Here is a 72,089-nt window from a genome sequence, read left to right on the forward strand (position 1 = left end):
ACAGTAGAAGAATTTACATAAAAAGTTTTATACCGAAGAAAAACCACGGCCACCAGGGATCATGAGAGAAATATCTACTATGTGAAAAACTCCAACAACACCCAATCTCCAAATGTATTGTTTCTCTTACATTAAAAATGCCTACTTGTAGAGAATTAATTGTACTGTTATACAAATAAATGAATTCAACATCCTTATACATAGCGATATGTCTTGTAAGAGAAGTATTGTATTCCTTATATAAGTTGTATTCCTCTTTGAATAAGATAAATTCCAAAGTGAAAGTTACTTATTTCTTAAATAGAAGTCCTCTTGAATAATAAAACTATTAATTAAGAAAAGTTTAGGATGTTGGATTTTTTAACCTGACATTGTTGGATTCTTAATCTAACGTTGGACTTATATGTGAATAATTATGTATTGTGGACTGTCATATAGGGTTAAGTTCAATTAAAGGTAATTTATTAAAATTTTTAGTATTATGAGCTTTAATGTATCTGATAGGCTGTGAGCCTTTAATGTGTAGAGAACCAATAGTATTCTAATTTTATGATGGGCAGAATTAAGAATACTTAATGAGAACAAAAAAAGTTATTTATATAAGTGGTTACGGTCTCTATGTCACACATATCTTTCTATTCTCTACTGACATTCTATCATCAGAGAGAGAGCAGTGAGAAACTTAGAGGATTTTCTAGGAGAACATGTTGATCTAGAAGGCCAACCACACAACTCCAAGGAAGAATTAAGTATTATGGATTCATGTATACTTCCGTATAATTTTGTTATTGATTATTGATGATACAACATGAATATTCTTGGGTTATAGGTGATGGTTTCACTAAAGAAATTTTTTGTTCTAACATAGGAAATATCCTAATTTAGGATTTACAAATTGTCATTAAAAAGAAGGCATGTTTCCTAACATTGTCATGGATTTCTTTGCATGCGTCTACAATATGGTTAACAGTAATGTTAGTCTTTTAGAATCAGCCTGCAATAATGAAGATGTTCAACATTGACTAATGTTTTCACCATGAATTTGCAATGTGGGCAATTAAATTCTTGACTGCCTACACTGTTTTTGGTTTCGTTGAATTTTGTACATTGCCTAGCATGATGCCTGGAAGTTAATACTCTTTGAGGATTCGCCTCATGTTGGCGTTAGTTAACTCGTATCATTTGCAGTTTTCCTTTATAAATTTTGCTGAAATCGATACTTTGTTGGGCGATTCAAGGTCTGTTTGAGTTCATCAACCTTGATGTTTGTAACATTGTTCACATTTATTACCTGCAATATACCAGTCTATGTTCTTCGTACATTATTCTTTAGTCATTGTCGATAGGACCAATGCACTACTAGTTTGACAAGTACTCATTTCCATCATCGTTTTGATGCCATTTCGTTGAAGGATCTAGATCTATAATGCCACTGGATTTATTATGGGTGTCGTAAATTCACTGTCTGGATTTATCTATCTCCAGGCTGTGTGTTACACGGCCACTATCTGGAAAGAACATTAATGTCTCTCCTTATTTCCTAAAAAGGAAGGTATATTTAGTCAAATGGCTTCATTATTTGAAATGTGGAGATCAATTGTTCCAAACATACAGATCTGGCAAGGGAAGAAGTTCCAGCATGCGTATCTAGGACTAATGAGCTTGTAGAGGTTTGCCATTATCTCGCATAATAATTGCATATGATGCTCAGATTGTTGGATGTTTGGCGTTACAAACTATTCTGCTAGTATTTGTGCATACGTGAACATTCCTGATGCTATATCATACGTTTCAGTTTTCTATCCGTGGGGTTGCCAATTTTAAACTACAGGCCAAGTGTATTAGTTTTATTTTTTTATTTTTGGTATATTAAACCATCTTATATTCGAAGACCACATTGGGCCCCAATACAGATTCGAGCCGGGTAGGACCACGAGAGCAACAAAACTCTCCCAACAGGTATTTTACGTAGTTGTATTCTCAAGTTTCGAACCGATGACCTTAATTAAGGTAGAACAGTCTTATACCAACCGATCTACGCGCTTGTTGGTACAGGCCAAGTGTTTTATAATTATGCCTAATTCCTCCGTTCAACGGGGATAAAAAAAAGGGAAATTATCCACCGTCCACCCGTTTTTTTTAACTTTTTCAAAAATACACAATTCTTTTTTTTTTTTTGCTAGAATCCACCTGAAGTTATATTTCTTTTCAAGAATACACAATTTCTTTTACATTTGAGGGTAAAAAAGTCATTTAAATAATATTCCGTTAGTTTTATTAACGGTCTCTAAACGGAAGTAGAAAAGTGAAAAGAAATATAATTTCAGGTGGATTCTAAAAAAAAATTTATATATTTTTAAAAAATGGTGAAAAAATAAGTGGACGGTAGATAATTTCTCCAAAAAAAAAAATTCGTACGTGTATCCAAACATTTTCTTTTAACGAGAGTTAAATTAGATTTTTATATTCGACCTAATTTAACAGGCCCATGAACCCATCCCCACAGATTCTCTTTGGGCCAGCCTAACTGTTATATAAAAAATATTAATTTACCAACAAAAAAAAAAGGCAAAGACAAAAACAATCTAGCCACTAGGATAATACCCGGGTTAAAAAGGTCCCCGTATTTTTATATGATGTAATCCGGATCGGGTAAGGTAAAACCGGATTCGGATTCTGTCCCGCTCCGAAATCCTAATCCAATTGTGAATTGAAATTCCCGACCGACCTTGAATGCCTACTTATTTCCTATTAATAATGTTAAAACAATACAGGCTCCGTCTCTGGTGCAAAGTCTTGGAAGAGCCTTTTCTGTGTTCGTTCTCTCTGTTCAGGTACTTAATTTACTGATGTTACAGTTGATTATGGGTTTGATTTATTTTTATTTAATAATATCATGGGTATTAATACTTAACTGGTTTAGATGAATACTTCTAATTTGTTTTTATTTAGGGTTTTCTCTGAATTGGGTTTACGTTAATTTCTAGGGTTCTTTTGGTTCTTATATAGACTTGATGCAGTTTATGACTACTAACCCTAGAAATTACTATTATTGTAATGCCTGCGAATCAAAACCCTTGTGAGGGAGTATGTGGAAGAACATTACTTTTATTTCTCATGTTGTCTGGTAACGTAAAATAAGAACTAATACAAAGGATTGACGGTACCCGTTAGTCTGGTTAGTATGTTGTTTTAACTAAAGGAGCTATTACAGCTGCAATGTGTTCCTTGAGATACGTTTGCGTAGAATTACCACCACTGGTCAAAAAATAAATATATAAATAAACTTGATCATACCCATTGGTCTTGAATTGTGCCTATTGCTGCATTTCTCTTTTGCTAATGTGAATAGATCTAGTTTTCTATAATATTGTGTACTACTATTAGATCTTGTAGGAAGTTGATGTGTTTGGAACAATGGCAGTACAAACTGATTTATATGTTTTCTGTAACAGTTCTGGATATTGCATTCTGACTTTTTATTAAGTTAGAAGGAGGAGAAAATGGGAGAAAGAAAAGTACTCAACAAGTATTATCCACCGGATTTCGACCCATCAAAACTTCCCAGGATCCGACGACCAAAGAACCAGCAGATTAAGGTTCGGATGATGTTGCCCATGAGTATCCGATGCAACACATGTGGCAATTACATCTACAAAGGGACAAAATTTAATTCTCGCAAAGAAGACGCCATTGGCGAGGTAAATATAATTATTTTAAGCAATTAAATTTATTTTATTCAATTATATAGTTTCTGATTTTGTGTATTAACTTTGATGTTTTATAATGTTAAATGGTATTGCAGACATATCTCGGAATTCAAATATTCAGGTTCTATTTCAAATGCACAAAGTGCTCAGCTGAGCTGACAATAAAAACAGATCCTCAAAATTCAGATTATATAGTGGAGTCTGGTGCATCTCGTAATTATGAACCTTGGCGCGCAGAGGATGAGGCAGTAGACGAGGAGAAAAAGAGGAGAGATGCTGAAGAGATGGGGGATGCTATGAAAGCTTTGGAGAATAGAACCTTGGATTCCAAAAGGGAGATGGACATCCTTGCAGCACTTGATGAGATGAAGTCTATGAAGTCTAGACATGCAAGTGTTAGTGTAGATGCTATGCTTGAGGCCTTGCAGAGCACAGCTCCGGAAAAGGAGAAGAGGCTAGAAGAAGAGGATGAAGCACTTATTAGATCAATATTCCAGAAACCAAGAGAAGTTGTTCGAAGGATTTCTGATGAAGATCTCGATGATGATGGTGATTTGTTTCAATTTTCTAGTGAAAGAAATGAAGGCTCAAGCAATAATTTGAAGAAAAGAAAGCTATCTGAAGATGTTCCGAGTAAACCAACAGATGCATTGACAGAAGCCAGTTTTTCTGACAGCACTAGCAATGGAGGTATGTCATGGTCAATCCCTCCCCCCCCCCCCCCCCCTCCCCCGGGCCTCTCTCTTCTGATTCATGTATGCTATCTGCAGTCAAAATGCATGGATTTTAAATAGATTGATGGTAACCAACCTAGAGGAAACAGGTTTATAAATGTGTCATCACCCATGGTCAGCATTCTGCTGGCACTGTTTATACCTTGACGAAGTATGTCCCGCCCCTCCGACGAACAGAGTTTTTGGTTTCTAAAAGAATGATAATGGAAATAAATTTTTTAACTGTGATGTTGATATAATGCTGTAGTGTTGAGATAATATACCCAATTGAATGATATTTTGTGCTGATTGTTTTGTTAGTTTATGCTTAAAAATCTACCATCCTGTCTGATTATTCTTGTAAGTATTTTTGTAGTGGTATAGGCATTTTCTGTTATTAAATCGAGAATATTTTGCTGTTTACCCTTTAAAGCATGAAAGTAAATATGGACAAAACAGTAGGTCAGTAGCTGTTAGTGTTTTGGTATTGGTGTATTCACACACAGCATCTTGTGCCTGTGTGATTTTGTATGAATTATTTCAATCAATGAATTGTGTATTGCATCATTATGGAATTTGAGCTTGTGCCTAAAGCATACTGACAGATTTCATGTTTGTTTTGTTGTCAACAGAAAATCCAACAGTTTCAAAAACTGAAAGTGATACCAAGGTGCCTCGAAAGTCTTCATCAATCCAGATTCAAGTAATAAAGAAACCAGCTACGGTCTCCGCCACCAAAGTTATTGCAAAATCAGAGAACAAATCAGAGGAAAGAACTGGACTACAATCACTGTGCCAAAACTATGACAGTGATGACGAGTAGTAAACGATTGTATTGGATATAAAAAGCTTTTGTTTTTTTTTCTTGATTCGTGTAATTTATACCCTCTTTTGAGTTTCCGTTAGTATATGTGGTTGAATTTTGATGATATGTGAGGAAACTGTGAATTTAATGTATTAAATAATATTCCATACGGTCATAACCATCTGGGGAGTTACCAAACCAGCACCTCAAGAGTGGTCTCCTTCTCCAAGAATGCTGTTGTGGTTATTAGAGTTTAATACCACTTAGCTCGTGGTGTAGGCTAACATCAATCAACCAGAAGCTATATGATGTATCTGAAGGGTGTAAAGTTGGCAAATGATGCTTGTTCCAGTTTCGCAGAAGAGCCCATGTCAAAGTGGAGTGCAATGGTTTGTTTCTGAAATTAGAAGCTTGTAAGCTGAATTCGGACTATCACTTTGTGATCAACTATCTTTCAGGTAGGGTGTTCTCAGATCAGATTTTGCGAATTGGACATCACTCCATACGTCTGTGGATTTTATAGATTATAAATTTTTAATTCAATACAATTCACAAATTGGTGAAATTCAATCTAAATATAATTCATACGTCTGCAGATCAGATGCGGATTTGATCTAATACATATTCAATCCATCATTTTGTAGATTGGTTTGAGGGCTAAAAATTTTTAATCATGTCTTATTTGCGAACTAACCAAATAAAAAAATTAATATAAAAATAATTTTACTGCTGATCAAATTCAAAATAAAATAAGATTTAAATAAATTAATTGTTTAAATAAAGGTAAAAATACATTTAAAGTTTTAAAATATAGCACAAAAAAAAAACTCATTTGTTTAGATCAGTACATGAAAATTATATGTTTATAAAGTTGTATTTTTATTTAATTATTTTTATTTTATATTATTATCCGACAAGTTAATGTAATTATATTTTAATTTATTTATTTATTAGTAAGTATAATGCTATATTTACAAGTTCATTTTTATTTTTATTTTTTTTGCAGATTTGCGAATTTACAAAAGTAAATCCATATTCAATTCACCGATTACGAATTTTTAAATTTTTAATTCAATCCAATCCATCAATTCATGAATCGAATTTTTACGGATCAAATTTCTACATATCAAACGGATTGAGCAAATCGTATTGAATTTTAAACACTCCTACTCCCAGAGTCCCAGTGGATTGTAGCTCCGTAGCGCATACAACACTTGGCCAAATTGTCTCCCTACTGAGTGACTAATGTGTTGTAATTTTTGTTGTCTTAACAAAATTACATTTAAAAATAAATTTTATTATCATCATAAGAATAAAACTGAAATAATCTTGAGTGTAGCTTATAAGATTGCCATGATGCTGATTAAAATGTAGCAAACGCTTGCCTTGGTCGATTTTATGCACAGGACAGAAGAAGAATCCAAAGAAACCATTGAACAGAAAACAAAATATTTGCCTTTCAAAGCACCGCAGCAAGACAATGGCCTGGGGCTCCTGGATCCTAAGCCATAAACAAAATACTACATATTGGAGTCACCTTAATGTTACAACGCCAACAGAACGTGAAATAGTAAGCAACCATTTCTCCGAACATTCTTCTTGGTGATTTTAACATCACAAAAGGGAGCGAGTCTTATTTGTGACCTTTCTTCTTCCACAAGTCTCCAAACATCTTAATTCCAGAGCCCTTGCGCTTTCCACTAGCAAAACCGTCATCTAGATCATCAGCCATCCCAGGTGATCCCACAAAACCGGCATAGCTACCAGTCAACGGCTCAAACACACCACCAAAGTGCTTGTCCATTGATCCACACCTCTCAGGAATCCTCCCATTCATCTCTACATCTCCAGCAAGAATTGATGCTGCGGCATCAGCTGCTTTTTTCCACTGGTCTGTCTGTACTCGAAGCTTCTTCATCTCCATTTCCAGTGCTTTTTTTGCTCCTTCTGCAGCTTCCAACTTCTCCTTCAACTGAATTGCTTCAGCTTTACTTGCCTGCACCTCTTCTCCCAGTTTGTTCAGGCTCTGAGTCATTTCCTCTTTCTCTTTTTGAGCAGTTGAAATATTCGACGAAGCTTCATTCAACTGCTTTTTCAGGCTTTTATTTTCTTGAGCCATCCCCTCTAGTTGCTTCTCCTTCTCATCTAGCTTGTTTTGTAGCAAATTTATCTCATCCTTTGTCAAGGTTAACTCATGGATTGATACTTTCTCTGGCTCAGGTTCTGCTGGAGGTTCAGTAGATACATTGATTGATTTCGTCTCTTTTTCTTCTTTGAATGTCTGTTGGCTGAATTCAACCTCGGGTTCAACAGTTGATTTTTCTACTGAAATTTCAAAAACATCAGTCTCTGGCTGGTTTTCTTCAGCAACTTCATCCTTGGGATCGTTCTTTGTTGTTTCAGATTCTTGAATTTCAGGTAGAGAGTGCTGTTCCACTACCTCCACTGTCCCTGGAACTTCTGGTTTCTTGGTTTTCTTCTCCAGCTTTTCTTGAGCTTCCTTCTTTGCAGCTTCAGCTGAAGCCAACTGGTCCTTCAGATTTTTTAGCTCTTCTTGAGCTTGCCCAAGTTGAGATTCTAAATCCGCAATGCGGGTGCCGAGTTTCTTTTGGTTTATTGGATCAGAATGGGGGGCACCTCTGGGAGAACGACGGTCTCCAATCTTGGGACTCCGGTCAGCAATTGGTCGGTGATGTGGTGGATCTGAATCAGAACTTGATGTCCTGAGCTGATGTGGGCGTCGAGGAGACTGTCTCTGTGGCATTTCTAAACCCCTATTTGTCATTAAAATAGGAAAACAGAATTCACCATATATTATTCACACAACTACAAAAATTTGGGATATGCAAGTTTCTAACAGTTCAAGTAACAACCATATGTTCTGAAAATGTTTTCCAACTCATGAAAAGAAATGATAATAGAAGTTTTCCTGCCACTGACAATAGGATTACATCAATTTGCTTTGAGACTATAGTACAATAACTAACAGCCACACATACTACCACATTACTATTATGACAATGATCTTGAAAAATGCCATGTGTAATTTAGCTCGACATAATAGAGCTTAGTAATATGAATGGATCAGAGTTTGCATACACAGGATGAGAAAAATCAAAATAAATTGAAACCAAATATCTCAAGGACAAAATGCAAGTTCCCGGGTGCTGATTTGCACTGGACTGATCACAAATTAATTTGCAAGTACCCTCAACATAGTAGTTAGAGAAAAACACATGGTTTAGTTGAAAATGTCCTATAGTCCAATTAATCAGATTAGATCATGTAATAAACTACAAAATTATTATAGATTAGGTTCTCTGACCTTGACCTCGGCATTTTGTACACCTGAAGACCTGAAGAAGAGCTATGCGAGAAAATTGTAGGTCAAAAACTTGTGATTGCAGAATCAAGCTGTAAAAGAAGTAAAGAACACAAAAATCAAACTGAAGCAATTCAAGAAAATGTGAAGCTACCAATATCTGAGCAAAATTCAACTGTTTCACCCCAAAAGCAGTATCATTAGAATACTAAACAAAACAAGTTTTCAATGTCAACACCAATAAACTCGAAATTGTTTCCCTCCTGTCTCTCATGTTCTTAGCCAATGCATGTCTTCCTCACTAGGCAAGCTTGAAACAATAAAGAAGGACAGGTAGATTCGGACTAAAATAAACAAGTTGCCCAGCCATAACATGTGAGTGCAAAGGTACACTTTCACGGTTTTCCCACCAAAGCATAGAATGGGTGGGAGCAAAAACCGTAGCCCCAAAAAAACTGACCGGAAACAGAATCAATACGGTTCCATTTCGATTTTGATTATTATTTCTATAAAAACCGATGGTAACTTATAAGCCTATATGACAATAAGTTAAGCAAATTCAGAGCAAGAAAATAGTTCAATAGGTAACATGATATCCTATTTTTGGAACCCAGTGGTCCCTCGGGAGGGGGGGAAAAAAAAAAGGGAATGCATGATTACTCGTCCAAGCCCCACTAGTAAAAGAAAATAAGTTTAGTAGATGTTATTTTCAATCATCATAGCGTTGTTGGGTAGCAGGTATGTCTAATCAAATTCAGCTTATCACTAACTGGGGGCACACATATGACAATTTACTTAAATTTTGACAGCAAATAAATCACCTTTCAATGTGCAACACAACTTTAACCATGGCAACATAGCATAACAACATAGGCAATTGTACAAAATTGATTTGTCTCTTCTCCACAAGACTCAAAATCTGTATGCAACCAACCATATACCACAAAATGAAAGTTTCAAGGTCCACAATTTTATGGCAAATGCTAAGTTACAATAATTGTAACATACATCTCTCATGTGAACCACACAAATTGTGAGTCCTACAATTTTGTGTGGTTCACATGAAAGATGTATGTTACAATTATTGTAACTTAGAGGCTCCCCAATTTTATTTTTTTTAACAAACCCCTCTGTCTTTTTAATTTCTTTAGCTTTAATGGGGCAGTGCAAAAGCAGTATCTAATATCTATCCATATAAAAAATGGGCAATTTCCTCAAATCTCCAAAAATATCTTTTACATATTTTAAAACTTACAAAAGGGTAATTCTGTCACACCACCAACTCTTAAATTCTGCTGTCACTGACAAGCATTAAAGTAGTGTGATGATATAAAAGGCTGAGCCAGGGCTCAGGCATGTAGTAATAAAAAGCACAAGCCAGGAGGAAACTGGAAAGCAAGAAAGAATGAATTAATGAAATAACATGACACGCGCTACCACAAGCGTGATGGTATTACAGAAAGCTGACAATTTTGGTATCCATTTGTACAATCCACTCAACAAAAAGTGAAATTTATTGTTTGTCACTTAATGAGTTAGAAAGAAGTTCATGTTTTCAAAAAGAACAAGAGCAAAAAGAGGAGTTCATACAGATTAACGGTCAATAATCATCTTGATGCTTGAATGTCAAACTTGAAAGGGATCAACAATCCATGAAAGCAATTTGCTTGAGAAATGTATAAAAGCGTTAGATCCTAAAAGAAAAGAAAAGGGAAAACTCAACAATGGGTGGGTATGTATGTATGCGTGTATGTGTGTTTGAGACCCTAATGATGTGTTTGATAGCTGAGAAAACCAATGAAAATGCAAGAAAAAAATTGATACCTCTCGATAACCTTCGAGTCTAGGAGTGAGAATTGTTCAACATTCTTTTACCTTAAACTTTTTAGTTTTTAAAAATTAAACAGATCACATCACAACAACAACAATAAAGCTCTTTATACAAAACAAAAACGCATGCATGCATGAAGGGAAAAAAAAAAACACCCACAGGCCTATATATGCTAAAGAAGAAGATCAATCCAAGAGCACAAAACAGGTACCAAAAAAAAATAAAAAATAAAACTTAATTAATTACCTTGTATATATTTTTGCGTAATGGGGCAGCACCACAGTTACTACTTTACTTAGCTTCTGCTCTTTGATGGTTTCATTTCATGAGAAACCCTTTGGAGAAAATGCAAGAAAACTGAAGAAACAGAATCAAAAGAAAGAAAAAAAAATGCTACATGCTACAGAGAGAGAGAGAGAGAGAGGTGAGTAAAGACTGTGGAGTTTGGAAAGTTTGAATTTAATTAAAGCTGAGGTGGTGGTGAGTTTGACAGTCGTTGGTTTTTTTTATTTTTATATTTTTGGAGAAGTTAAATAAAAATAAATAATATGGGAAGAAGAGGACAAAAGAATAATTTAATAAATAAATATTGGAAATATAACCTGTGATCTTTTTACTCTTGTCTTTTTGTCTGTTTTCACAATTTCAAAACCCTCTTTTTTATAATTTCAATTCCTTCTCCTGTTTCCTCCAATACCAGTGACGGTGCGTTCAATTTTCAAACTTTAATAAAACAATTTACAAGTGCATTGGCTTTGGCATTTCTTGCAATTTAAGATATTTGTGCCCACTGGCCATTGCCCACATTGCCTTTTCAAATTTTGATTTTTATCTTATTTTTTTAATTTAAACGTGAACTTTTATTAATGAGATGACTCACTCACTTTTCCGCTTAACTTAAACAAACAATTAATTTGAAATACTTGTAATGCGGATATTAATCAATAATTAGAATGGATTTAAATCTAAATTGAGTAGAATCGGAATAAAGAATAAAAATTAAAATAAATTTATTTATTTTATCTGTAGAAATCAGAATTAAAATAAATTGTATTACTATTTATATATTTATTTTATCTTAAAATTGAAATAAATAATTTCAAATTACTAAACTCACCTTAATTGATTACTATTATTCTTTATTATTATTACTATTATTATTATTAAATGGGGTAAAAAAATAAATTTTTATTAAGGGTGCAAATGTAAATTCACATCACATTCTCATTATGGCGGCCCACTCTAATTTCATTGTCATTTTCCCTCCCTACTTTTGAAGTAAACAAGTTAAAGAATCTCATTCCCGCATTCCTATTCATATTCCTAATTAATAAGCACACCATCATACCAAACGATGATGGTATTTTTACATCCCATATATTAACCTTTTTTATATATTAGTACAATATTCAAGTTATTAGCTAGTTTTTCACAAACAAAAAAAAAAAAAAAAGATTAGCAAGAAATTGAATGAATTTATTGTAACATCAACTAATTATAATATAATACTTTTTATCATACAATTTCTTTAAAAAAAAAAAGTATTTTCACTAGCGAGAAAGTTCCAAGAATGTTTTGCATTGTGTAAGATTATGGTTAGAGATTCAGTTTCATACAGATTCAAACATGGTGCGTAGCTCCAGGTCTCCGGTGAGGTCGGTGAGGTACACCCATGTCACAAGAAACCGATCTGACAATGGAGTTCTAAATTACATGGCACAAGATGATTGGATATCTACTGCAAAAGTTATGTTTGGCATCTGTGACATAATTGGGTTGGGTGTTCATGCCACTTGCACTAAACGGCAAATCCTTACTTTATCTTATTGGTAAATGCTATGTTACAATTAATGTAACATACACACTCAACAACAACCACATAAATTGTGTGGACCCATTATTTGTGTGGTTGTTGTTGAGTGTGTATGTTACATTAATTATAACATATGGGTTTCCTCTATCTTATTAGGATTCTTTCCCACATATACAAATATTTGCAGGCTTTGGATTTGTTAGCGGTTTTCAAGGGTCTCTAGGGCTTCAATGAGTTTCTAGGGTTAAAACCTTCAAGGGAGAGAAGATAGGAACGACTGAGACAACTAGGATTTCGGAAAAATTTAAGGGAAACTGGTGAGGAGGTTTTTAGTAAAAGTGAGAGGTCTTGTAACCTTCTTAAATTAGAATCTTTCCATTGTAAAATCTTTGGTGATTAATAAAATCAAGAAGAGTATATTTGTCCTGATGAGTATAAGCCTAATGAGGCTGAACCACTTAAATCTTTTGTGTCTTCTCTTTATTACTTTGTTCTTTATATGTGACTTGTTTAGTTATGACTTTATTTATTTCATAATTGAGTTGAAATAGAGTGTAGCTGAACTGTGACAGAGAACAATTGAATTATAAAAGAGTTGTCTAAATCAATTAACTTGGTCACAATCCTAACACGAGCCATTAGGTATCCATTTCATAGCAAATCGAGTGAAAATGTCATAATGTTGCACCTGATTGCATGTTTTTAAAGCGATGGTGATGTCAGTGTTTCTCAGTTAGCTGCTATTCAAGGATGGAAGTTTGTAAAGGACAACGTGTTTTCAACCCTATTCAGACAAAATAAAACTCTTTTACATAGAGATCTTTGTACGCTTGCATAGATCAAAAATGTGGATTTTAATGGTACTAAATTTGACTTTACTAAATTATGTGGCTTTTATGAAATAATTATAGTTATGTGAATGTTCATCAAAGCAATTCTTCATCTCTCCCCCAAACAACTCTTCATCTCCCATAACTCCCACTATCTCTTAAAAGTTATGACTAATGGTGTATCCATTTACTAATCATATACTTCATTTGTATGGTTATAAAACTATAAAAGGAGGGCTCATCTCCTTCTTTGTATGCACTTGAGATTGAATAAAATTCCTCTCTATACATTGTATCTCTTATTTGCTTTCTTTATTTATATTGTTATATTGTTATATTGTTGTGCTCCTAATTGATAGATAATTTAACATGTTATCAGCACGAGTTTCTAGTCACAAGAGACTTTATGGTAAGTTCCTTCTTTTTGATTAAACGTACACAAAGGTATGCATTTTTTTCTTCCTAATATATTTGACTATCTAGATATTTTCCGATCGTATATACTATTATATGTTTATGACATATTGATGCTCTAGCATAATGAATTCATATCTTCATTCATCATTACTTATATTCTTATGCAATTGCCTGTTAAATTTATTTTATTATCATTGGTAATTTTTTATTTTAAATTTCACCTTGAAGTGGGAATATTGTAACAGAGAATGAAAGAAAATTAAAAATGCATCCTTGAAGGATTACACTACACATAATGAAGATTTTCTTTCAAAATATGTTCCTGAAAAATTATTCAAAAATTATGATGTCATGCACCAACATCTTGTTTATGAAGGATTCATTATATAAGTGTATATTTTACGTGTCCTTGAAGGACTATATAAATATTATGAGTACATATATATATCATGCAAGACTATGTACGAATTTCCTTTTCCATATCTCCCAGAAGGAGTTATAGAATGAATATATAAATAAGGCATAATTGTTTTTTTGAAACAATTTAAAGGCAAAATATGACAATAAAACATGTTTGAATAATAAATACCATCATTAAAAAAATTATTCCTTTTTTGTTAGAACAACTTCTTGACTTCGTTGGCTCATTGTTCTGTTTTCAACCTGTTAGAATTTTAGTACAGATTTTTTGCATGCTTATTTATAGATAATTTTCAAGAATAGTTTGATATAATAAAATATAGGAATGATATATACTTGACTCTTTTAATTGATATATATATGTTTTTATTGAATTCTTGATGAACGATTCTTTTACAATTATCTTGAATTGCTAAAGTCTAATTAATATTCATATGGTTGAGATCATGAATAGAACTAAAATATTCTTGTGCAATAGTTTACCAAGGCGATGATTTGTATCTGAAGAAATTAATCCGTGAAGGATTGTAAAAAATTATAATTTTCTTTTATGATCATCTCCCTGAAGGAATTAAAAGTTCATATATAAGTTTGATGATAATTTCAAAAGCTTGATTGATTCTCTCATTTGAAATTATGCAGAGAGAATAGTATAAAAGAAAACATATTAGAGGACACATGATTTTATAGCATAAAAATGCTCATGTAGTAGCAAATCAACAGTGCCAATAAAATTTGATGTTATGTTTTCTTTTGTTAAAGATAAAATATGAGTTTTTGATTAAAAGAAAATCATGACTAAATGGATTACTTGTGCATTAATATTGGATATAACCATTATCAAATAACTTTTCAAAATTATAATGGTTATATCATAAAAAATCAACATGTAAATATTATACCATCAGAAGTGGTATGAAATTGAATCAATATTGGTGATGGATCAGAAATTCAAATATAAATTTGCTATACAAGCTTAAATATTTTATTAAAGTTCTACAATTAAGGGGAGCAAAGTGATGTATATTTGGTGGACAATATAAATTATTTGTTTCACCTTTTTCCCATTTTGACCTTTATATGAGTTAATTTATTTGAACCTGAAGTTCAACATGATTATCATACAATGCACATTATTGATCAGTTATTGAATGAACTTATTAATATGTGCAAATGAAAAATCACAAACAAAATATGATTGTTGGTTGATATGATATCTTTGAAGGAATAAATGATAAGACAAAAATATATGAATGGCTGAAGCATACAATAGATCAATTAGTGGAAAATTTTAATTCTTGGGAAATTGAAGTGAAATAATTCGGTGCTATTGAAGAGATCAAGTTTGCATTTATAGCGAAATATTTTATCTATATTAAATTTATTAAATACATTGCCTTCGGAGAGGTATAATGTATCAACTAGAAAATGAACCTCAAACACCCATGAAGTGGTAAATTGTGAGAAATAAAAAGAGATGCAAATTGCCCTATAAAAGACACACGTGCAATTTAAGAGGGAGAGACTTTTAGCCCTTGCAAAGTTATATGTATTAGAAACTTTGAAAGAGCTCATTGGGCATCTATATTCAAAAATTGATCAATAGTATGTTGATACATAGTGCAAGAGAAAAATTGAAACTGACATAAGATTGTTGTTAATAAAAATGTAGTTATTATGATAAAATATCCAGGATTCTGATTCACAAAAAGTTAAAAAAATATTGATTTATATGATTGACCAAAATTTGGACATGTAGTCCATATGCTAGAAGATGTATAATTAATTAACAAGATATAAAAAAAATTTGGACTTGTAGTTCATATGCTTGAAGTCGTAAAATTTTTTAATAAAATATTAATATAAACTATAGTGTGTCAAAAATTAAATTGAAGAATCTATGTGTTAAGTCTATTATTTATGGAGTTGGCATCTTATGGCAAGTCTAATTAAATTAGAATTTTATTTATTGCATATCTTGTAATAAGGATTAATTATATTAATTTCCTAATTTAGTGATATTCCAATTTATTAGGATTATTTGTTTCCTAATTTTATTGGATGTCAAATTTAGCAAGTCAATTAATGACGAGATTCTATAATTGGTTCGTAAGATTTATTTAGAGCAAGAAGTCGGTTCAAACAAGAAGTTTATTAAATGCTCTAAATATTTCTTGGGAGATAAGTAAGGTAAGAACATCAGATTTTATTTTTATTCAGATTCATAGGAATTAGAAGAGAAAAAAAACTCATATTTGGAAAGAATCTAAGTATTTTAAGACTTGTAATTTTTGTGAAATCCTAGCACCTATAAAAAGAGAGGTATTTTATAATTAAAAGAGCACAACCCAGAGCATAACTTAGAGAAGCAAAATTTGGCCTCCTTCCTCGAGAATTCGAATTTGGCGCATAATGTTGTGTTGATTTATTTTCTTATCTTCTTCATCCAAAGTCTTGTAACAAGACTATTTCTTTTCATCTCTGTGAAGAGTCCATGTAGATTTTGGATCACTAGATATTAAAGATTTGAAGAATTGACATTTATCACTTTGTGAAGTGCTTTGAGAATCGTGGATCAAAAGGGGTAGCAATTATTCAAGAGAACCAGATTAAGTTTAAGGTTGAGTAAGCTGTATGGCAATAAATTGTAAGTGAAAGTCTTAAGTTTGGTAAATCCATAAGTCGTAACATTTCAACTCAATGAATTGTTTTTCATCTGGGCGTGGTCTTGTAAAAATTGTCGTGTCATTTAATTTCTATAATTTATTTTGTTTTGGAAAATTAATATTTTTTATGCGGATGAACAGTAACAATGAAAAATATTTTCAAAAATTAATTGAGTTGTTAATTATAAGGTTTTAACGGCCTATATCTATTTGCAATAGATATAAACTCCTTTCACTATGTACTTATCCTTGAAGGATGAAATACTTGAAACAAGTAATTGAAGTGCTAAATCAAAAAGCTTCCACCTTATATGTTTTTGATAAAGCTATAATCATAGTTGTATATATTATGGCAATCTAGATTTATAACAGTATAATCAATTGAGTGAATTATTACAAGTGGAATATGTCATTATCCACTTTGTTATGTGATTTTATTAAAAACTAAAAATTAAATTTGCAATCTTTGTAAAATGTGTTAATGATTTCATCATGAAAAAACTCCAAAAGAGCTTATGAATTTATTTCTTTTAAGAATAAATTTAAAAAGAAAGTTCTTGAAATGAAGAATTTCTTTCAATTTATCAAGTGAAATGATGATACTACAAAAATACTAGAAGTATTCCATATTTAAAATTGTTTTATTTTAAAATATAACACATATATCTTGGTCTTGAAGTACCATATTTTATTCCAACTTGTGCCTATAAAGACATTGGGAAATTTTCATAATTATAAATTAAATTATGTTCAGTATAAACTTGAAAATATCAAATAATGTGAAAAATATATCACACTATTTCCTTGATATGGATGATAAAGCTTGGTTTTACTTAAAAAGATCCAACAAAATTATGAAAATATATGCATATATATAGATATTCTTCAAATTCAAGATGATGGTATCTACAAGTTATTATATGTTTTTAAGCTTTCAAATGACGATGTTGATCCTACAAATTGTTTCACTAAAGAATTATTAGTTACAATAAATCATGATTGACCTTTGAAGCATCCATGTCATTTTGAGGGGGATCATATTTAACAAGAAGAGTTATTAATATAGAGGACTACATGCACTGTACTCTTTTCCGTTCACTAGGCTTCTATCCCATTAGGTTTTTCCTGGTAAGGTGTTTGCACCTCTTTAAAATACAAAGGAATGTCACTATTTTTTTTCCCGTAGCATTTTTACTAGCAATTGTTTTAATGAAACATATTCTTTGTAGGATGAACATCCAAAAGAGAGTATTATGAAATAATTATAATTATGTGGATATTCATCAAAATAATTTTTCCTCTCTCTACCAAACAACTCTTTATCTCCTATAACTCCCACTATCTCATAGAAGTTATGACTAATAATGGATCCATTTACTAATCATTTATTTCATTTGTATGATTATAAGACTATAAAAGGAGGGGCTCGTCTCCTTCTTTGCATACATTTGAGATTGAATAAAATTTTTCTCTAGACATTGTATCTCTTATTTGCTTTCTTTCGTTCTATTGCTATATTGTCGTGTTCCTAATTGATAATTAATTTAATTGTGGCTGCATAACTTGTTATTATTGTGGTGTTTGAAGGTATAAGGTTTGAGTATTTTGAAGTTATCAGGTTTGAGTATTTTAACTTTCTAGATATTCAATAAAATAAAAATAAATTTGATTTAAACAATAATATGAATTTAGTTTCATACTACATCAAACATGATATTATATTTAATTTTTAGTACAATCTTATTCATAAAATTTAAATGTAACCATGTTTAATGTAGTGTGAGACTAAATTTATATTATTTGCACACTATATTTATTAAATTCATGTGGAATATTCCCAAACCAATTATATAACATAAGAAACCCGCATTTTGTTGAAGCCAGTGGAAACACAACGAAGGTTCAAGTACTCACGCATTTAAGTCTCTCAGTTATATGTCACCAATTTGTAAAGCTTGAACTACAGTTTAAGGAAATTGCAGGATGCAAAATTTACATGTTTGATAACCCCTATGAAGTAGAACCAATATTTTGATGTTTTCCTAACTTAGGGAATGTATGATTAGTGAATACCAATAAAATCATACTAAGGGATACTATTTAACCTGAAATGAAAAATTTGTAATGTTTAAAATAAGACTTTCAACTATGTCATAACATACCCATTTAAAAAATTTTTAAAAAAACTAAGTTGTAACATAACTATCTAAATAGATTTTAACAAATATGATATAAACTATTGTTATTGTAGCATGAATTATTATTAATGTCATTTAGAGGGGGAAAAAGAGCGAAATCCACTAAATTAATTGAAAATTCTCAACTGTTTTAAAACACACTAAAACTCTCCTAACTGTCGAAATTTATAATGATTTTAACAAACAGACGTTTTTGCTTTTTTCTGTAATTTAGGGCCTGTTTTGGATTGTATTTGGGAGATTTAAAAGTGATTTTGAAAATCAAAATCAACCCCTTCTACAACTGATTTTGAAAAGCAAGGAATGAGTAGTTTTTAGATTCTAATTTTGAAAATCAATTTTATCCTTTAATATAATTCCATAAATATCCTTAAAATAATTACCTAAACCCAAAATTATCCTTATTCAAATTGAAAACAAAATCAATATTTTAATAAATTTTTATTATAATTTATCAATATAAATTTATTAATATCAATTTGTTAGTCGAATTATTATTAAATTTGTTTCACTATATTTTAAATTTAATTATCAATTGTTTTAAGATAAAAAATAGAAAAATAAAATCAATATATTATAAATTTTATTTTTAGTAAAAATTATTATAATACATAATTAAAAATATTATATGTACATGTTTTTATATGTATAAGTAAATTTTATCCTACATTATGTACATTTATTCATTTGTTTTCTCTTAACAGTTTAATAGTAAAATATATTAAACGTCCATAATTGCTTTCAAAACTCTTCTGAAAATAAAATTTACCAAATAATTAACTGATTCTCTTTACAGCATAGCTAACAGCGATTATTTTAAAAATTACAGTATTCACAAACTGGCCCTTAGAGTATATCGACTATTCAGTCAAAATCAAAGTCAAAGTCAAAACTATCATTAAATTGATCTAGCAAGATTCCGAGTCAGTCCTCTGTTTTATTCATTTTTTTCTTGTTGAATCAATCAAATCTTCATGTTTTACAGACCAAAGTTTTGTGGGATAATACGTGGGTAACATGATTATATGTTGTTTCTACATGTCAAGAATTCCAATAATGCCAAAATATCACATGCTTATCAATTATTAAATCATTTTTCGCTCCCTAATTTGGCCAAAATCAACCATGCCCTATTCATATGACTATGATTTGGTAACTTCCAATTACGTATTTAATCTCATTTTAATCTCGTTTTTCCCTGTAAACTTTATTTAAAATGTTCTCACAGACATGTTTGATAATGTGTTGTGATATCATCATGATGGGTTTAATGTTTCATTCTTTTTAAACCACTTTGTACATGCGGTAAAACCACTGACCTCAGCGGTTTGAGCCCCCACAAAGTATTATGGGGGTTTAAATTCCTTTCTAATTGTGGATAATAATTGAGTGAAAATAATCTTCTCCCTTTGAATATGAGAGTGGAGTAGATGTCTCTTGAATATAAAAATAAATAAAATCTTAGCAGTGTTTAATGTAAGACTTTTTTATGTAAGGCTAATCCCAATAATTATCTGATTGTAAATATATCAATAATAGTCTCTTATAATTAAAAAGAAAAAAGAAAAATGTTTCATTTTTTTTTCTTATAATGAGTTTTTTTATTATTTATTATTTCACGTGTGTGGATGTGATTCATACTCTATCTTAGAGCAACTCTAAGATAGCTATAGCCACAAAAAGTTAGTACCGTACTTAGCACAAGCCACTCACACGTATTAAGAAAGAAATTCTACAGGACCTTGCATGTGCAAGAATGATTACGTGAATATGCTTTGTAATTGTTCAGTAGTAATGAGTAAAAATAGTTAAATCAATGACAGCTCCATAAGTAAACCATGCTATGATATAAATGTATTTGTTTTATTATATTAAATTTAATTATACATATTATAAATATATTAGTTAGTTATATTATTTTTTATGTATTCTAAAATTCTCCCTAAATCTAATCTGTTGTATAATAACGCAATATGTTTGGATGCTCTTTTTTTTTTCTTTTTTTTTAAAGATTACATAATGATGCATAAAATCCTTTCACCTATTGTGCTTAAAACAAAAAAGGGGAGTAGGACCAAGGGGTCCTTCACCAATGCAATATGGAAAGTTTAGAACTTTATGTGACCATGACAAAGCATGTGAAACCAAAAGAAGTTGCTGAAAACCCAATCCTGAATCCTTTTACATTACATATTTATTAAGAGACACAGCATGTGAAGTTTAAACATTTCTTCAACTACTCCCATGGTTGATGCCCCAAATTTCATTAAGTCACTTTTTCTCCTTTCCCGATCACAGGTTGACCCTTGTCTGGCCCCACATTAGATTGAAGTGATCATTATAGATCAAGGGACCACCATCCAATGGTCATTAATCGTAAACATCACCAATATCTTTTGGGGATGTTGGATCTTCCTATATCGCAATTGGTTCTAACATCACCGAACATTTACATCATGCCCAATTCATCTATGTTATTACGAGCTTGTTCACTTTGATAATGTTTGGCCCGGATTTTATGCAGTTGAAATTTCCGTATGAACATCCCAAGTGGTATGTTTCAACTAACAACCTTGTGGATGGTTATAATTGAACAATTACGAAATCAATATCCCACTAATTGATTTGATCTCTTGAATAGAATTTAAAAAGTACAAGAAATCAACGAGGACTTTGGCTCAATAGTAGAACTCAGAGTCACAACATCGAGGGCGTGACGGGTCATCGAGGGTGTGAGTACGATCCTATCAGCCGCCAAGGGCTAATTTTCTTTCTAAATATTTGGATAGAGTATATAGCTCCCAGTATTAGTGGAATCAGATTTCCAAGCTAGTACCCTGAAAGATTTTAAGACTATAAAACCAATGTGCGTATCTAGTATCCCAATAGATATCATGTTGTAAAATATATGTAAAAAATTTGCACACAATTAAAAAAAAAAAAAAAGGCTCTACTTATATCATAACTCGAGACAAACTCGTAAAAGCAGGTTTAGCCAGAAATCAAGCTTGGCCTCCGTTTGAGATGAGGTAAATACAATAAAAGGAATCAATAAGAACAACACGGATTACATTACAGCTAAATACATCACTTTCAAGAAAATGGTACTACTACCTAATTGTTGTTCTACAAGCATTTTTTTTTCCAAAGAAATGACAACTGGAACAACTAATTTTGCATGAAAAAGAAATGTTTTGAAAATTGCTATTCAACACCAAAAGCATACAGCATTTCATAATATGGCTAAATATCAAGGCTGACATGATAAATGATTTGTTTCAATGGGAAGTATGAACAAGCTGATAATTATGACCAAGAAATAAATGATCATGATCATTATATAGCAACCAAACAACCTTCCATTCAGAGAATCAAATAATCTTTTGTTTCCTTTTACAATTATATATGGAGAAATTGACCGGAAGCTAGAGAGAGAATCATAGCTACCTTAAACTTGGAACTAGTTGTAAGGCACAGGGCAGTGCACTTGTCCTTTGCTAGAGACTCAGCTAGCCATATGAAAGAGACACTGCCAGCATCATCTGTTCGAGAATATGACCTCTTACAATTATTGCCACGAAACTTCTGGTCCATTTGACATAGGTCTAGCCTCGGCTAGAGAAGCAGCCATGGCCAACATCATCTGCTCCTCAAAACTCTCAGGAACAATGGGACCTGGGACATTTTGAAAGTTGCCTCCAATTTCTTCTGTTGGCGACAATGATGAAATTCCACCTCCATCTTCTGGCAATGAAGAAATTCCACCTCCATCTTCTGCCATATCAGAGCTCGCGTAGCTAGTTCCTGCTTCAGCCAGCTCTGATCCACGATCAATCCCCCATTCTCCTTCATCCCTTGCCACCGTCATCCTGCCATCTGGTGATGTGTTAATCAAGCTCTCTGCAGGAGCATAATTTTCTACATCATGATCCATCCGATTGTACAGTCTACTACTGCCTGGAAACATGTTGAATGATGACATATTTCCACCATGATTTATAGAGGATTCTCCACTGACTTGCTGACGCTCAGCGAGAGCTGCTATGGCACAAGCAAGACCACCAGAAGGGGATGATGATGAACCAGCAATAGGAGCCATAGTTGATGAGACATAACGATCTTCTGTGACATACTGTTCAGAAGGAGCAGCCTCATCATAAGTTGGGTTCCTCTGTCTACCATTCTCCTGCAAAAGTTTATGTTTCAGAAATTAAAAAGTATCAAAGCAACTTGGATAATGAGGAAAACAAAATAGAAGTCAGAACATCTAGGCCAATTACAGCTTTCAATTCGTTCAACAATAATTAAAATTGTAAAATTTCAGATTTCATGGTGCTGTTTTAGTGTCTCTTCTCAGTTCGTACCATAAATTTACACAAAAGATCATTTCTACAATTCCAGAATGATGCCCCCTCAAGTCAAAGGCATCACATATTATTCAGCTCAGATGAAAATCTCTACTGAAATAAGGCCATTTTCTCTAAGCAAAAATTCCTTTTACAAGAAAATAAAGGTACAAAAATATAAACTCCTCCAGAAACTTCATCTGATTAAGAAACTGAGCTATGATATATCAAGGTCCTATTGAACCGCCCCAATGGTACGTGCTCCAAGGGATCTTGCACCCAATAAATGATTTGGCATTCCAGAATGGTTTTAAAATTCCAGCCATGCAAATCAATCACGACAATCTATGAATCATCTCCAATCATAGAAAAAACTTACGGTCAAATGCCAACAAAGTAGCTTCATATTAAGAGACTTTTTATATGATCTGCCTCAAGAGTAAATTATTGCAACTGCTTTGGAAAAGAAACAAAAACGGACTGAGGAAGAAACAAAAGGCAGAAAGAAACTGTAGGGACATGTCATGAACCAACCAGTAGATTGAATACGCAATACCAGGAAAGCCTGAAACATTAAAAGTCAAAATCTAGGAAACCAAATATATATCTGTAATTCTCAGGTCACAGTTTTGTTATTTTTGTCCTTATAAAAACTTGTTTACTGTAAATTCATGGTCCGAATTTCAGAAGGTTCCAGAGGTCCACAACGAGAAGAGTTATATATAAATATACATACATGCCCTTATACTAATATGTATGTATACATGTGTACATACATATACATATTAAGTTTCCCTATACTAATATGTATGTATACATGTATACATACATATACATATTAAGTGTATGTCAATATTGGTGTTCATGCCAATGTAAATCCAATGCTCTGAAAATCAAGATCTTCATAAAGATGATTATGATGCACCACCAACTCTTCTAGAATGTCAGCCAATATATTCTACCCATTCGAAATCAGATTTGACATTTTCCCAACAAATTTACCAAATTGATAAAAAGCAAATAATCAGACATGAATTGCCACTTTTGTACATGCATATGTTAGAACTTCATTTACAACCAAAAGGAAAGTAGAAAGTGCTACATTGTAAGCTCATCCTTGTGCCCCTTTTATGATATTTCAATAATACAAGGTAGTTATCTAGGAACCATCTAAATGTTTCTTGATACGAACAAGTACGCACATCCCTTCTCTAATAGGAGATTTTGCACAATTTCTGGCAACCACAAATCCCAAAAGAGGCCCATAGAATGATACCTCATTCCAATTCTTAAGCCAGAGCATCACCTTGTATAGGCAATCTTGACGACAACAATCAAAACCAATTCAACACATCAAGTTGAAGTATATACACCAAAATGATTAACTGCCAAGAGATTATGGTAAATGCACAGCTATGTTGTGAGAATGATGACTAATCTCTTAACACTAAAATCTATACTTGAGGTGATTCCCACAACCACCCTAAAAAAGTTCAATCTTGCTTTTAAGCCCAATAACACTAACACCACAACTATTTGCCTTTTCTTTCTTTTTTCATATATTTCTCAAAAAGATCTCAATCCTGAAGTTAGTGTGATAATAAAAAGGACTTTCTGCATATAGAGCACATAAAGGTTTATTACCCTCTTCAATCAATTATTTTAACCAACCAGCAGCTAATTGTAGATGTTCCTGTCCAAAACAGAGTCCTCATGTTTATCAATATCTTAATCTCATATGGGGAAATAGGACAAGAAGAAGAAGAGAAGATCAAGAACTTTGATCCTCTCGATTAGGGATCAGTTCAGATTCGAAGGATTTCTCAACGTTTGTTGTTCCCTTTTCTATATATTTTACTGATTACCAATCACAAGCCTAATTTTTACTTGGATAAACCCTTGAATCAGGAGAATCGTTATCTCAGAATTAAGCATTTCTATTCTTTGCAACTACAATGTGATTCTTAAAATTTAAAAAAAAAACTCTTTGCTGATATGTAACAATCTAAGTCATTTGCTTTGAAGTTTCAGTTCTAAGAAATTTGTAGCTAATTTTAAAAATGCGTCTAAGTTGCATATACCTGAATGGAAAGCCAGATTGCCTCCATGACCATTATATCTTCCAAATCCAGGTCAAACTCATCATCCCTGTAAATTAAAGTGCATGATACATAAATAATTGTGACAGCATAATTGACCTTTTAAAACATCAAATCGACCTTGCATTATCAGATACAGATTTCAAATTCTACAGATGACATCATAGGTTGAGATTCACTCAATGCTTATGTCAGGCAAAAGAACGATTAAAAAGATTCACCGAGGATAAAAATAGGGCCTGTTGCGACTGCGTTAGGTTATAATTTAAAGGGCAGAACTTTTAGTACCAATGATTATAATTAAGCAAATCTAACCAATCCTCAAGTGAGAGTACTGTCTTTGCAACTATGTCTTCTCTTCTTATATTAGCCTCTAAACTTTCAAGCATTAAATATTCACAAGCTGTACACATTACTATTTGTTACCAAAAATCATTGAGCATCATTTCTCATACCAAAAGAAAGAGATGAGAAATGAAAAGAAAAAATCAGCAGTAATAATCTCCTGTAAAGACATTACTCTTCCCACAACTACTAAAATCTATTGGCCAGTTCACGCGTAGCTTTATTTTGTCTGTGACACGGAGCTTATTTTCCTAAAAGCACTCAAGCCCAATGACAAACACACTCAAATTTTCCATGTTATCAGTTTCAGCATATTCTATAATCACCACAATTCACAACATATTCATATACTTCATTAAATGCATATCATTTATCAGATCCTCATTCTAAAAATGGAAGGAAGAGAATTCTAGAAAGAGGCCAAGGCTTTCTCAGTCATTAAGTCAATACCCTGTCATGCATCAGATAGCTGGCCCATTGGAAAGTGACAGCAATCTGATGAGGAATAACCACTTAGGGGACCTACTAATATAAAATGCCACCTGTTCTACTCTCCATCTTTGTGCCTTCATACACTTTCACCCAAAAAAAAAAAAGGTGAAATGAGAGGCACATGTGAGCCCGTAATCCAGTCCCTTAATTTTGTTATCAAATCACAATTTGAAAAGATTAAATCTTCCTCGCCATAACAACCAATGCAAAGTGCCTCAAGTTCAGGTGCCTATCTTTTATTATTTGAACTTAGATTTTGTTTCTCAGATTTTGTTTCCTCTTTCCTCTTCTGACCTAGCCTTTCAAATAGACATTCTCTAATTTCTTATTTTGCTTGTACTTTTGGAACAGCACAAACACAGACAACATTCATTCCCCTATCTTATCTGCTCTTTTATCTTTTTCCCCCTCTATTATATTGCTTGTACTTTTGGAACAGCACAAACACAGACAACATTCATTCCCCTATCTTATCTGCTCTTTTATCTTTTTCCCCCTCTATTCCCCTATCTTATCTGCTCTTTTATCTTTTTCCCCCTCTATTCCCCTATCTTATCTGCTCTTTTATCTTTTTCCCCCTCTATTTCTTTGCATCCTTTCCAGTTCTGCATCAATAGCTTATGTATAATTAAATAGATCCCAGTTTAGAATCAAATACCAACCTAGCTAGCAGAGCTCAACCTTCACTCTGTCAATTAAACTAGATGAACATACTGTCTATGATGTCTAATTTTCCACAAAAACAGCCCTATCTAAATTGGAACAAAAGTCAAGATTTTTCACAGATACAAGATTAGAAAATTTTTGTAGGATAAAAATAAGCAATCTAAAATCTAAAACAAAGAACTAAATAACAGATCCAAAAAAATAGAGCTCCATGCTTTAATTCAGCAATTTTCATTGGTTTGGAAATTTGCTCATTTATTCATTAACTAAAGACAATAATGGAAACAGCAGTAACTATAATGCAGCTTCAAACAAGAATGGCATGGCAACAGTTGAGAATGCTCCATACCCATTCGCCCTGCGATGTGAAGGTTGTCTAACCATAGGAGTAGCACATAAGTCCTGAAAAGAGACATTTCCCTCACCTTCCACAGATCTAGAAGATGAAACTGTAAACAAAGGGAAAAAAAAACTATAATATTTACCATTCTAAGAGTAGATGGAATACTGATATAGAGTTAGGAACCAAATTACAAAGAAATGTTACCTGATGACTCAACCTCCCCCAGTGCTATGCCCATGCTTGAAGATTCTTGTCTTTTCAGCATTCTCTCTTCTTCATCCTGAAGTTCCTGCTGCCTAATCCTAATCTTTGCTTCTATAACACGCTGTTCTTCCTAAAGAATTGGAAAACAGGTAAATTACATTCACATTAAAAGCGAATATACGTTGGCCAAGCATTCCACAATTTCAATAACGAATCAAGTTGACAATGACCATGAGTAACCAAATCTTACAATTTGCTCCATGCCTTTTTCCTCCTTTGTTTTCAAACCTCGGTACTCCACTGCATAATTTGCAGTTTTGCAAAAAGGACATCTCATAACATTAAGGAATACAGAAATAGAAAATTACGAATAAAAAATGGAAACAAGAAAAAAAAGACATAAAGGTTTACGGTATGTTTCAAATTTGAACACATTGCATTAAAACTAAAGGATACTGAGTAGGGCGAGTTGTGTTAGGATTCTTCATCTGTAAAAAACACTCTGATGCAGAAAAGACAGATCAAATTGCACACAAATGTTAATAGCTACATTTATATCTTTAACATTCTAATCCAAAAGGTACACATCCAATCACTGTGTAATTACCTGTACAAATTCCTTTCATGCAGCATCTTGATCTGTTGAGACTTGGATAATACTACAGAAAGAAGCAAGAAAGGCCAAATTGGTTTAGTTAGATTAAAAACTTAAAGGCCATCAAACTAATCTATATCAATTGGCTCTGATATTCTCCTCTGGTTGGTACATTGAGGAACAGACATCAAATCAAAAATAAAAAAATTCTTCATATTTTTTTCCTAGAACAGACCCCTAGCAGAAAACAGGGTCAAGATTGCACTTCATGCCCACTTGGTGAAATTGAAAATTTTTATTTGTTGACAGACCCAAATCATAATTTCATCCTCAATTTTCCAACAAGCAGAGGAGGTCGACGAAGGCCAATATCAAATAACCAAACAACCAACAACTAATAAGAAAGACAATGATAGAAAAACACAAACCAAGAAGCAAATAGGACACTCTTCAAGATCACAACAGCAATCTTCATCCCCAGGATAGCAAGGTGAAAGCTTCGATTCGAGAATTAGCTTCCTAAGCTTTTTAATATCCACATCTTTATGAACATACAACCCCTGCGGCCTCGTGTACTTCTCATCTACCACTTGTCTTCTCCTTCCCAACTTATTACCCATCCAATATAAATCCCTTCTCTCTTTCTCTCCTCTTTCCTTTACTATTCGAATTATCCAAAAAACCAAATCAATTACAATAACAAGACCGACAACTAAACATTCCGTTGCAATCCAATCATTTCCTTATATCCAAAATTGAATTGGTAACATCTTCGAGAAACAGTTGCACAAACATCTTAAACCCTAGTCCATGTTCCACGACACAAATTCAGCTAAATTGACAACAATAATTGGATCGCAGGAAAAGCATTTTTGACATCCTGCAAGCAACAAAAATTGGAAAGCAATTAAGCAAGCCAAAAAACATTCAGAACTCACAGAACTCAACCAAAAAAAAAAAAAACTTGATGACACAAATTCACCACGTGAAAAAACCCTAACTCCCGTTAACTTCCACATTCAATATTTAAAATAAAAAAAAAAAACCTGACAAAACGAATCGTTTTATCCGCAGCCGAATTGGCTAGAACTTGCTTCTCACAAATTTTCTTCCCACAAACACTGCCAACATAGAGACATAAACAACAACAACAACAACAACAACAACAACAAATAAATAAATAAATAATTCCAAAAAAAAAAAGAAAATTAAAGCATGAAAATTAATAATGACCGAAGGGAGAATGAAGAACAATAAGAATCAATCGAGCGATAGTAACAAAAGGAACAAACCTTGGAATCGGTGAAGTGAAAGAGAGAGAACGAGAGAGAATGGAGAGATCGAGAGATTTGCTAACAACAACTGAAACACAATCAGAACTTTCTCTGTTATAATGAAGACAAAGAGAGAGCCAAACCCCAATGCCTCCTGAGCCTCAAAGCCTTGGCCTCTCTCTCTCTCTCCTTTATTTATTTTTTCGGTTATTTTTATCCGAAAATTATAATAATTAATTAATTATCATAATATTTCCTTATTTGTCTTTTGCCTACTAAGTAGTAAGTACTAACATTCTTACACGCACCACATCCGTATCTAAAATATGGCAATTTCATTTGTTTCCCAAAAAAATTGTGAAATTACCATTTTGTGCGTGTTTGGGCATTTTGTTTTCTCTCACTTGGACGGAAACCTTTGGATGCGAAGCAAGGCAAGGCACGAAACGGTGGAGTACTGGAGGAGGAAAGAATCCATCGTCAGCATCAATCAAAAGACAAAAGCGGAGTGGAGGTGTGGAACTGTAGAATTGCAAGCGCATAGGGACTATTTAATTAATTAATTATTTATTGTTTATAAGAATTATTTATTTATTTATTTATCATTATTATGATATCCACGCTCGTAGAGAGACGCGTGGCAATTGCAAGAAAACGGGAAAAGGCGTACGGCTATTTATGGAAATAAGGAATTGCGCTTTATTTGCTTCCGTTTTTAACTAACCATTCCATTTCTACTTCTTTTTCTTTCTTTTCTTTTCAGTTCATTGTTTGAGTGTATAATTAATTGATAGGATCAAATCATCAAAAAATCAATTTTTTTTCTCTATAAAATTGCAATTTTTAATTTTTTTTTACAAATTTTCATAAAGAATAAATGCTTGGATAATAAAAGAGTAAATTAATCACGGTATTATAGAATAATTCTTTCTTATGATAACGAATTCGGATGTACAATGAATAAAAAATAAAACAAATCAAAACATTCATTGAATTTGATTTTCTTTTTCATTAATTTATTAGAAACATTTTTATTTAATATTACTCTAAGATAGTAAAATACAAATGTGAATAAGCACAGCCCTATTTGTCTACCAAAATACAAAGCCTAGCCTAATGCATCCCAGAGTGTAACCAAATTGAAGCATAGCACGGTAACGTAAAATAATAAATAAATATATTCACATACTTACGAGAATATTTGAATTTTTCGACTGCACAGAAGAGATGAGGAGACACTTAACCAACTCAATTGTAAATTATTGGCTTATAGTTAGAAACATCTTAAAAGCAATTGTGCAAGAAAGATTTTATTTTCTTTTTCTTTTAATTTTGCCTTGGAAGAGACTCACCTTATTTTTGGCACTCATAATAAAAACTTCATTTTACTACTCGATTTGACCTTTTATATTGATTTATTAAAAATAAATAAATTTATTTGATAATACATTCCAAGTGCAAAATTCCTTAATGCAACATAAAATTTGAAATACAAAACACTAAATTACGGTATGATTTTTCATTGTGAAAAACATTGTCATAAGGTTGTAAATATTTTCCTTTTCAAAAGCATTAATTATCCTAATGCTAACTTCATTTCATTTCCATCGACGTGCGCGGAGTTAGAATCTTACGTCTCTTACTCCCTCCCCCAACAATCCAAATATATGTAAAAAGGTCAAGCAACACCTCATCAACTAAGATGAAGAAGTGTCCACCACTTGATTAAGGAGTAATTTGTGAATTTTCAATTGTTTAAAAACATTTTATATGATATTTAACAATTTATCAGGAGAATACTAATTTTCCCCCGACTTTTGAGAGAAATCTATTAAAATTCAAATGTTTTATAAAATAATTACTATCACTTACTTTGTTATCACAATATAATATAAACATATTGATGAAAGCTGACGATTAGATAATCTAATAAGGAGATTAAAGTTAGATATAAATTTTTATTTTCGAAACACTTATATAAATTGATATGGCATAAAAAGGATGTAGAGATTAAAATGACAATTAAATAAAAGTAATTAAAAGAAAAAAAATAACGTATAATTTCCTAGTAGAAAATTTTGGCATATAAATTTGTACTTTGTAATAATCAAGAAACTGAGTGTCACGCTTATGGAAATAGAGTGGTGATTTTATTTATTTCCTTATTTACATATATAAAGTAAAGAGCATGGCCCATTTAATGGGCAATCCTGTCGAGATTTGTATGACACTAGCTTGTACGATATAATGGACCTGTCTATGGTACAGGTTATGTAACAAACATCTCCCGTCATCCCACCATCCGATTTTCTATTGTTTAGTTTCTCACTCCACATCTAACCACATCCAACGGCTGATGCTGCAGTCTGTAGCTTACAGATTCTGTAAGCTAGTCAAGTCCCGATATAATATTTAAACCGTAAGATTAGTTGACCAAAATCCACCATCTTTGACTCGTGTCTCAGCTTTATATATTTTTGGCAACATGTAGGATTCTTTGTATTATCTCTCTCTCTCTATATATGTATATCACTTGTTGCATCATCGTAAGTAGTTTATATATTATATAATAATATTAAGATACCATTTTTTTATTATATTTTTTTAAAAGTAGTTGCGAATAAAGTATAAATTAATTTTATAATTCTTTCTCTTTTATATATTTAGGCTTTGATTGGTACAGTTTTTCAAATAAAATTTATATAAATAAAGTTTTTATAAATAGTGTTTTTATAAAAAAAAATATTTAAGTTATTTGATTGTCAATAAGAGTTTGTATTAAAAAATTATAAAAATATTTTTAATAGACGATTTTTTAAATTTCTCTTATAAAATGAATGAAATAAAATTATAAAATAAATGAAGAGTATTTTAGATAATTTAACTTTTTGAAAGAGCTCTTCAAACCTTACTCTCAAAAGTCTAAAATTGGAGTTTAAGTAGAGGGAAAATAGCTAATTTAATATCCAAAAATTTTACTTATAATACAACCAAACAATACTAAAAATTTTAAAAAGAGCTTATATTTAATTAAATAAGCACTTTTAGTTATCAAATAAGTCATACCAAACATACACTTATAAGTCCTGTTTGGGATTGAGGGGCTGTAACTTTTAAGCTACAGCTGCTGTGGAAAAAAAACTGTAACTATGAAATAAAAGTTAATAATATGTAGTAAATAAATATTTTAAATAATAATTTTGACAAAATCATTAATGATATAATAAATTTTCTATTATATAAGTGAAAAATCATATCAATATAACTTTTAAGTTACAACAGCTAATGTTTATCAAATACTTCAATGTTGTAACTTTTAAGGTACAGTTGCTAACCTCAATCTCAAACGCACTAATACTCGGATTACCAACTAAATAAATAAATTGCTAAAACTCACTCGGTTGAATCCCTTAACCAATATTGATTATATATGATAGTTGAATACATACTCTAGAGAAGTGTAATAAAATTATCTCCATCTTGTAATTATATAAGCTAACTGTTGAAGATGGCTCGGATTTGGTTGACCCAATTGGATATGGAGGGTGAGCAGTGGTTCTATGTTGGGTTTAACTCCCGTGGCTTATTCGCTTCCCCAGCTACCTAACATTTTATTAACTTTTAGAAATGAATTTTAGTCAAAAGTGACCTCATTGAGTTTATATATATTTTTATTAAGATGTGTTTTTTTTTTTTTTTAGTATGAAAAATATAAATTGCAATGTGATTCATAATTTTTTGCAATTCTAATTACGAAATTGAGTAAAATTCTGAATGATTCTGCTCGATTCAAATAAAGCTCGTCTTTCGTAATGGAAAAAAGTTCATAGGTTTTGGCATTTACAATTGTAGTGCAGAATTTCACATGGATTAGTTGTAATTTAAATATTAATTAATTGAATTCAATCAACTTGCTGCGTCATTGCATAGACAAAATGTATAAAATATTGTTTAGATACAAGTTAATGTTGTTAACCGTGCCCACTCCCACCTGAAAATTTTATTAGGAAGGGCATTTTAGGGTTTTCTCCTAAAGTTGCAACCAGGATTTCCATAAAATATAAGAATAACCGAAAAAATAGTTCTTTTTTTTTTGAAAAAATTATACATTTGCAAATATTTGATAAATTTCTTAATTGAGTTCAAAATAAATAATAAATAAAGATATTTGCCTTTAAGGGGTTGAACATTCTTTACATATAACAAGTTTTTGTCACATACACATTGCAGCTAAAAAGTGAACTATATTATAAATTTATATATACTAATTTTTCCTTGGATTTTGTTCTTTAATTGGTCTCTGGTAAAGGATTAAGAACTAATTAACCATGCATAGATAGGAGGGACGTTGGCTACTGCTCAAAATATATATAACAGTTAATTTTTAGACTATATCTTTCTATTCTTCTCCTAAAAATTAAGTGGCTATATTCAGTTATATTCTCATTTCTTTTGAATTAATGGAAAGCTAGAAAATGAAATTTCATGATTCAAACATTAAAATTTAAGTAAAAATTAAAATATATCAAGCTAATTAAGGAGGAGAAAATTGGGAGATATGATGTGAAGTGAAGCCAATAACAGGTATCAAAGGTCGGCATTCATAAATCATAATGAAGAATAAAACCTAGCCCCAAAAAATAAAAATAAAAAAAAAAGAAGGGAAAGAAGCATATACAAATATAAATGCAGTAGAGTCAACATATCAATTTGACCTCAAGGAATAATCATGATAAAACTCATCGACTAGGGGCATCTCCTGAAGCAATCTATCAAATTCCTTGAGTGACAAATCTCTGATCAGAACTGAATTATTATTATTATTATTATTATTATTAATGCTTTCACCTGCAAATCCATTGATATTCATTCCCCCTTCCATAATCTTGGTGCCCAAATTGCTTCTAACTTTTCTCGACTTCGACGCGGGTGAGAGATTGCTGCCGCGTGCCCCAGAATCTTTACCAGTCAGTTCCTGCACGACAGACTTGAAGCTCCTTGCATCTGTTTCAATATACTGCGTCTTGATCAACACAATCTTCACCGGCTCTCTGCCGCCGCCGCCACTGCAAACCCCCGACATGGAATGAAACACTTACGATAATATTGTTTTGTTTGGGGATGATTTTTGCTAAGTTTATTATATGTTGCCCTATCTAGCTGGTGCTTTCTTGATATCTATATATATATATGATTTAAAGTTGTGGAGAGAAAGGGAGATGGAGGAGAAAGTATCAAAGGAAATTAATGGGTACAGCATTACGAGGAAAAAGGTTGTACGGAGGGGTTTGACAGTTGAGAAAGGAGGTGGGTTAAGACAGTTTGACCGTTAACCTTTTAGTCTAGAACAAGGACGATGAAACTTTTTACGTACATTTGGTTTCACCTTTTTTTTTTTTTTTTTTGATTAGGTCAAGAGCACGCAATGCATTTGATCCGAGGAGATGAATCAAAATCAATGATCATCATCAACAGCTCCTCCCACGCACGTCACCTGATACTAGGTTTTGAAATGGCCACGTCACACGCGGATTTCACTTAAATTTTCAACAGCACCTTCCACAAACAAACGTGAGGGGTGGAGAATTTTGTAAAATAACTATAATCATTCTTAGAATTTAAAACAATTTTACTTAAATAGTATATTTTATTTAAAATTATTTTTCAATCCTCCTTTAAATTTGAAATGTGATAATTTTTTTTAAATAAATCTTCCAAAATTTATTACTATTAAGTATAAAATATAATGGTAGGTTATTAAACATAAATCAAATAAATAAGTTGTAATTGCAAAATTTATATATGATATAATAGTAATAAATAACACAACTAAGTACATATACTTAAGTAAATATCATAGTTACATCAATAAACTCATTGTTGAGATTGTTTGTAACATAAAAATTACTTGATCACACATGTTTTAATAAAATTTAATATCGTATATTAAAATACTCATTATTTTATATAATATTAAGGGTCATTGTATAATTGATCATGAAGTATGTATTATTTTTAACACCCATTTAACATACTTATTCTCTTAACTTTATATTTATCTTACAATTAATATCCTTACATGATAGGAATTTTAAGTTTTATAAGCCCATACATTTTCATTTTAATTTCAAATATCACTTTGTTAATTTCACAAAAGTTAAATCTAATATATATTCCTAATGAGCTTTAGTTTATGAACCGTGAAAGATTATTTTATTGATATCCTTTGATTGTAATTATAAAATTTTATATTATTAAGAATCACTACTTTTGTTATGATAATTAATAGTGACAATAAATAAAATATTACCTCTAATAATATTTACGTGGGAAAAAAAGTGAAAGAAAATCATTTATATTTTTAGGTTTTTATTGACATGGTAGGAAATTATCTCAGCCTTATAAAATTTAACTTTCACAAGTTTGTTTTCATTTTATTTTCAAATGTCACTTTGTTAATTTCATAAAAGTTAAATCTAACACATATTCCTAATTAACTTTAGTTTATGAATCATGAAAGATAATTTTATTGTTATTCTTTGATAGTAATTATAAAATTTTTATGCTACGAAAAGTCATTACTTTTATTATGATAATGAATAGTGACAATAAATAAAATATTACATCAAATAATATTTAATGGACAAAATGAGGAAAAAAATCATTGTATGTTTTTATATTTCCATTATAAAGATATGGTTTGGGATACTTTAACTTAAAATTTTGGCACAATATTTGAGCCACTAATATCTCATAGTCTAATGGTTGATATTGAAAGTCAAAGCAATATTTCATAATGTTATATCCTCCACCATTGAATTGCATGAAATAAATAGTTTAATTTTTTGATAAAAATTTAAATCAAAATATTTCTCACTCTATAGTTATATAGACATATATTTTTCAATAATAATTGGTGAATAAAATATTTCTCATTTGTTGTGACGTATATAGTATTATTAATAAAACACATATAAAATAGTTTATTGTAATGCTTTCTATTATCATTATTGTTTAGGTATTAATGGTTTGTAATTAAATTCATACAATACAAATTATTACAAGACTTTGTGTTAAATAACCTACTTGATATTATATTTTATACTTAATGGTAACTGATTTCGGAAGATTTATTTAAAAGAGATTATCATATTACAAATTTAAAGGAGGGTTGAAAAGTAATTTTAAATAAATATACTATTTAAGTGAAATTATTTTAAACTCTAAGGGTGGTCACAATTATTTTACAAAAATTTCCACCCACTTGAACGGTTACCATTATTTTTTTAGTACAAATATTGTATACCATTGATTAGATCTAATAGTTCACAATTAATACATTATTGATGCTGTAAAAAACTTTACAGCATCATAGAGGAACCCTTATATATGAATAAGTTAGTAAGGATTAATCAATTGTCCACGCGTGAGTTAAACTTGCAGGTGGAAGTGTTCTTTCATTTCTCAATGATCAAGTAAGAGCATTATTAAGACTGATCAAATGAGATTTTATTTTTTATTTGAAAAGCTACATAAGCATAAAAAGTTCTAAAAAGCTCTTCAAACAAGATTTTTCAAATGAGATAGTTTTTCTCTCTCTTCAGTATTTAAGAGAAAGAAACATTTTCTCATTTAAAGAGTCTTTTAGAGCTTTTAATTTAGTATTATATTGTTTTTTAATATTATCATTCTTGAAGGGAGAGAAATATAATAATTCTTATTATTCTAGTGGAGGAAAATTTTGATTGAAATAATATAAACTTATTTTTATTTGAAAAGTTTTTTGGGAGGTGACTTACTTTTTCTACACTTTTATTTGTCACATAAGTAAAGAAATAAATACTTGAAGAGAAAAATTAGAAGAGTCTTTTTACGATATTCTAAGACTAAGCCCGTGAGCTTATCATCTTAGGTCAGAATAAGTTGGTACGATCCCTCTTTTACGCCCCCATGTGTCACACGAGAGAGACTAAGAGGCGTAAAAAGGAAAGAAACAGATGAGATTTTTTTCACTTTTGTCACAGTGCACCCTTAGCGGGAGGCCCACATGATAGGCTATTAACGCATAGAATATATATCAATGTAAAATTAATGATTCACCATGCCAAGTATAGAGTAAGACTATTTTTTATGGATCAGGATTTCTTGTGATTTGAGATTCTCTTTAGTAAAATTTGAAATTCTAGTTATGCAACCCAAGAGGGGGGGTGAATTGGGATTTTAAAAATTATTCAATTCTAAAACAAAATATCATGCAAATCTAAAACGAATTTAAAGCAATAATAATTAAGTCAATCACAATATAAAAAAATAAGGGAAGAGAGAGCAAACACAATGATTTTTACGTGGTTCGGCAATCTCCGCCTACGTCCACGCCTCTAAGCTTACTAGGCTTGAGGATTTCACTAAGCAAGCCTCCAATACTTTAAATGCTTACAATTGACTTTCAATGTATCAATGGACCTTCACAACAAGAGATTATCCACAATCTCTTAACCCAAGTGTATCACAACACTTACAATCTTTTAACTTGATTTTACAAAAAGGATTACAAATGAATTTCTCTCACACAATGTGTTTGATCACAAATGAAAGCTCAATGTGTGAATGAATGAGATGAATACAAGGATTTAAAGCTCAATGAAAGTTGTATTCTCAATATTTTGCTCAATGATGATCGTTCGAATTCTTCTTGTTTGAATTGGATTGAGCTTATTTATAGTTAGAGCCGAAAAACTAGCCGTTATTGACTGTTTGCCCATAAACGGATCGTCGTTAACTGTAAACGGTTAACCGTTTATTCTGGTCAAAGTTACCGTTGAGCTGAATTTCAAATAAACGGTTGACCGTTTATCACTATCGGTTCACCGTTAATTTTCAGAGACCTGTAAAATAAATTTGGCTTAACCATTCTCACTAAACGGTTCAAGGTTAGCAATCTGGAAATAATCGATTCACCGTTTTCAGTAAACAGTTAACCGTTATTTTCCAGAATCATCATTTTAACAATACTTTGCAGAACATGCTTTCTGAAAATTATCGGTTAGCCGTTTTCAGTAAACGGTTAGTCGTTTGCTACAGTGAAATTATTTTCTAAAATTATAGTTCTACCCAAAACTTTCTATAATTATACTATGGCTCAAATCGTCATAAAACTTTACAAATAAGTCCATTTTCAGAGTTTCAAAACTTTTTCAATTTAAACCATTAACTGAAAACAATCAATTTCATAAAATCATTTTTCCATTAAGTATAAAACCTTTATATTATGAAAATAACGATTTATTTAAAATAATTTGAGCTTTTAAAAACTTAATCATTCTTAATCTTGTTTGTTATCATTAAAATCAACATTATGGATACATGCATGCTAACAAAATTCAGATGAGTGATTAGTAGTTAAATTATAACTATATACTACCTTAAAAAAATAAGAGTGATGATACAGTCACAAACTCTTGTACAAACTTATCTTATACAAATTAATGTGGCATTAATTCATTGGTTGAATGAATTATAAAATAATATAAATAAATCATGTGAGCCAAGAGATATTTAATTCAACCAATGAATTAACGTCACATCAGTTTGCACAAAATAAATTTGTACAAGAATTTATCACTATATTATTACTCAAAAAATAATATATTATAGGTTCTTTAAAAATTTACGAGAGCTAGATCAAGATAGAAATATAATTCTTTGTTTACATGATTAACCGAAGAAAAGAAATAATATCAAATAACACCCAGCGGTATCTGTATGATTAACGGACAACATTAATTTCTCCATCATTTTTTTTCCTAGAACGAATAAACACATTAGTTTATCATGCCAGCCAAACTATTGAGTTATATGAAAAAAAAAAAGGATTGATGGTCATGGTGACAAACAATCAAATATGGAAGCACGTACTCGTTTGTCAATGTTGAATATTCAATATTTGGAATTGACAAGCCAATGTAAATGATTGGTGGAAGGATAACTACATCGTTTTCCCTTCCTTTTTTTTCCCTTATTAGTTTAATTTAAAACGTTAACAACCGACTCAAAAGTCCATACATTATTAAATGTATTTATACATTAAAATTGATTGATAGGTCAATGGCTTAAAAATCAAGGAAAAGCTAGACTTCCTTTTAGACAATGACTGAGGAAGCTTCAATTGAAAAAAAAAAATGAACATTTGGCCATTTCATTCGTTGTTAAGCAAGTCAATGTAGCATTATATCATTATATGGAGATAATATAAACAAAATGTGAAATTTTACGTGTCCTTTTGTGATAGGTGGTGTGGAACAATCCATTAATGATAACAGACTAAGTCAACATTCACTATTCAACAATTTACCCCCATTTATGTACCAGTTGTCAAATGATTCTTACCAAATGTATTCTTGTATTCTTTGAAAACCAATATATAAGTACATTGATAATTAAACAATCTATGCCCAGTCTTAGTTGGGTCTTTTTTTATTATTTAAAATTTAAATAAATCTAAATTAATTTGAATTCTGTATAGAGTTGAATATCTGAATCTGAATTGATGTTTGTTTTTCTTTTTTGGTCTGAATCGCTAAAAATAAATATTAAGTTGCTTGACTTTTTTATTTTAAAAAATCTGAAAACTAATATTCCTTACAAATTATAAATGTTAAACAAATAATAAATATCTCAAATAATATAAATAAGATAATATATTATCATAATATAAATCATATTCAATTGAAAACAACTCTTTAATAGTCTATATTATATATGTTAATCAATTTTATTATAGTTTATGACGTTTTTATATGAAAAATATTCATAAAAAATATGAAGATAAATAATGCTAATTTGAAGAAAATAAAACGATAAAAAATAATAATAGTCTACCACAATATATTATCACAAGTTATACAGAGATGAGTAATAATACTAATTATTAAATTTTATTTAAGTAAAGATGAAAATTAATTAATTAGATATGGATATTTTGAAGAATATCATTTAATGATATCATTCAAACTTTTTAGATTAAGTAAAAATCTAAAAATATTAACTTAATAACTTAATGACTTAGGCTTGTTTGGAATTGCTTTTGGAGGCTTAAAAGTGATTTCGAAAAGTAAGGAAGGCTCCTTCCCAAAATTAGCTTTTAAATTATGATTTTGAGAATCAATTTTATTCTTCAATACAATTCCATAAATATCCTTAAAATTATTACCTAAACCCAAAATTATCCTTATTTAAATTGGAAACAAAATCAATATTATAATTCATCAATATAAATTTATTAATATCAATTTTTTAGTCGAATTATTATTAAATTTGTTTCAAGATATTATAAATTTTATTATCAATTTATTTAAGATAAAAATAAAAATATAAAATCAATATATTATAAATTTTATTTTTAGTTAAAATTATAAATTATTATAATACATAATTAAAAATATTGTATGTACATGTTTTTATATGTATAGGTTAAGTAAATTTCATCTTACATTATGTACATTTTAGTCATTTATTTTCTCTCAGTAGTTTAATAGTAAGATTTACCAAATGTCCATAATTGCTTTTAAAACTCACAGTACTTTTGAAAACAAAACACTTAACTGATTCTCTTTGCAGCTAATTATTTCTACAGCACAACTAACAACAATTATTTCAAAAGCTACAACATTCCCAAACTGTCCCTTAATAGGTGAAAATTTTCATTAAGTTGAAAAAAATAAATAAACTTACTAACTTAAATGATTAAAATTAAGTCATTAAGTTAAAAAAAAAAGGAAAATATCCACCGTCCACCCATTTTTTACACCTTTTTTCAAAAATACACAATTCCTTCATTTTTTGGCTGGAATCCACCAAAAGTTACTTTTTTTTCACTTTTCCACTTCCGTTTGGAGTCCATTAAGAAAACTAACGGAAACTTAAAAAAATTATCATTTTACCCCCAAAACGAAAATTACAATTTCACCTTAAAAATTACAAAAAATAATTAGATTAAATCTAATTATTTTCCCCATCGGTCAATAAATAAATTAATTCCACAACCATCAAATGCAGGTTTTTTTTTTAAATATGTCTGTAATTAGAATGCTAAATTATAACAGTAGTATTAAAAATAGCCAAATCTCACAAATCATCAATTGAATTTAAGATAAGTAGAGTTTTATTATTAATTGAGTTATAATCTCTAGTAGTTAAGATTTTTTTGTACTTCATTAAAGTACCAATAATGATATTCATCATTAAATCTTATTATTTTTGGTATTTTTTAAGGTGAAATTGTAATTTTCGTTTTAGGGGTAAAATAGTCATTTTTTTAAGTTTCTGTTAGTTTTCTTAACGGATTCCAAATGGAAGTGGAAAAGTGAAAAAAAAATGTAACTTTAGGTGGATTCTAGCCAAAAAATGAAGGAATTGTGTATTTTTGAAAAAGGTGTAAAAAACAGGTAGACGGTGGACATTTTCCCAAAAAAAAAAAAGGCCACTTAAACTTGCCCTATACATCCATGATTTGATAAACTAATCGATAATAATCATATATATGTTATTTATGACACGCGATTTTAATTGTCTCTAGAAACGCATCAATAATATATGCTTAGCATTATTTTTTATAAGAATATGAAAATAGTTAATTTCTAGAACAAAATTATAAAAGAAAAAAATACAAAGGAAACATATTATCATGCATCTTCATAAATTTCAGGAAAAAAATTATGATTTTGGTTTTTTAATTGGACTTTTTTGAGTTATCATCTCTACATAATTTGTCATTACAAAGAGGAACGTGACTGCCACATTAAGAATTTAGGGTTTGGATCCAGTGCTGAGCTGACATGTGCTAAACTCTTCACAATCTTTTGCCACATGTGCATATATAGTAATATTCGGTTAAATTAGTTTTACATTCTTATCTAATAGCTATTAATTGTATATTTTTAAAAAATTAGCAAGAAGGTTAGCTCAACAGTGCATCTAAATCAAAGAATTTAATCTAATCCACGTTTAGACTTAACTAAAATATATAATCATTGACGAATTTTTGGTCAGCCAGCCACAACATGTTTTGACTCATTTCCAATATGATTTTAGTAAGAAAATTAGAATTCAGCACATAAAATAATACAACCAAAATCTCACAGGTTCAATTTTTTTCCTTTTAATTTCCATTCTAAATCAACCTAATTGTGGAAACTTTGGATAAATTACGGATTATGAATTAATTCAAACGTGTGATATTGGACTCGTCGATTTTCGGGAAATCAAAACATACCAAAAAAAATTGTTGTGCGCGCAAATACAGAAACAAATAATCGTAAAATATCAGTTAAAATCCTAGAATCATCGGTATATAAAAGAAGATTGACAAAGTAAAGTTTTGATTAATTATCATTTGATAATGCCTTCTTCTAGGGTTTTATTATTTCTCATGTTCTTAGGCTTTGCAGTGGTTACAAAAGTTCAAGGTGGAATCAAGATTTTTGATGTAACAAAATATGGTGCAATTGGAGATGGCCGCATTGATAATACCAAGGTAAGTTCATTTTTTTTTGGTGGATCAAAAGCACTTCCTGAAAAAGCACTTTTAACTATTCATATAATATATAATGTATGTTTTTGTTAGGCATTTTTGAGAGCATGGAATGATGCATGTAAGTGGGATGGAAACAGTGGGGTTTTGATCCCAAGAGGAACATTTTTGTTGGGCACAGTCACATTTACAGGACCATGCAAGAAATCAACGGCATTCCAAATCAAAGGGGTTATCAGGGCTCCTAGTGATCTCAAAAGAATGAGTAATCCTGATCAATGGATCGGCTTCCGATACGTCGATCGGCTGCTGGTGAATGGCCGTGGCACCGTAGACGGCCAAGGAGCCTCCGCTTGGTCTTTCAACTCATGTGCTGAGGATCCCAACTGCCCTAGCCTTCCCATTGTAAGTTGATACTTAAATGCTAAATCAAATCCTACCTCTAGTAAAATTTAAACTTGGGTGGCCAATAAAAGAAAGTTTTAAATTAAAATAAAAAGATCAATAATTTTTCTTCAATGGGCCGGTAGCCGGTACCAGGGATTTTCTTTAATTTTAGAAGAGATTTATGAAAGTTTTGACATGACGTGACTCTAACATTAAAATGATAGAACCTAAAATCCAAAAAAAAAAATGTGTCTTTATATTCTTCCCAATTTTAATTACATTTACTCGTATGGTTAATTAAATTATTATTTGGAATATTTGGAATATATATTTTATTATTTTTCATACCTTGAACCTAAAAATCTTCTTAATTAACATTTTTGTATACATGTTCCCTTTTCAGTCTATGGTATTCAATTTTGTGACCAATTCAAGAATTAGTGGCATTACCTCAGTGAACAGCAAGAACGCACATATCTCGTTATACGGATGCCACAAGGTTAGCATCGACAACATTAAAATAACTGCCCCATACCAAAGCCCTAACACTGATGGCATTAAAATTGGAGACTCAAAAGGCATCAAAATCACCCACTCTTCCATCGGCACCGGCGACGACTGCATAGCCCTACTCTCCGGCAGCACGAACATCAACGTCACCGACGTGAGTTGCGGCCCCGGCCACGGCATCAGCGTAGGCAGCCTAGGCAGGTATGCGAATGAGAGAAACGTGCATGGCTTGGCTGTGAGAAATTGCACGTTTAGGGGCACAACAAATGGTGTGAGGATAAAAACATGGGCGTCTCCGCAGGCTAACGTGGCTTCGGGCTTTACATTCGAAAATATTTTCATGAGCAATGTCGAAAATCCTATAGTCATTGATCAAATGTACTGCCCACATGGCTCATGCAATCAAAAGATTACATCGAATGTGCAGATCAAAGATGTGACGTACAGGAACATATGGGGTACTTCAAGTACAAAAGTGGCCGTAAATTTTCAATGCAGCAAAACGTTTCCATGCGAAAATATTGTGTTACAAGATATCTATTTGGTGCATAATGGACGTGATGGGGCGGCAACTTCTTCTTGCAATTTTGTCGATGGAGATTCTTATGGCAATCAAAAACCGCCCTCTTGTTTGTAGTTGTAATGGTAATTGGTGGCTCAATCCTGTAATTCATGAGTGTTGTTGGGAATTTTAGATGTATAATTCTTGATTAAATAAATGTAAGTATTGATCAGTTACTTGCGGCTGTCTTAGAGGCCCGACATTAACTTATTATTTTTATTATTTCGTTAAGAGTACTTGTGATGGACTTGTGTAATTCATGTACGTAATTTGAGTTATGTTGGATTGATTTTGGTGCTTTAATTTTTCATTAATTTGCATCGATTAAAATTAGAATTGATTATTTTATGTGAATTTTTAAACTAGGTTAATATTACAGTACATATAAATTTGTAGCTTGCTTTTATTTTATATTTTAAGGTTTGATCGAATTTCCTTTTTTGACATTATTACTTGAATTTTGAGTACTATTGTGAGTTTGATAATAATTATAAATCCGTAGTAATTATACTTTGTTGATTTGACATTGTATTGATCAAAATACAAAACTATAATTGGTTATTATTGAATAAGAATACTTATTAAACACGTATTATTACAAATGTATAAATGACCTAAATATTTGAAAGGTAAACATTCGAACAGCCATGAATTCAGGGAAATTGAGGTAAATAGGTTGAAATTCAATGATCCTTCTAGGCAAAAAATTTAAAATGAAAAGATCACCAAGAATTCAATTTCATATAAGCAAATCCTTTTTTTTTTTTTCCTCCCCCTTCATCTATAAATTTAATTTAACATAAAATTACTTACGATTAGACAATAGAAATGTTTGTGGGCAAGTTCTACAAATATGTTAAGATGCTTCCGTAGGTCTTTTGCTTTGAAAGTATGGGATAAAAAAGAATGGATGAAGAAGAAGAATAGTGATGAAGAAGTATCGATGAACAAGAAAAAAGAATGCTTGTAAGCAATTTTGCCTGAAAATGAAGAAGGAACAAGAAACAAGAAGCTTTCAAGTTGGACCTACATGTCACTGTGAAAGAACTTGGAAAATTTTCAATAACCCACTAGTTGTGTATGACTTGTGACAAATAATACTAAAGGAAATATTAAACTTGTACATGGAAAAAATAGACATTGGTTCATGATTATAATTATGAGTGTATGAGTGGGAAAAAAAAAGTATTAGAGTTTAGTTGAGGATAATTTATGAAAAATTAAAAGGGGTGTGATATTTCGGATTTTCACTTACTAGGTGCATAAAGTAATAGTGTTCAAAATATATTTTAATTAATCCTATATAAAAATAAGATTTTACAGCTTTTCGAGAAAGTCTAGATGTGAAATCATCCCAACCACGTCATCATACAACCATCCACCTTTTAGATATTTATAAGGATTTCAAAATCATTATAAATTTATTAGCATATATGTGACAAAATGTGACATAATGATCGCATAACAATGTGATGGGAACAATCTCGCCTAAAGACTTTCTCAAAAATTTAAGTCACCTGGGATGTGTAGCCTTTGGTGTAATGCAGTGCAGAGGCTATATAACCACAACCACAACCACAACAAAAGAAACTGAAGTAGCAGAAATTTTAAAGTTAAAACTAGTGATATTGTCAAAACAAAAAGGATAGAATAAGGATAAAGAAAAAAGGTTGTCAAAAACTGAGACAGTCTTGTAAAAAAACTTCAGTTTGAAGCGGGTCTCCATAGTTTCAGTCACAGAAAAAAGTTAACATTGCGACGGAAAAGATGGAAATAAGGAAACAAAGGGAAGTTTCACTGCCCCCTGTGAACACAAGGAATTGTCTCGACTGAGAAAGTGCCCAATGCCATCCATGGTACTTAAGGCTCTGATGATCAGCTAATGCATTGCCGGACGAGTAACTCGAGGCCTCACAGGTGTCTTTGATGGACTGACCCTGGTAAATTCAAGGTGTAGAATATGGTAGCATCAGAATCTGATGGGATCATTTATATACAGATGCATCCTATTAATGGCAAGTGTTAAAGGAAACCACACCTGATGGGCTGAGATCCCAGGACCATTCCACTACAGTTCAGCGCAAGGATTGCACTTTCGGCCTGTTCATGCAAACACAAGTATCAGCTGGGTACTGCAGGAGAATGTTTCATTGTCATGATACAAAATATAATCAGACAGCATGATCAGGAGCATTATGCAAAAAGGCATCCTATCCTCATCAACTTATTATTAAGCTACTGGATTATTTACCATGTGCACAAATGTTTCTGCAAATATTTGGGTACATTGACAAGCAAACATCATAGCATGAACCTTGGCATTAATTAGACAAATAGAAGGACTTAAAAGTAGGATAGTTTCCTTTTTACATCTAGAATATTCCTTCTTCTTCTTAATAACTACCAGATTTCTTTCAAAAGACTAATGGTGTGTTTACTTGAGGGTTTAGGAAATGAGAATGAAAGAATGAGAATGAAACTCATGTTTACTTGGCAAAACTCACCATTAGTCTTTTAAAAGACTAATGGTGTATTTACTTGAGGGTTTAGGAAATGGGAATGAAGGAATGAGAATGAAACTCATGTTTACTTGACAAAATGTAATCTAGGAATAAGAATAAAATGTGTGGGTCCCATACAATTTAGGAATAACTAATGGGAATCACACTCCCGGGGGGTTGGAAATGGGGATTCCTATTTCCTGAACTGACTTTTATATCCCTTTAATTTTTTTATATTTCCTGAATCAAATCACAATTAATTTTATTATTTTAAATGTCATTATTATTATTATTATTATTATTAAATTTTATTAACTTTATTATTTTAGTTATTATTAATTATTGTTATTATTATTATCATTATTAACATTTATTATTATTATTATTATTAATTTTAATTTTTTCATTAATATCATTTTTATAAAAAAATGATATTAATGAAAAAAAATAAAATTAATAAGTTATATTAATTTTTTTTATAAGTTATATTTAATCTTTGTTTCTTAGCAAAAAAAAAATTAATATCATTTTTATAATAATATTTATACATATATCTAGTTAATGAAAATTACATTATTTAATACTATGAATATTTTGGTAAATTGATTCTCATTCTTATTCCTCATTCTCATTTATTTTGCCAAGTAAATACATCAATGGCATTTCAGCACATTCCCATTCCCATTTATTTTTGCCAAGTAAACATTGGAATCTCATTCCCATTCCTCATTCCCATTCCAGCTAATTCTCATTCCCAGTCCATTCCCATTCCACCCCATTCACATCTCATGAAGTAAACGCACCATAAGTGACAAATCAATGACGAGTACGCTTCGGAAAATAAAGACCAGGAATCTAAAAACGTGCAAGCAATAACAAGATAAAGAAAATAAGGCAGCAATTGGTAGCATGACTTCAGCCATATAATTGGCGTTCCATGGAATTAGAAATAATCTTCTACAGAAAAATTTGCAATGTTGTCACAGATTCTATTCAATCTCAATTGCAAAGCCCTATCTGCTTTATTACCCACTACAGTGTAAAAGTAATCACGGAACACTTTACTTGATCAAATCTGTAAACCCGCTTGAACTCCTATGAGAATCTAAACTAAATAATTTCTATTCTCTAGACCTCTTGTCCCTTTACTTTCCTAATGAGCATCCAGAATAAGTTCGCCAAAGAACATAGAATTTCTAAGATCTTGGCCAAATATTATCGTTTCAGTTTTAAAAATACAGAAAGAGACTCATGTTGCATGAATCAAACTGAAGCAGTTGCAGTTTATGCTAAATCCCTACATCATTCTGAAGTCTAATGACAGGAAACAGATACTTACAAATTCTAAAAGTTTGCAATGAACTTCATCTGAGAAGATATGAACAATTCCTAATTGATCATATATTTGCTGTCATAAAAGAACCACTGATTTTATTTCAGCTCCAGAATGAGTTTTTCCCCATCCTTAGTTTCTCTGAGTTCTCTATATATGGCCACAATTGTTAAGAGTGAAGTAAAATCATCATTTTGCTCAATTCTTTATATTATATTTACTCTTCCACTGAGATTGGCAATCTTTAAATTCTCCAGCAACTTCCACAATTCTCTAAGAACCTTCCTGCCAGAAAAACTGGCCATTCATTCATGCTAGCGCCTAAGTCAAACCCAATATGTTGAATTTTATCATCCTTAGCCAAAAATCTCATATACTAAAGCATGTGTGAATAAGTTGACTAAAGAATTAATCACTAATCCAATTACACTAACCAGACTAGGTATTTACAAAACTGTACATGCCAATAAAACTCCAAAAAGAAGGAAATCACCAAAAACCATAGCCAGGAAATAATGACTAATTGCCCGCCTTAAATAACAAACATTACTGAGGACATCAAATAAATATCTTATCACATAAAACAACTTAATAGAGCAAGCCAACTCCAAAAGATCTTACATTAGATTTAATGCCAGTTACCCAACCACTTGAATAAAAAAGCGCAGTCTGATAATCAAACATTTTTATAAGTTGTCAAATAGATTTAATGGAAACATCAATTTGCCATAAGCAATAATGACGCAACTTCACCATTAAAGGGCAACACTAAGCTCTCCAACTGCCCTTTAAAGCAGTATGAGGGTTGTCTTTGGAGGAGATGAAATTAGGATTTTTATGGAATTTTTTGTTTTAAATAGGTAGGCTGCAATGAGGTATACGTGAGAGTAAATAACATAAATTGCCAATAAATAAATGCTAGGTGTTGAAATTGGTAAAAGAAAATAATACCAGTGCAGTTCGGTTTTGAAAAAGCAAAATTAGAACTAGAACTGAAGTGTTCAGTTTTCCAATTTGAAAACAAATTTCATAACCGAATTAAACCTACTATTTCAGTTCTGCTTTTCGGTTTCATTTCAGTTCGGTTAGTTTGCACATTCCAATGTAAAACCACATTATGCAGATATGCAGTTGACACAGCGCATTATTGATAATAATGCAAACACTACTGAATACACAAATAAAAAGATTAAAGCAAGAGCCAAAACAATGCATAAGACATCATAAAAATATTCAAACATAATGCAACTATTCACTAATACCTACCACAGCAAACTCAACAAAAGCTATACGAGTTGAGTGCACATGATCTCCTAAAAGTCTCAGACGAGTAACCTGTAAATGAAAAAGATAACATACTAATTAAAGAGCTCCTTACATCCATCTTCTTTCTCATACGACTAAAAAATAATTAAATAAACAAAAGAAAATGAAAAAGAATGATCATGCATGGCAATGTTCTGACCTCGCCGCCACAGGCTGCTTCAAAGAACTGTTTGACTTCAGCTTGAGGAACCTGCAATTAAAACAAAACATTTCAGAGAAAATATGGGGTACTCAGAAGTTATTCCACCAAAAAGGCAGAGCAGATTACGCATAGTGACCAGTTATGCAGGCAACAGATGAAACACAAAAAGGGGTCAACAATCAACATTATAAACGAGGAAAAGTAGTATTACCTTCTTGTCAATATTTGTACAATAGACAGTTCGGCTACACATTTCCCTTTCATCTTCAGACTGCATTTAGTTACAAATATTAAAAAGAAAAAGGGAAAAAAACAATCATAGAGGGAAAACCAACCTAGATTAAAATCTCATAATAATGGTAAAAACAGAGCAAACAAGCAGTCGAAAGTATAATACAAATTAATGTATCATAAGAATGGAAAAAGAATATATCATTCATACCCTAGGAAGAAATGTCGGATTCACAGGAAGAATTGCAGTTTTTGAAGGTAAGACCCTAACTGGATAGTATCCCAGCATTGTCCCTCCCAGGTTTAAAGCTGCCCTTGCCCCATCTGAGGACATAAATTTCATGCAAAAGGTAAGATATGAATTGGAGTTTCCAGAAAAATCAATAACATATTTTCAGGCAAAATTGACTTACGCTCATCAGCAAATTCCACGAATGCAAAACGAAGAACTGAATGTGGATCACCACATACTCGGCAATCAACAACCTTAAAATACAAAATCCGAAAAACACTTCAATAATGGCAAATTAAATATTCGATTATTACATCATAAAAGCAACTGTACCCGGCATTTGGATACAAAAACATATTTAAACAAGGAAATAAGCATTGTTTTTAAGGCAACTGCAGCACAAGTACAAGCATTACACTCTTCATGAAGTGCATCTGCATAAGCATAGTTGCAGAAACAGCAAAAAGAGATATAATGCAAAGCAATAGATTGTGTACCGGTTCAATGCATGTAGTTTAGGTGCACCATTTTTGCCAGAGCATCACAATATATGACATGTAAAATTTAAAGCTAACTTTAATCCATCATCTAGCCGCAAATTAAACTTTCCTTATTTGAATCTTTGTTAATCTTTAAATTGTAGTACTAGAAACTCAAACTTCCTTGCATCAACTAGTAATCAAATCCCTTCTTATTATATACCCCATTATCACATCAACTATGACAATTATATGAAAGAGATTTCTAAGGTTAATTCTTCTTCCCATCAACTAATGTTAAAAATCCTTGTTGTAGTAAATTAACAAATTCTGATCCTACAACCTAACCATCCAATATCTATCATAAAACTAGTATCCAAAATCCAAACCTGTTACTGTTCTCAGCTACAATCCTTTCGGAAACCCAGCAAGCATGTTCCATTAATTCAAAACCAAAAATGTGTTAATGCTCAATCGATTCAGACCTTAAATCTTAATCTTGCTATTCAATGTTACTCCAGTAAATAAGCCTAGGCCCACCAGTAGATAACATGAGAGCCTCTAATATTAAAATTGTCCTGAACCCTTCAGTTTGCAGTGTCGTTTTCCAGGCACAGCAATGTCCCCAGAGGCCAGAGGAATATTCCCAAATTAAAGCTGACAAGCTTGAGACGGTCTAGAAGAAAGCCTCATGTTGAAGAAAGTACATTGACGTTACGCATCGATACACTCTAAAACCTGAAGTGCTATTGATTTTCGAGATATTTTAACAAAAAACAAGTTAAAAGAGACTCAAATACGAAAAACGCCAAAGCAAGAATAAACAGATGGACCAAAACGCTTTTGACCATTATTCGACAACTAAGCAGTTACATATCTGAGTTCCCATTCTTTAGAAACAAATGAATACAAATAACAAAAACACATCAGCAAAGTCAAACACTGTCTATACATTTTCAGAGATAGACCAGTTTAAAAAATAAAAAATGGATATTCCAGATTTGAATTCCATCAAGCATGGACATAACCATCCACAAAACAACTAATAGAAAAGACTAAGTGAAAATACTATAAATAGTAAACCTTACTTGTCCGCAACTACTGAATAATCCAGCAAGCCTCTCTTCAGTTATCTGATAAAGAAAAAAGGCAGTGGTGATCCCCCATTGGAATCAAAATGTCAAACAAGATAAATCTAATTATATTTAAGGCATTGAAGTAGCAACAAAATGTTATAGTAGCAACTTACATTCTGATCAATATCAGACACATATACCGTACGTCTAACACTATCTTCTCGTTGAGCTCTAAAAGCTCTCCCACTCAACCTCTTCCTCCCCTGGTTAAAATTGTTTCTTCTCTAAAAAGAGAAATATAAAAATTCAAAATTTCAACAACCATAGTTAAGTAGAAAACAAATAGATAAAAGAGCGGAAATGACACTTGAATATCAATGAACTGCCGATTCAACCGACACAAAATTAAAATATCAGCCAATAAATTTGACTAATACAAAGACTCCACAATGATTACAAATGTGTAAAGCAAGGAAGATTAAATATATATCAATTAACCCAAAGACAAAACACTGACAAACTCCATGAGCAAACCCAAGATCAGCTAACAGATGAACCGCCATAGCCACAGGTACAAATTATTAAAGAAAATCCCAAGAACTCCAACTTAACTCCAAAATAAACTTTATATACATGAGTCAAACCATATTAATCAAACTCTTAAGACAATTGAACCCAAAAATTCATCAATGAAGGGTACATAATTAATGGCATAATAAAAGTCAAAACTTAAAAAAAAAAATTCAATGAAGTCTAAATCAACAATGGCACAAGAAAAATAAAATAAAATAACGCATGGATTCTCATGTTGATCACAAACCAACAGAGAAATGAAGTATCCTAGACACCCCGAAACCCCATTTTTCCCCAAAAGACCCAAAAAAAAAAATCACACAATCCAGAGAACATAAACAAAAATTAAGCAAAACCCATCATCAAATAATAAAAGAACTAGACAAAAACAAACAAAAAGGACAAAGCTTTTGACAAGAACAATGTCGTGAAAATAAAAATGAACATGATCAGTAAGAGTGTACTACCCTGCGGTTATTGTTGAAATTGTCAATGGCCGATTGTTTATTATCATCAGCAAAATTGTTGTTGATGACAGAAAAGTGATGATCAGTGTGCTGGTGATAATAAGAAGGGAAAAATTCCTTGGCCAAAGGATTCAACTTTGTGAACATATCAACCAGCTTTTGCACAGTGAATTCTGATTCTGATTTTTTTGTTTCCAAGTTATTGTTTTTGCTATTGTTGGTGTTGTTGGCAGCCGCTGCATCACCGGGCATGTCAGCAACCGCAGCCATTGGATCAAAATCTCAGAATCACTCAACCCCACAACACACAAAGGCACAAAAGTTTAAAACTATGATATAAATTCAACAAAAAACTAAAAGAACTGTTCAAGCTAAATTATAAAGTTTTGATTTTTCTTCTTTGATTTTGTAAACTCTCACTAAAATCTAACAGCAAAACAAACAAACAACACAAAACTATCTTGTTCTGATCAACAAAGTCCTATCAGTAGATACCCATTTGCAAATGTTGGCTAGAAATGGAAAAATTCTACAAAGACAGAAATTTTAGTGAGAATTCAGATTAAAAAAAAAAAGAAATTTAAAATCAGGGCTTTTGATAAAATGATCAAAATTATCAAAGAGAGAAGAGCAGAACTGTTTGGTTTTTGTCAATGGGCTTGTAGAGAGAGAGAGAGATGAAAGTGTAATAAAGTGAAGACGTTAAAAATGGGGAAGAACGACAGCTAACGTAAGATGACTTGAGCAAAAGCATAATGTTTTTGTTTTTGTTTTTGTTTGTGTGCGTGTGTGTTTCTAAATTCTAATTTAATATTTTTTCTGAAATTTTTTTATAGTTTTTATTTTATTTATTTAAAAAATTACCCCCAAAAAAAATTAAATTAAAATAAGATATGTCAATTTTTGTTTTATGCCATAACTGCTATTTCGGTTTGTTGGGATTTGTATACATTTCCTTCCTATCTTCCACATCCATTTATCCTTTCATTTTTGTAATTTTTTCCCGAATTTATTGTATAGTTTTTATAAAAACAGAATTTCGTTATGTTATTGGGATTCAAAATGATGGCAATGATAATATGGAGCGTTTACACTTACAGACATGAAGTGTCAGAGTGTGATATTGATTATTGAGTGAACGAACATGAATTGAATGGGCAATATTTGTTCTTGCCTTTATTGGAGTGATGGTGTACTTCTAAATTGTTTATCCTCAAAAAATAAAAATAAAAATAGAAATGATGTAACATTCGTTAACTAGTTGAAAAAGTAATATAATTAATTTATTTAGATCATATAAAGAATTAATAATTACTCAATTAATAACATATTATTTGAGATAAAAAAATTTAAGAAATTTATCATTGTTTTTATTATTATTATTATTATTATTATTGTAATAGACTTTTACATAACTTTGTAATGTTAAATGTTGAAATATGATATTTTTTGAAAGACAATGATATAAAATCTATCATCTCAAAATTATAGGAATAGACCATAATTAAATAGATTTGATTTGATGCCTCAAAGTTTATGGACACATTGATGCATTGCAATTTTAAGAGTGTTCACACTTGCTTGTGAGTTCGTCGTTTTAATTTTTAGTTGTTCTTTTAATTGTCATTTTAATTATAAATTGATTTTAGCGTGCAATGCGAATATGCAATGAATGAGAAGATTCTTTAATTTTAATGTTTGTTGTGTTGACAAAATCGGTTGTAATTAAGTGTTGTGGCTTAATAATCAACCTTTGGCCTCATGATGAGAGTTTATTTTTTTTTTAAATAAATTTTTGGATTGTCATTCAAATTTTATTTTTAATAGATATAGTAAGATTTTTCTATAGTGATGCTCTAGATAAAAATAACCTCTATTTAGTCATAAAGATACTCCATATTGTAATAAGTTTTATTTTTTCTAGATCCCCTTTTAAAGAATTTACCTCTACATCCTTGCATTAAGAGATTTAAAGAACTTATCTCTACACAATAACAATTATCTGAATACTATAAAAATATATATCACGTTAGATGAAATGAACTTGTCTTCATATAATACAATTAGACAATGAGAGAAAATCATTAACGAGAATGCAAACATTTAAAGATTTTTAATATAACTTTGCGTATTCGTAATAATGGCACATAGATACATATGTGCCAGTTTTTTAATATATTGAATTTGACATATTTTGTTAATAAATATTTGACATGTTCTATTAATAAATTATTAATATATTACATACTTTACCTTTATATCCTTGCACTAAGGATAACGAAATTGAAATAATAATTTTCATAATTACACATTTATTAAGTTATAACTTTCTCATAATAATAATTAGTTTAGTTCTAATATTATAATTATGAAGAAGTTTTACAATAAATACATCTAAATCATAAATGACCAATAATATAAATGTTGCAAAATAAGTAGAGGATCAATTTCTTTACAGCGAAATATTTCTTTCAAAGTGGGGGGGAATATGTATTTGTGTGGACAAAAAAATCTATGTGATAAGTCAACTTTTGGTTCCTCTAACCTAACCAATGGACTGAGGGCCATATTTTAATTGATGGCAGCAGGCATGAATAAATGATTTAATTTATAGCCTTCATTCCCTCAAGGGACTTTTAAAAATCTGGTTCTTTTTCAATTAGAGTTTTTTTTTTTAATTGAATAAAAAACACAAGGAATGTAAATAAGATTTACCCTAACTGAAAATATTTAAATACTAAATGAGGCACAAATTTTGATTTTCAAATAGGCATTATCAAAATTTTGAAAATCAGATTGGTCAATGTTAAGAGATACTTGCTATACTTTAACTTTCTTATCCAAGAATTATTTCATATGGTGAAATTAGAGTAATGAATAATTATGGTTATGTTAAAAAAAAGAAAAGAAAAGAAAACTGATATCTTGTTATACAGAATGCTTATGGTAAGTAAATAAAAATGTTGAAATTAAGGGTATGCTTGGGATTACATTGGATTCTCAAAATCAGATTTGAAAATAATTTTATTATGAGTTTGGTAAATTTAAGTTATTAAATAATCACTTATTAAATAAATAATTTTCTAGATATGTTTAGTAAATTACTCATAAAAGTTTGGTGTATATTGAAATGTTAAAAATGAATATTTTATTTTACTTAAATAGATAACAATTAATGGTATTTTAGGCCACATTTTTTAATAAGAAAATTCAATTATTGAATTTCTATTTTCTATTTATATATTACAAAAACAATCATATTTTGTTTTAATTATTCTAATGGCAACCAAAGTCTTTTCCTACCCATTTGAATGTGGAACTTTAGATCTTTTGTTTCATATTCTTACTTTCTTAGTAGATTTTATCTACAAAACTAGATAGTATTAAAAAAATCATATTAAGCATACTATTTAATTGCTCCCAAGAATGTAACGAGTGATTTTTAAGTAATTTTATTTAATAGATTATTTAATTTTAAATCTTGTATTGCGCCCACTCCTTTAAAAAAAAAATATGCTACTTAATTGATACTATTCTTATATAATTTACTATAAATTTAATATTAAACTTAAACAAGTAGAATTTTCTTAATGGTTGATGAATGAGTGGGTCCAAGACCCATGAGTTGGAGGCACCCACCAAACCCTCACAATTCACGGCTTCAATGCATCATCAACATCCCACAATGCATGTAAAACAAAACAAAAGTTTTCATTTATTAATAAAAATAAATGCAAAAGTGCAAGCAATATTTTTTGTTGCGATTATGAAAGCTTAGACTTTTTTAGGTGATGAATTCAATAATCAATATAATTGCTGACATTCAGAATCACCTGTCGTTCTCACTTGAACTTTCCTTCCATTTTTTACTTTTTAAACAGGTTTTTGCTATTCTATACATAGCATACATAATATTGATAAAAATGTGCTTTTTCTGCAATATGCAATGTAAAACTTATAGCTTTGAAAATATAAAATTCGTATTATAATTTAAAAAATTAACAAGTAAAATTGTAAGTTTTATAGTTCAAGCTATAATTTTATGTTTAGGCTCGATTTGGTATAACTTTTTTTTTTAAAATAGAACTTATTTAAGTGGAGCTTTTATTAATAGACATTTTACTAAAAAAAAAATTGTTTAGTTGTTAATAAGAATTTTTTATTCAGAATTATAGAATAATTTTAATTGATAAGTTTCTTAAAGTTATGTTATAAAAAATGAAATAAGAATGTAAAATAAATAATAAGCATTTTAGACAACTATTCTTTTAAAAAAAACTCTCTAACCTCTACTCTTAAAAGTTTAAAATTTAGGTTTTTACTAGTAAAAGTAAAATAGTTTATTTAAGTATCAAAAGCTCTACTAAGAAATAATCTAAGAATAGTAAAAATTTTGAAAAGAGTTTATGAGATAAAATACACTTATGACCATTAGTTAGCCATATCAAATAGACATTTAGAGCCTGTTCATTAGAATGCTCAAAAATGATTTTGAAAAGATACAAATTAATCTTAGTATTTGGTAATTTTTTTAAAATCATTTTGGAAAAATTACCTCATCCTACAGTAAATTTAAAAAAGTGGGAAATGAGCCTTTTGTTAAAATTTGATTTTGAGAATCAAATTAATACAACTTCATATGTATCCTTATATGCATATTATAAAAACTCAAAATTATCCTTATTATTTGGGAAATGAAATCATTAACTTTAAAGATATTATTGTTATTACTAATTATGTTGAGATAAAAAATAAAAAATTAATAATATAAAATATTTATTTTAGTTATTAATTATTATATATACACGTAATAAAATATTTTTATATACATGTTTATAAATGTGTAACTAAATTTTATTTAACCTTATGTTCAATTCAGTCATTTGTATTCTTATAACAGTTTAATAGTAAGATTTATCAAATATATATAACTATTTTTAAAATTTATTGCACTTAAAAATAAACTTTTCTAAAAGTTTAACCGATTATCTTTCCAACTGATTATTTTTACAGTATAGTTAACAACAATTATTTTAAAAATTATAACACTACCAAATTGGCTCTTAATATTATATAAATTTTATGTCTTATGGGTTCGACATTTATAATGATACCAAAATTCTTTTGCATATATTAATACCCTATCTTATTTTGTACGTCACACACATTGTCTATTTGGATAGACATGAGATTGGTTATTGTTACCAAATAATTTTTTTCTTAGGAGAAAGTGAAAACATTATTATTTTTATTGAAACACAAAGACAATAACAAAAACACAAAAAATATTTAAGGTTACCCGGAATTTTTTCTTAATAATTTCTGGTGCAAGCTGGATGGCTAAAAGCTCACGGGGATACTATAGAGAGAGACTTAAAAATTTGAAAGGTTATTTTATTTTTTCTTCTTCTATCGCTAGAAGGGATGTTATCACTCACCTCCATGAGGTTTGATAATTTATCACATAGACAACTAGAAATACAAAATGGGCACACACCTCCCTGGCGTTAGAAGACTCGTTTATCCTTGTAAACTCCATTTTCATCCCTATAGTTTACTCTAATGTCCTATTGCGTCCCCATAATTGTAAAATATCCCAAAACATCGTACTTCTTAATTTCTTTCTTTCTTTCTTGAAACAATTTGATAGTTTTACCCTTATGGGTTTTACATTTGGACCAAGTTAAAAAATTTCGAGTTGACCCAATTGAAGTTTTCTAATTTACACCGAATTCAAATCGAGTAAACATAAAGAAAATTTTCATTTTCTGAAAAATCATTGAGAATTATTTAAATTTTAAAATTTTACAACATTAATTTGTATGGAATAAAAAAAATACCAAATTTATACTCATATTGGAAAAAAAAATTAACGAATGTAACTGTAATTTTATATGTTTTCAAATCAATATTTCTGGTGCTTATTTTTTAATCAGGATTAAATTCAAATAAATAAAAAATCAAAATAAGATTTGGACCTAAGTACCCTCTTGTTTGCAATTTACAAGTATATGTAGCATTCAATGGTTTTTTTATTATACGTGGTTGGGGAAAAAAGAAAATATCTATTATTCTTGTCATGTCAGTACATTTTTAACAACTTCACGGAAAAATAGTCAGATGATGCAATTTGAAAAGTTAGGTAGTGTAGACCCATTACCATAATTTCTTGGTGGTTATAAGAACTTTCAATATAATGCTGCGTTTACTTTTTTGATTGGAGTGAGAATTCTGAGGAGTGGGAATCCTTGGATCAAAAGTGTGGAGTGGGAGTGAGAGTAGGGTGTTTGCTTAGACTAAATGAAAGCATGGATTGTCAATCAGGATCCTAATTATTTGTTTACTTTGTCTTGGATTGGGAGTAAATTGTTTTAAATTATAATTTTATCCTTATGTACAGAATTATAATTTGTAATTAAAAAATTAATAAAAAATATATTTGGAAAATAAAATAAATATTTTATTATATTTATAAATTAATAATAATTACTAATATTCTTAATTATGTAAATCATAATTTTTTATTAATTTAAATTTAAATTATGTGAATAAAAATTATTAATAATAGCAACACAAATGAAATATTATTATTGATAGTATAGTACAAAATTAATATTTTTTTAGAATAAAATATTTATTATTATTAATTACATAAATAATTAATATTTATTAAAATTAATGTTTAATATTATTAATTTAAATATAATATTTATTTATTTTATTTTATTAAATTTAATAAAATAAATATGATATAATTATTATTTTTATTAAATATGATATTATTTATTTTATTAAATATGATATTATTTATTTATTTATTTTTATAAAGATAAAATGGGAAGAGGGGGAGTGGATTCCCACTCCCACCTCCTCCCATGGGAGTGGGAATCCCACTCCCAACTCCAAAATTGAGTGAGACCCACGGATTCCCACTCCCACTCCCTCTTTTTTAAGGTAAGTAAACACTGGAGTGGGAGGAATCCACACTCCACACTCCACACTCCCACTCCAAAAAGTAAACACTACCTAAGTGTAGTGGTTAATTAATAATTTCTCTTCCGTTAAAGTTACAGTGAGGGTATATCACTCTTCAGCTTTAAGTAAGGGTTAACATTCAGGCTGTATTGTAATATGATTATTCAAAAGAGTCATGATTGATTTATAATTGTAAATATCAGTAGAACTTTGATTATAATATATCAGTATATCAAAAACAAATTACAGAATTACCTTCAATATTTTAAGTGTTGTCTTTATCATTGAGGTTTTAAGAGGGGACGTCTCTATTTTACAATTCTGGCAATCTAATTAAGTGAAATATAATCAAAGTTTAGGGGAGGCAAGTGAAAATCTTTTTTTTTTTCAAGAGCATCATATTAAAACTTTTTGTATGTGTAGAATTTATTCCTTTTACAGATAAGTGATAGACATTAACCACAAACATGTATTTATCACTTTCTACGGATTAAGCACAGTTTGGGGTGTCATGGCTTATAAAGAATAGTTCTATACATCTCTAAATTTTATCTCAAAATTTCATCCTAAATAACGTGACATTCATTTATTGATTAATAAGATAATATAATTAATTTACTTAAAATTTATATAAAAAAATCAACCATTTAATGATAACACATTATTTAGGATGAAACTTAGAATAAAAATTTTAAAATGTCTTATCATTTCTTCTAATTCTCTGTTGTTGATGAAATAATTGACTGGATGAAAAAAGTAGTTAAGTTTGTGTTATTTAAATTGTTGAAAGTTTCATAAGCAAGATGTATGTGTTTTGTAAATTCTATTAATAGAATTTTATTTTATTATACATATAAGTTTAAGTTGTCTAAAAGTCAATAATAGACATTTTGATTTTTGAAGATAAAAATATAAAAATTGATGAGTTTAGAAGACAAAAAAATTCAATAATAGTAAATAAGTCATTGATAGTAATTGTGACCGTGATATTATAAATGGCACAAGGCTTACGATTTATAAAGTAAAGTTTAAGACAAAAAAAGAAGAAGATATAATTATCATTTTATTAAAATAAAAAAACTATAACAAATTCTAGAAATGTTGCTAATCATCTGGTGGATTATTTGGGTAAAAACTTGTTTAGTCCCTATATTATGAGGTTAGTGTCCATTTAGTCCCTGTATTTTTAAAAACACCTCAAAATGTCCCTACTACTAAATATTGACACTTATGCCATTATTTTTTATTATTTTTAACTTGTTTTTACAATATTACATTTTTACAATAATGTTTCTTTTTTGGATATTAATAAAAAATTAAATTATCAAATTAAACTCAAAAATAAAATAAAAACAAAAAAGGTATATATTAATTTTTGTGGAAGCTTACGTATGTCTAAAAAATTAATATCGTAAAAAATTACATTATCAATTTTTTTAGAAAAATTAATATTTTAACTCAAGAGTGTGTTTCACAAAAATTAATATATATTTTTTATTTTATTTTATTTTTTAGTGTTAAACTGGTAATTTATTTTTTTCTTTTTAATAATGTCTAAAAAAATTATTATAATAGGGTTATTTTTTTCTTTTTAATAATGTCTAAAAAATTATTATAATAGGGCAATATTATAAAAATAAGTTAAAAAGAACAAAAGATAATGGCAAAAGTGTCAATAATTTAATGGTAGGGATGGTTTGAGGTATTTTTAAAAATATACGGACTAAACGGGCACTAACTTCAAAATATAGGGACTAAACGAGCTTTTACCCGGATTATTTTATAAACTACTCTAAAAGTGAATCCCATTGCGGCTTTGAAAGCCTGCTGTCTATTAATGAAAACTATGAAATAATAGGTTAAAAAAATTACCAAACATTTTTTTTGGTAAAAAATAATGAAATAATTTGTGCTTTCGACGTTTCAGCAATAATCCAATAGGGCCTAAATTTAATATGGTTAATTTTTTTTAATTAATTTTCATTTAACCATTTTCTACTTTAATTACTTTATTGTTGACGAAATTAACACATAATAACCCGAAAAGAAAAATAACTTTTGCTGATTAAACTTTTCAAATTTATTTTTTCTTCAATCATATTTTCATTCGGGGCATAATTGAGTTATTGAATCAAAAGAATTTTTTTTTCCCTCATTTATTTATTCCACGAAAGTAAAGAACGGATGGTTGGAATTGAATGAAGGAAAAAAAAAATAAAAAAACATGACAGGATTTATATTCTACTAGCATGTCGCTTTTAAACATCTTTTTCTATTTGAAACTTTTTTTTTTTTTCTTGACTTTATCAAAGTGGGATTTCAACATGTGTCCTTGAGGTTGCTGTTTCCCTTTTATTTAATATTCAGCAAATCACATTCAATCAATCCATTTTTAATTTGAGCATAACTTTTGTTTATTCCTGTCAGTGGTTGAGTTATTAAAGAAACATTTATTTTGATACTGTTGGCATCAGGTTCCATATTCCTTCTCTTAAAATTAATATAGGGTTTTGTAAATTTCTTTTCTTAATTAATATTATGGATAATTTTTACTTAAAAGGGAGTGTTTATAATATATGATGTTATTAAAGGAAATGCCAATTACAAACTACAAACAGTAAACTATTGAGTTACAAAAACTTCCTTATATTTTCGGTGCGTCTGTGTAGTTACAAGAAAAAAGATACAACCCTAGGTTTCTCAGCAGAAAATAAAAAATAATTATAATTAAAAAAAAAATTAAATCTAATCCATATAATTTCAGTCCAACTCATTTTAATTTGAATCAATCTAATAAAACATTTGTAATGTAGTCTAATTATACCAAAACAATACAATCTAAATATACAAAATAATTGTTGTACGTGTATTTTTTTCCCCTTTATTCAAAAATCATTTTACCTCAATAATACGAGGAGAAGGTGTTTATTCTTAAATCAAAGAGTAGTCATGGGAGTAGAATTTTCTCATTCTTTTGGAGTAACAAGTATTTTATATTGCACTTATGTTATGATATATTAATGTGGGTTCCAGTAAATTTTTGATGCGCTAATCTAAATTTTTTAATGTATCACTAATATAATATTTTTTAAAAAGATAAAGAGAGAGTGAAAAAAAGGAACAAAAGGTTTAGCATGAATATGTAAAGAATCCCACATCTTATATGGCATTAACATTAAATTTTGAAGGCTAATTTTGGAAAGTGAACAAGGTAAAACTACAAATTACATATATCCATAATGGTCTTTCCATGATCAAAGTGACCCTTTGATCATGGAAAGACCATTTTTTTAAGGTTAATTCAAAAGATAATGGTGGACAGAGTTCAAAATGAAATTTTCACTCCTATCTTTCTCAAAAGTCGAAATCAAGTGACTTTAGCTAACAAAAAGAATTGTAAGTCACTTAATCGTGCCCTTTGGAGCAACTTCTTTTCAAAATCAGTATGTAGAGCAACTATAAAATATAGATACCTTGGTGCAAATAGTCTATCTCTTTCAACAATTATTATTCAAAATATAACTCCTAAGTATTTTAAATTTGAAAACTAAAAAAAAAACTGAAATGCGTAAGGCGTTATTAGTCCAAGGTATCCAAACCATATATCAATCAACTCCCTTATTTGTCAAGAATTATTTAAATATTTACAGTAAAACCTCAATTAATTAATACATTTGATACCCAGAAAAATATATTACGTAAATAAATATTTACTTATTTAATCATAATTTAGTGCGTTGGCCTCAAGTTGGAATTGACCCAAAAAAAAAAGATACAAATTTATGAGTTTATTGAGATTTTATTGTAATATTAATAATTTAATATACATCAGTATGTTGTCTTGCTCAATCAAATTAATCAGGATAATCTTTCAGCTCTTCTTCTTTTAGTGAAGAAATGGTATCATTCAAGAAGTGTTCACAAGTTACTATATTATAATTCTGTTTCCCAAAGCTTACAAAACAAGAAATCAGAAACCACAGGCAGAAATTTCACAAATCTGTTAGTATTTCTTTGCCACTGCGTTCATAACAATTTGCAAAAAAATGCAAGTTTAATGAACAAACCTGCCCTTTGTGTACATTTGTTATTTGGACCACTCTATTGAAAAGCTCTATCACAAAGTGGTATCTACCAAAAACCAAATGCTGTAGAGAAAGCTCTCACGTTACCTTAAATATTTTTTCCCCCCACTTAAAAGGTGTAGAAGCATTCTCCGTTTTTACGTGGACTCAAAGAGAACCCGGTGTTCCAAAAGATCTGACAAAACACTCCTCATTTTATCAAGTGAAACAGGTTTTAGGATAACTCCATCCATTCCAACCCTCATGCAATTATCCTTGGTCAAATTGTCAGTACTTCCAGTAAGGGCTACTATTAATGGCCTTTCATGACGCCTCGTAAATTTTTCATGTATATGGACAGCGACTTCATAACCATCAATTCCAGGCACGCAAACGTCCATGAAGACCACCTGGTGTTCGTGAGAAACAACTCGGAAGCACTCCTCAACAGAGCTCACCGTCATTACATCACATCCCAGGTGCAACAGAAGTCCCTTAGTCACTGACCTGCTAACACTGTATCACAAAATGGGTTCAACAATCAATCACATGATATGCAGCAGATCAGTCATTAACAAAACTAAAATTTGCGCAACTCTCAATAAAATGATATCAGAACAATCAAGTTACATAAGTATGCAAGCAAAGTCAAATTTTGTTAGAATAAGAAACTCAAGTAAAGCTCAAGCCTATGAAAATCCCAACATATAAAAACTTGAAACTACTTAAAACACAATTGTAATAAAACTGTTAGAAGAATGATGATCATATGAGAAAAAGAGAATATTTTTAAACTTTTCTGTAAAACGACCAAGCATTCCAAGGTCAGGCCTTCAATGGCAGGTTGAAAAACAAAAGGTGAAAACAGGAGGAAAATAGAGAGTTGTGCCACATTAAAATGTCTCAGAGATGCATTGGAAGCATCTCCAAGGCCTCATAAAACTCTACAATCACTAAATCGTTTATTTATCTGTAAGTATCACGCAAAGGCCATTTTTAGAGATATCTATTTTTAAAAAACGTTTCAAAAGGTGGGGGTGGGCAAAGACCAAATCAATTTTTTAGCCGCCTAACTCGGTTGGGTGGCTATAGAAAGTTGCTTGAAAACCACTCGGTCAAGCCCCTGTGGGCAGGTCATTTCTAGAGGTTTCCACATCCTGATTCACGACTACCAGGTCTTTCAGTCCCACAATATTATGGAATAAAACCCGACAGACTGATAATAAACTCTAAAATGAAACAACCTATAAAAGAATTGCCATATAACTGACCCATTTTCATCCATGACAATTACTTTAAGCCCTGGAAAATTGGTCTGTCCGTGTACCGGCATTTTTGGAATAAAGGAGAGGTTAGAATCATTTGAGTGCTCCGGAATCCCAAGTTTTACAATGAAGATGGCAGTACAACCCTTTCCAAGACCTTCACTTTCAATCCAGATATGTCCCTCCATAAGATTCACAAACCTGGTCACATGATACAAAGTTGGGAAAAAGCTCAGATGCATATGTTAACCAGTAAATCAACGTAAATCAACTCTTCAACCGTAACAGCTATTAAGCTGATTTACTGCCATGAGACCTGAGATAATAAATATAATACCTCTTACAAATTGCCAGGCCAAGTCCACTGCCACTAGAATTTCTTAGTGCAATTGCTTGATTTTGTGCAAATTTTGTAAATAAATTTGGAATATCTTGAGGGCTAATACCAGATCCAGAATCTTTGACCTACACCAGAAAAGAAAGTTATCCACTATTAACTTCAAGCTCTAAGAGATTAAGCAACACTAAGAAGGATCCAATTTAACAGAAACGAACCTGTACACGTAAATAAAAATGATTTTCACTCGGTACTGGAAAAAACTCAGGAGCTCGAGAGTCTCGTAAAGATTCTGATTTTGCTACAAAACCAGTGATTGAGATGTTGCCTTCTTTGGTAAACTTCACAGCATTACCAACAACATTTAAAAGAGTTTGCATAAGGCGCTTCTCATCACCAACTGCATACTCCGGCAGATCTGGAGCCAAATTCAACGCGACGAGCAACTTCTTAACTGATGCGATAGGCTTGATTAGGTTAAGGACCTGCAATGAGAAGTGATCAAATTACCATTGCAACAAACATCCGTCTGAAGTTAAGAAATTCTACAAAATACCCTGTATCCACAACGCAATCATAGACAATATGTAAGCAGCAAGAATGGATAAACCTACCTCCCTGAATACAGCATGGAGGTTAAAAGTTCCAATTTGAAGCTGCAGGCTACCATCTTCAAGCCTTGACAGATCTAGTACATCATTTATTAAAGTAGCTAAGAGATTGCTGCTCTTTAGAATTGTTTCGACCATGAGTCGCTGCTCGGGTGTCAATTCAGTCTCTTGCAGCAAAGAAGAAAGGGCAATAATTGCATGCATCGGAGTTCTCATCTCATGATTCATAACAGCCAGGAAATCATTACGAGCACGAATGGCTGTTTCTGCTTCTCTCCTGGCCGAGTCAAGTGCAATATTCTGCTGCATGAGAAGATCTCTCGCCCTCATTGACTCTTCTAAGATTGCAGCATGTGACAGAGCAACAGCCACCTGTATCAACCATGAAGTTCAACAAATAAGTTACCCTTAAAACTATCATACATTACAATCAAGGATCAATCCCAAAGCAAAAATAAAAAAGAATAGTCTCTTGCAACTGAAACACTGAAAATATTTTCACCCATCCATACACAAAGCAAGCCAACACCACTCTCAAGACTCAAACCTGGCATTCACGCTAGGCAACACGAGACATTAGAAATCAAATAATCAACAGACCCTCCAAGCAGACATTAACTCTCTTTTGATAGACATATTCTCAGACTTAAAATTCCACGTTTCTTTTGAAATTTAACTTGGGTAGACCAAGCAATGAACAGCAATTTTCCAAAGACTAAAACTCAAAGATCAATTTTTCAAAATCAATCTAAGACATAATGCTCCCATTGTTAATCAGAATCCAGAAAAAGAAAACCAAAATAGCTATCTACATGACCAATGTCTCTAAACTTAGCATTCTCAAGCCACAGTAAGATGTTAGTATTTCCACGGCAATGCAAATCCTCTGTTTATATTCATTGCTATAACTTGTATGCTATTTTAGGTCCTTTTCTGTAAGTTTGAGCTTTTGGGATAAATGGTCACTGAACATGTATATCAAAGCAAGGTTGACTAGAAGGTCTTGTGATCAATTCCTACCATCCGACTAATTAAATTTATAAAACAACTCAAGCTGGACTAGTGTTCAGATCGACATGAACAATCCATTTCATTAGATCTATGCATTCCTTGCCCATTTTGCAGCTCATACAACAATCATTATAGACTTCCTCCTCAAAAAGGAAAAAGAAAAGTGTACAAATGTTCTATAATCATACAATTCAATACTATTAGAACATAAAGCAATGAACAAAATGATGAAAACAATATATAGTTTTTAATAAAGTAGCATCAAACATTACACTATTTGCTGAAATAAAAACAAATGATGTTAACTGCATTGAAATATTCAAACGACTTCAGGTATAACTAAGATAGGATACACATCGATGCATCAAATGGCAATGTTTCAATGTAGTTCTAGATGAAAATCACACAAAACAACATTATAATAAATGGGAATCACTTCAGATTTTGGTCCCATATCATAAAATGCACTCACAAATATTATATTTGAAAACATAACCATGCTTGGAAACAATATGTATCTGAACATACATACCTCCAGGATGTCAGAAAAGTATGGGGTATGGAGAATATAAGCTTTTGACAGGACAACAAGGCATGGGGAAGAATTGATGTATGTGTGTTTTTATATCACTAAACATGAATTATCTACAGAAATTTATAAACATATAATTTTTACAGAATAGAATATGATATAGAATTCAAGAAAATATAATGCCCACTACTGACATAGAGAAAGAAATGGGATTGCTAATGGCTCAGCAGGAAGCATTTCGTGAAGTCTTCAACAACATCTGAGATCGAACTAGAAGAAATTGGTAATACAAAGATCAAATCAAGAAGGGAAACAAGTCTCAAACCTGATCAGCGACCACTTCAACAAGCTCCAACTCGTGGACATGCCACTGCCTTGCACTATCAGAGGGAAGCATCAAAACCATCAAAGCATAGCGTTTCGTTGAAAGCTCTGGCCAGTCATTAATTTGAAAATTTGAGAGATGCAGCAAAGGGACACGAACAGCAACCACTTCCCCTGGCATGTATTTTCCTGCAAGAGGCCTTAATCTTGCTACTGGACAATTTGGTGATATTTTTACCGCATGATTGGAACTGAATACTTGATTGATAACAGGAAGCTGGATGGGTACAGTATATCCAACAGGATTCTGCTGACGAAGTGTATACGATAGTTGAAGTTCCAAACCAGTACGAGTTGGCATCCACAAAGCACACTCTTCCAGTGCCAAAGTTCTACCCAATTCAACAAGAGTGGTCTTCAATATGGTGTGCCTATCAAGAGTGCTTCTGATCTCATGAGTCAACATCCTAACGTGTCTACCTGTTTCTTCTTGTGTACGGATCAGCCCCATTTCTCTATCGAGCTCAGCAGCCTTGTTCTTCAAAAACAGTTCTCTAGTTTTAACACTCAATAAGTCAGGAATAATATGCACGAGCATTAGGGCAGTTGCACATGAGACCACAGCAGTCAAAACCTTTGCAGTGGTCATTACGATAGCCACAGTCCTTGAATGCATGTTAAACGTCCACAAATTAATCAGATGCGTTGCCCCACACAGAACAATGAAAGCACCAAACTGCACAAGGACCCATCTATATGGAAACACGGCAGATTTCTTAACAAAGTAGATCAGTTCTAGAGGAATGGAAAAATAAGCAAGTGCAATGAAGAAATCTGAAATATATTGATATTTCATCAACAGTTCATCAGCTGGCCATTGTGGCTCAATGCAATTGCAAGACTCCATTTTGATTGAACCACCTTAGCCAATTCTCCCTCCTTTACATACCTGCAACAGAACATAGTGCAATTAAACAATCACATTTATTGATCACGCAAACATCTGACAGATGAAATGAATCACACTGCCTGATCATAAACTGGAACCAAAATTCCAACTTTAAATGGGTCATATTGTCAAAATGATAACTTAATCAAAATGATAACTTTTTCATGGGTTGGAGTCCAATGAGATATGTTTAATTTGGGGCCATGGAGGAGTGAGGTGCAAGGTAACTAAAATATATGTATGAATGTGTGTGTGTGTGTAAATGATAACTCTACTGAGATAGCAGAAGCTCAACGTCAATCAAGAACAACTACTGGAAAAGTAAAAACTGAAACAGTAATCGCATTTACCCTAATCTACTGTTTCAAATAGCTTTAATTGGTAAAATTGAGAGGCTGGTACTATAACAACCGAAAGGAAAAGGAACCAAACCACAAAAGATAAAGAACAAGAAGACTCATGCTAGCTCTGCTGAAATGATTCAAAAATCTTACATAAGAAGATTAAACGATTGGAGCAAAAGAAGAACCTCGAGCAAGGTACAATTCTGCTTCTAAAACAAATCAACACGACAATATTATATGTGTGTGTGTGTGTGTAATTCCTCTTTTGGAAACCAACATACAAAAAAGTAAAGATATACTAAATTGGAATGAGAAAACACAAAAAACTAATAAATTTATTCGATACTCTGATCCTATCTTCTACCTTCTATCCTTTTTTTAACCCCCTTTAATCAACCATAACAAATAAATCAGATAACTGTTGCGCTTTTACAGCCATCATCTCCGGCAAATCAGCACATATAACAGTACTAAATTTTTTCAGCTGCAACATGACAAAAAATATAGAAATAAAATTATAAGAAACCCAGAAGTCAATAAAATTAAAAATTATACATCAAGTAGCCAGAAAAAAAAAAAAAAAAGATGAACCCATTTGAGGACTCAAGTCAAAGGACTCCAATTTCTTACCAAAATTGAAACTTTCTACACAAAAATTATAAAACAAAAAAGAGCAGCAGAAGAAGCAGAATCAAATGAAAGTAATTACCTTTTGCTTAAAAATGTAATTAGCTTTGAAAAATGAAGATGGCGTTAGATTTTTTTTAATTTTTCCCCCCTTCTTAGGCCCGTGAGTAATTCATGAGAACCACTTTGACGATCTGCTTTACAATTCGAGGGTCTATTTTAATCCTTTTTAATCCTTCAATGTGAGGTTAAGTTCGCTGCTTCAGTAGGAACTTGAAATAACAGGCGGCTTTTGCACATCACGCAGCTGTGACTTTTGTCTGGTCACAACTCATGAGATCACCGTTGAATCGAAGTTTGTTTGAAGTGGGACCCCAGGAGTAGTGATGTTTCATGAATTTAGGGGAGATCAGAAATGATTATTGATTAAAAGACGGTGCGAGCTGCCGACTCGTGAGATCATTTTGTTTTGAAAACAAGACAACTGATTCTTATCTGCTTTTACTTTGGTCTGAGTACTTTCTCCTTACTATTTTAACTTTGCTGTTTTGTGCTAATTTACAGATAACTCCTCATTTTTATTTAAAATTGGGAAGGAACTAATAGTTTGTAGATAATCAATCAATAAAGTCCTCCTTCGTTGCTGATTTTTTGCCAAAGTCCCTTTGACAATCATCGAACTTTATATTTATTGGTCGGCACAAGGGAAAGGTTACATGCTCATTTCAAAAAGATTTCCAAATGCGTCTTCCAAGTACTCACCAAAAAGGAATAATTTTTTTTCCTTAAAAGATATCCAAATCAATTGACGATGTAATAATCATCCCTCATTGATCAGCACGAACCAATTAGTGTAAGTTGATTCCTAAATTAGGAACACCTCGTATGATAGGCAATGAGGGAGGAACACGCGACTCTTTAAGTGAAGTGCATTCAGCTCCACGAATAAGAAAATCATTTCTTTATCACAGCCTCTCGTGGATACTATTGCTCCATTAATCTCGATGGCAAAAGGTTAATAAAAAAATTAAAATTGACAAGTAAACTATACTTGTTTGATACAACACTTAAACTAATATAAGTTATACTATTATGAAACTTAGTAAGGTCCTGACTAGTGTTTGCACTTTGAGCCCTAAAGCGCTTCGAGTCTTTGCCCTCGTCACTTTGGAGCACTTGAACTCCTTATGCTAGGGGCACGTGGGAGCAGCCAATTAGAAGGTGTTTTGTAAATTAGAAGGTGTGTTACCTACAGCACCCTAAGTTGTAAGATAAACATCTGTCTTTGTGTTTTGTACTTCACACAATCAAATTTAGAAAGTGTGGTACATGCGGCGAACTGTTCCCACCGCTCAATAGATGCTTGATTAAAAAGCTATGAATAGCAGCCAATATTGCTTGTATTGGGTGGGCATCAGATCAGATTTGGATCAATCCAATCTGATCAGAATTGATTTATTCTTATTCGAATTGAATTGATTGGAATTAATTCGGATCAGATCAGATAAGATCCGGATCAATCCGATAAATCCAATCGAATTGCACTTGTTATTAAAAAAATTAATTAAAAAAAATATAAATATAGATTAAAAGAAACCCTTAAATCCTTAAAATTCCAAATCAGATACAAAGAATGAAAGAAGCAGCAGCATCATACAGATATCAATGAACCTAGCCAATCTCTTTGAGAAAAATCCGACTAGCTATCAAGCGTCGACTCCCTAGCTCCACGCCTACGACGTTGCAACCAGCAGCTGCTGAGCCTTTGAACTGCCCGTTGCCATGTTACCGGTCAAAGCCGCATGCAAACTGAAGTCCTAAACCCAACCGTTGCATTTATTTGTTTATTGCAAGTTCCAATGGAGTCAGATCCAAAAAGCTTGTGAGGTGCAGAGGTTATAAGAATGAATACTTTGACTTTGAAAAACTTGCATAAATTTAGGTCTTTTGAATTACTTATCAATCTGTTTTGATTTGCCAGTATGTCATTCTCCTAGTCTTTTTGGTAATCGTAAAGTTAAATTGTTTGATTTAGTTTTCTTGCTTTTGGGATGCAATTGTTACTGAAGATCTCAACTAAATAATTGATGTTAAAATGAATCTTCTTTTTTTCTTTTTTCCATTTGCTGGCTTGCTGTATTTTTTTTTTTATTTGTGTGATTTCAATTTTATATTGCAACTTGAAAGTGATATGGATTCATCTTATTTATTCGAACATATATTCATATATTATCGATTTGAATCTAAATGTAATCCGAATTATTCATCTAATTTGAATATGATCTGAACGTATTCAGGTTGAATTTAAGTTTAGATTGCATTCTGTGACTATTTTAGCAATCCGAATTCAATTTTACCCATCCCTATATATGCTTGTAAGTGAAACGAGAATATGGAGACGGATAATTGAATACAAAAGAGCTTTGCTAGCCATTCTCTTATTGACTTGCTTATTATCACTCTACTCCTTTAACTTCGCAATTCTTTTATATTATTTGTATGAATAATCTGGATACTTCCCAATTAATTTTACAATACATTATCAACATGACAATGCTCTATTATAGGAAGTATCCTATTCCGTTACGCTCTTTATTTTATCTATTTATTTAAT

At 31.0% G+C, this 72,089-nt stretch overlaps 7 protein-coding genes across 14 annotated transcripts; 2 read left to right on the top strand and 5 right to left on the bottom strand.

Moving 5' to 3' along the window:
* The first annotated feature begins 2,667 nt into the window (after positions 1–2,667).
* On the top strand, positions 2,668–5,429 carry LOC102627758 (uncharacterized). Its single transcript, XM_006477862.4, has 4 exons — positions 2,668–2,834; positions 3,456–3,701; positions 3,806–4,400; positions 5,056–5,429. The coding sequence occupies exons 2-4, from the start codon at positions 3,504–3,506 to the stop codon at positions 5,244–5,246; spliced, it is 984 nt and encodes a 327-aa protein (XP_006477925.2). The 5' UTR covers positions 2,668–2,834; positions 3,456–3,503; the 3' UTR covers positions 5,247–5,429.
* A 1,231-nt stretch (positions 5,430–6,660) lies between these two features.
* Positions 6,661–10,846, bottom strand: LOC102626888 (interactor of constitutive active ROPs 1). Of its 4 annotated transcripts, none has more exons than XM_006477861.4 (3): positions 10,628–10,846; positions 8,554–8,642; positions 6,661–8,002 (listed from the first exon to the last, which is right to left on the bottom strand). In XM_006477861.4, the coding sequence occupies exons 2-3, from the start codon at positions 8,565–8,567 to the stop codon at positions 6,862–6,864; spliced, it is 1,155 nt and encodes a 384-aa protein (XP_006477924.2). In that variant the 5' UTR covers positions 8,568–8,642; positions 10,628–10,846; the 3' UTR covers positions 6,661–6,861. The 4 variants fall into 4 exon arrangements, with proteins under 4 accessions (XP_006477924.2, XP_052294795.1, XP_006477922.2 ...); XM_052438835.1 differs by lacking the exon at positions 10,628–10,846 and adding an exon at positions 9,806–9,824; XM_006477859.4 differs by lacking the exon at positions 10,628–10,846 and adding an exon at positions 8,789–9,165.
* An 11,086-nt stretch (positions 10,847–21,932) lies between these two features.
* On the bottom strand, positions 21,933–29,302 carry LOC102626199 (E3 ubiquitin-protein ligase DA2L). Of its 2 annotated transcripts, XM_052437605.1 has the most exons (10): positions 29,108–29,302; positions 28,862–28,936; positions 28,244–28,695; positions 27,828–27,879; positions 27,677–27,722; positions 27,471–27,552; positions 27,221–27,350; positions 27,023–27,122; positions 25,153–25,219; positions 21,933–22,911 (listed from the first exon to the last, which is right to left on the bottom strand). In XM_052437605.1, exons 3-10 carry the CDS (start codon positions 28,433–28,435, stop codon positions 22,294–22,296), a joined length of 1,287 nt encoding a protein of 428 aa, XP_052293565.1. In that variant the 5' UTR covers positions 28,436–28,695; positions 28,862–28,936; positions 29,108–29,302; the 3' UTR covers positions 21,933–22,293. The 2 variants fall into 2 exon arrangements, with proteins under 2 accessions (XP_052293565.1, XP_024954507.2); XM_025098739.2 differs by lacking the exon at positions 28,862–28,936.
* A 4,492-nt stretch (positions 29,303–33,794) lies between these two features.
* LOC127900610 (VQ motif-containing protein 10-like) lies at positions 33,795–34,172 on the bottom strand. The gene has a single exon (XM_052435774.1). It carries the CDS (start codon positions 34,170–34,172, stop codon positions 33,795–33,797), a length of 378 nt encoding a protein of 125 aa, XP_052291734.1.
* A 136-nt stretch (positions 34,173–34,308) lies between these two features.
* LOC102612871 (exopolygalacturonase) lies at positions 34,309–44,151 on the top strand. The gene is made up of 4 exons (XM_052435775.1): positions 34,309–34,396; positions 42,526–42,620; positions 42,711–43,022; positions 43,408–44,151. The coding sequence occupies exons 1-4, from the start codon at positions 34,309–34,311 to the stop codon at positions 44,149–44,151; spliced, it is 1,239 nt and encodes a 412-aa protein (XP_052291735.1).
* A 1,512-nt stretch (positions 44,152–45,663) lies between these two features.
* LOC102625912 (polyadenylate-binding protein-interacting protein 9) lies at positions 45,664–53,166 on the bottom strand. 2 transcript variants are annotated; one of them, XM_015530075.3, is made up of 10 exons: positions 52,437–53,166; positions 51,570–51,680; positions 51,409–51,453; positions 50,023–50,095; positions 49,821–49,933; positions 49,590–49,649; positions 49,376–49,426; positions 49,177–49,245; positions 46,115–46,208; positions 45,664–46,013 (listed from the first exon to the last, which is right to left on the bottom strand). In XM_015530075.3, exons 1-9 carry the CDS (start codon positions 52,704–52,706, stop codon positions 46,152–46,154), a joined length of 849 nt encoding a protein of 282 aa, XP_015385561.2. In that variant the 5' UTR covers positions 52,707–53,166; the 3' UTR covers positions 45,664–46,013; positions 46,115–46,151. The 2 variants fall into 2 exon arrangements, with proteins under 2 accessions (XP_015385561.2, XP_006477917.2); XM_006477854.4 differs by having other exon boundaries at positions 46,115–46,176; positions 52,437–53,160.
* A 10,148-nt stretch (positions 53,167–63,314) lies between these two features.
* On the bottom strand, positions 63,315–69,945 carry ETR1 (ethylene response 1). 3 transcript variants are annotated; one of them, XM_006477852.4, is made up of 8 exons: positions 69,558–69,945; positions 69,213–69,332; positions 67,557–68,504; positions 65,692–66,060; positions 65,296–65,562; positions 65,078–65,205; positions 64,747–64,941; positions 63,315–63,991 (listed from the first exon to the last, which is right to left on the bottom strand). In XM_006477852.4, the coding sequence occupies exons 3-8, from the start codon at positions 68,460–68,462 to the stop codon at positions 63,634–63,636; spliced, it is 2,223 nt and encodes a 740-aa protein (XP_006477915.2). In that variant the 5' UTR covers positions 68,463–68,504; positions 69,213–69,332; positions 69,558–69,945; the 3' UTR covers positions 63,315–63,633.
* Positions 69,946–72,089: the final 2,144 nt, after the last annotated feature.

Source organism: Citrus sinensis, chromosome 3 (assembly GCF_022201045.2).
Source record: "Citrus sinensis cultivar Valencia sweet orange chromosome 3, DVS_A1.0, whole genome shotgun sequence".
NCBI classification, from domain to species: domain Eukaryota; kingdom Viridiplantae; phylum Streptophyta; class Magnoliopsida; order Sapindales; family Rutaceae; genus Citrus; species Citrus sinensis.

Excerpts from the sequence above, each read along its gene's own strand:
- LOC102626199 (XM_025098739.2), bottom strand. The coding sequence starts at position 28,435 with ATGGGTAATAAGTTGGGAAGGAGAAGACAAGTGGTAGATGAGAAGTAC. Across the intron at positions 27,123-27,220 it reads GGGGGAGGTTGAGTCATCAG|TTTCATCTTCTAGATCTGTG; the intron begins GTAACATTTCTT and ends CTTTGTTTACAG. Across the intron at positions 22,912-25,152 it reads CAATCTGGCTTTCCATTCAG|GAGAATGGTAGACAGAGGAA; the intron begins GTATATGCAACT and ends AAACTTTTGCAG.
- LOC102612871 (XM_052435775.1), top strand. The coding sequence starts at position 34,309 with ATGGAGGAGAAAGTATCAAAGGAAATTAATGGGTACAGCATTACGAGG. Across the intron at positions 42,621-42,710 it reads GCCGCATTGATAATACCAAG|GCATTTTTGAGAGCATGGAA; the intron begins GTAAGTTCATTT and ends TGTTTTTGTTAG. Across the intron at positions 43,023-43,407 it reads ACTGCCCTAGCCTTCCCATT|TCTATGGTATTCAATTTTGT; the intron begins GTAAGTTGATAC and ends TTCCCTTTTCAG.
- LOC102627758 (XM_006477862.4), top strand. The coding sequence starts at position 3,504 with ATGGGAGAAAGAAAAGTACTCAACAAGTATTATCCACCGGATTTCGAC. Across the intron at positions 3,702-3,805 it reads AAGAAGACGCCATTGGCGAG|ACATATCTCGGAATTCAAAT; the intron begins GTAAATATAATT and ends ATGGTATTGCAG. Across the intron at positions 4,401-5,055 it reads TGACAGCACTAGCAATGGAG|AAAATCCAACAGTTTCAAAA; the intron begins GTATGTCATGGT and ends TGTTGTCAACAG.
- ETR1 (XM_006477852.4), bottom strand. The coding sequence starts at position 68,462 with ATGGAGTCTTGCAATTGCATTGAGCCACAATGGCCAGCTGATGAACTG. Across the intron at positions 66,061-67,556 it reads TTGAAGTGGTCGCTGATCAG|GTGGCTGTTGCTCTGTCACA; the intron begins GTTTGAGACTTG and ends TGGTTGATACAG. Across the intron at positions 64,942-65,077 it reads GGCCTGGCAATTTGTAAGAG|GTTTGTGAATCTTATGGAGG; the intron begins GTATTATATTTA and ends TCATGTGACCAG.
- LOC127900610 (XM_052435774.1), bottom strand. The coding sequence starts at position 34,172 with ATGTCGGGGGTTTGCAGTGGCGGCGGCGGCAGAGAGCCGGTGAAGATT.
- LOC102625912 (XM_006477854.4), bottom strand. The coding sequence starts at position 52,706 with ATGGCTGCGGTTGCTGACATGCCCGGTGATGCAGCGGCTGCCAACAAC. Across the intron at positions 49,427-49,589 it reads GTACAAATATTGACAAGAAG|GTTCCTCAAGCTGAAGTCAA; the intron begins GTAATACTACTT and ends TTTTAATTGCAG. Across the intron at positions 49,246-49,375 it reads AAGCAGCCTGTGGCGGCGAG|GTTACTCGTCTGAGACTTTT; the intron begins GTCAGAACATTG and ends TTTCATTTACAG.